This window comes from Tinamus guttatus, unplaced genomic scaffold (assembly GCF_059628265.1).
Source record: "Tinamus guttatus ecotype Peru unplaced genomic scaffold, ASM5962826v1 Tinamus_guttatus_pri_ptg000247l, whole genome shotgun sequence".
In the NCBI taxonomy this organism is placed as follows: domain Eukaryota; kingdom Metazoa; phylum Chordata; class Aves; order Tinamiformes; family Tinamidae; genus Tinamus; species Tinamus guttatus.
Window position 1 is genome coordinate 2081168 of NW_028288781.1, and position 72089 is coordinate 2153256.

Here is a 72089-nt window from a genome sequence, read left to right on the forward strand (position 1 = left end):
CACGGAGCACTCACAAGCAAACACGGGAATGAGGGATGGCCACACGCTGCGTCCTTCACCCCCTCTGCTCAGGAAAGTTGTTCAGTTTCAGGACATATTTCAAGTACAGAGTTTTGGTGCAGACATCCATCGTCAAGAACCAAGTAACAACAAATCAAACTAGAGTTTGCAGATTAGAATCTGCAGGACAAGATTGTTTCAGATACCCTGTTTTACAAAAAGATAAAAATAAGGTTTTTTCTAAAGTAGGAATAAGGGGAGTGTTGAGTAAACTAACCTTTTGACTAACCTAAAACAATTTTCATTTCTAAACGTGATAACTGTAGTAAGTGAACACAGAGACTAGGCATTTTATTACCCACATGTGTCTGCTTTAGATAAAGGCTTTGCATTTCCATTTTGGAAAGGAATTTGAAAACTAAAAGAATAAAAATGGGTCAAGGTGGATTCATCACAGGGGATAATTATTAGCATGAGCTACAGCCTGAAGCGTTTAGGAGCGCACAGGCTGCCAGAGGAATCTGACACTGGTACAGCGCTGTGTGCTGTTTTCCAAGCTAGCTCGCTCTTCATCTCCCACATGCCTCTCTCTGATCTAAAGTAGAGCCGCAGTCAGATGCAGTGCTGTGAGCAAGGTGAGATCAATCACCTCTGCCAAGCTGACAGTGCACGATCTGATTTATCCTGCTTCTTTCTGACTCATATATTTATTATAAAACCAAAGATAGCTAGATTGCATCAGTGCAAAGTGCCGGAGGGTTTTTTTCTGTTCAGCAGTGAGCAGCTACATGTGAAACAAACATCAAATCTCCTGGCACTTAATGATTCATTTTAAGTATACATGGCACATAAATTAGCAAACAGACCTGTAAAATACTAACAGTGGCCAAAAGTAATTAATGAATATTGAATCGCCCTGTGACGTATGACAACTGAAAACGCAGCAGGCATTCCCTTGCAAGCTTATGTGCTTGTCCCGAGTTTCTGGCAGCCAGAACAACAGGCAATACTGCCATTGTAAAATGTTACGTTTTAATGAAGTTTCTGATAGTTGAAGGTATGAAAGTAATTAATTAGGTGTACAAAGATTGTTAATCATAAAATGCACTGCTGTGCACATAATCATGCAGTTTGTACAAACCCATCCATATCCCCACACAGTTTTCATAATCTCTAGAAACGTTTGCCATGCATTGAAATTTCCTAACGTCAGTTGCCCGTGTCAGGACCTCTCACAGGGAGCTAGTGGGAAGAATCTATTGCATTGCAGTGCACCCAGGACACACCGGAGGAGCTATCCGATGCCATAAGCTTTAAGATCCTCCATCAGCAGTCTGCAACAAAACTGTATGAGCCTGCATGGGAGGAGCTGCTTGGAAAGACTTCAGATCCTTACGTCAGCACAACTCATGACCATTTTACTTTTTAAAAGTACTGTTACAGCCTGGAATAGTGGTTTTCTATGACATGACAGTTTTCGGATGAGGAAAAATATGAGGCTTAAGAAAATCGAAAGAGCAACTTAAAATTAAATTCAGATGTCTCAAAGAGCTGACCTGCAGAGGAGACGCTGAAAGGAAATGCCTTCTGTGAAGTTATTTGTAACCTTCAGCCAGGGTGAACATAGGAGAAAGCACTGTGGAAATGGTAAGAAGAAACATTCAGCCTAGGAATTCCTACAAAAGTTTCCTTGCTTTCTCCCAGAAATTATGCCGGCTGCAGCCAAACACATACATAGACACAGGCTAAAAAACATCAGGCTGTGTCCACGTTGCATCCTAGTTGTGTCAGAGGGCTTTTTGAAAGCCTGCACTCACTTTAAACTAAACATCCTTCCTTCATATGTTGAAGCAGCTTGATATATAGCCGCTGTGAAAGCTCAAGTTCTCGTTAAGACTGAAGTCATTTATCAGTACAAGTCTGTCTACTCGGCTATGCATATTCATTGATTAGTATCCTTAGAAATCAGCTGGATATCATAATTACAGCAAGCCACTATTGCTAGTAGCAAATTATACATGTACTTTAGATCCAATTACACTCTAATGACTGAGTGGTGAATAGCTATTGGCAGCTAAAACTGCATCAAATGGCTTTTTTGAGGCAAAGCCAATAGTACGGGGAAAATGATAAAACTGTCCTGTAACATTTAAACTTCTCATAATAAACACAGAGGGGAAAAAAAGCACACCAAAATTCTTAGGTAACAACTTTTGCAGTGTTGTAAGTACAAGCATAATTGATGACTGCAAAAGCTGGCTGCTCTTTAAGAAGCAGGGCTGCAGCCCTCACTTAACAGCACAGGCTGTGGGCTCAGCAAGTCACCTCTCTGCACGGTCACTCGTTACCTTCCAACGCACCAACTCTGCATGGTGAGGCCCACGCAAAGGCAAGGGACGGTATTTGACTTTCAGAGATACAGCTGAAATCCCAGGAGTGGAAAAAGGCCTGCAAAAGGCTCTGCAGTGGGCAAGGGCCACTGTGAGCAGGAGACACATAAAAATACATCAAATAGATAAAATCAGTCCTAGCCACAGTCCTTCTATGACCGCATTTGGATTGTCACCAATGCAATATTCAGAAAATATCAAAGCTTTGTTTTAGCTCATAACATTGTAGGCATTCCTGTTACAAGGAATTTAGAGAGAATCTTGATAAACTCAGTCTTTGTTGAGAGAGGTATTTATCCTCCTTGTGCTTTATCCTGCACTTTGAGCCTCTGTGCTTCAAGGAAGAAGTATTTCAAAAGCTCCTTTGTATAAAAAAGAAGAAATAGAGAAAATGTCGATAGAAGTTGGTAAGTCTATTGTAGTCATGCTGCGCAGCAGGTCCTTGACAAAGGACAACAGAATCAAATGGAGACGTGGCCTAACACAGCTTGGAAGGAGCAGGGTCCATCATTCAGCGCAAAAAAAAAAAAAAAAAAAAAATCAAATCACTGGTCTACATACTGCAAATTACAAGTTAGGTGAAACCATATGTGTTTAATTCTACCTTGACATCTATCAGCGCATTGAGTCTTACTTTCAAAACATAGTGTACTAATTTAAATAACACTTACAAACCTGCTATAAATATAACCCTGTGACACACAAATATCCTTTAGTTATGAAAGTGCAAAGTGCCAGGGAACATCTGTTATCTGGGCAGCGGGATGTCTCATCTTCTTGTTGCATCAAGAAATTAGCAATCTGTGTTGTTGCTATAAACAACTTAAATCTTTTTCTTTAGAATAACATTTTTAAAGCTGGCCTAAACTGAAGACTGATTTTCCTCTGAGGATCAAACAAGCAGAAGCACACACAGATAAGGAGACATCTTCTTAGAGTTATTAGAGTTATCTCCAAAAAGACTTTCACAAAATGCTGAAATTTCAGCCAGGTGTATAGTCAGAGACATGAGCTTTTTTCAAGAAAAAAAAAAGTTTATTTTGTTCTAATTGTAACTAGAAAATTGGAAAAATGTACTGTGTTCTAGCCAAAAGAAAAAGATTTTGCATGTAAAAAAAGTCATTCTGACTGCAGCTCCACAGGGTTCACCACACTCTAGCTCAGCTACTAAAATGTTAAGCATTCACCTAGTCACCTCAGCTCCTTCTTTAAGAAGAAGAGAGTTAGGAGGAATTCCAGAGAGCAGTTAATCTCACCTGCCTTAACTACCTGTCTTAGCATGGGATGCATCACACCCTGGGGCAGCAGAGTTTTTTCAGGCTTGTTTCTCCCTATGCCTGCTGGGCCCTTAATTTACTATGTCAATCAGGTGCATATTCATATCAAACCAGATTAAATGCCTATTATGTGTTACTATTAAAAGGTAACTGGCAAGAGTAAACAAGGGACAATTTCTGTAAAATGTGAAAAAATGTACCAAAAAATTTAAAAATACAGTATAAAACTTCTAAAAGTCATTTTGTGCGTTAAAAGCCTTTTCTAGAGTATTCAGCTGCTTTCTGATAAAAATGCAAATTGAATGCATGTATTATGGCAATATAGACTAATACAGGTACACATGCACATATACACATATTTTTATACATTCCTAAGAGATGTTAGGTATTTGGAAGGCTTATAAAAATAGGTATAAAATCTATTTTTTAAAATGGCAAGAGGTTTCACACATAAGCATATACCCCCAAGTTTTCAGCATATATAAAAATCCACTGGCCATGGAGAACTAGGGGCTAAATTCATCTACGCTACATCTGACTGTAAAAATATCAGTATCGCTTGCGTTCCCTTACAACTACGAAGTCTTGCCGAGGTCTCCATGGATCTCACCACCCTCGTAACTTTGTACTGGATTTTAAACCGGGACGACAGCGTTTGGGGCAGCCTCCACGGCTGCTGCTGCGCGCTCTGCGCTGCTCTTGCACAGGCCCACGCCGCAGCCGGCTCCTAAAGCAGCATGATTTATAGCGCAGTGTTTTAAGGCAGGCCCAAATCAACGCGGGTTCAGTTAAAACGCACAACCGCACAGGGCTGCGGCCTGGGAGGTGCCGGCCGAGCGCGGGCACCGCGTCGCTCGGGCTGTCCCAGGCCGGCGCGCTGGCACCTGTGGGTCGGCACCAGCTCCCTCAGCACTCAGCAGACCTCATGCCTTTGGTCTTGCACATCCAGGTTTATCTATGTAAACATGAGCACAAAGAAGAGGGCAACACCTATGGAAAGCGCTACGGGAGGCATCTGGAAGCATCTCATATGATACGCAAAATAACTCAGATTTTATCATGCCATGAGCGCCTCTTCTGAAACATAAGATTCTCTTTTGCCCTGTTTGGTTCCCGTGTTTAAAGAAGATTAATTGCAGCAGCAGCAATGACCTGTGAAAACCCCAAATCCAGACGAGGAATGTGCTGCTGACATCGGAATGCGGGAGGGAACCATGGGGCTCCGCTCCCGCGGCGCCTCAGAAGGCCAAGCAGAGCTCGGGCTGCCGGGCCAGGCCGGCCACCACAGGCCCCACACGTCTGGAGCACGGTGGGAATCAGCTGCACTTGTGTCCCGAAAAGCTGGGAGCAGGCACCACCAATGAAGACTTGTCCCTCACACAAAATGGCGCCCCATGCAGGCCGAATCCAGCAGTGCAAGGGTAGGTCAGCGTCTTCCTAGGCTTCGAATACCCAACTGCTGCTCTAGGAGATGCGCTACACCTCAGAAGTGTTTGCTGTTCAAGTGGAAGTTTCATTTCTGTTGCCTTTAGTTGCCATCTGCCCATACAAAACCCCAGAAGATCAGTAAGTTTGAAGAGGGAAAAGAGCAACTTTCAACCCTTAACATAAAGAAATACATATTTTGATAAAGTCCATTTGGTAACAAGACATAATAGGCAAGAAAATAATGGAGAAATACTTTTTGCTATATTCTTCACAAAAGTAGTGTCATTGCCCTGTCTGCTTGAGGCACTAATAAGAAACATATATACCTAAAACTTAGCCTTTATTCCAGAAGAATTCCCTTTATGAATCTGAAGACAATACTTTAAAATACTTTAAGAAGTCTTAAAAATATCTTGAGGCTTTCTCTTAATTTTCTGTTACCCATTTCCCCTCCTTTTGTTGGCATATGCATAGCTTCCAGGTATCATTAAAGTCCATAACATTGACTTTTATAACACTGTGGAAATCCCATTAAAATATTTCTGTATCGTGATTGTATATGGTAATGGAGCTAAATCCAAATCTAGAATCCATGCTCATTTACAAAAATTGGTTTCTTATTTTGCAAAATATTTTCTCTTCCTAATGCAAACCTGCACAATTCATTAGTCAGAATTTCCAAAGAGACTGATTAATCCCTTACATGAAAATACACCAGGTTAAAAACAAAGTTATTGAGTGAGAATTTAGCAATGTTTCCAAACTTCAAAGTCCACAGTGGGAGAAACAAAAAAACAATATTCACTTCAACTCAGAGACCATTTATTTCCACAAGTTAACACTGGCTGTGTCTAAATTATCAAGTAGTGCGGCGCTTTGGGAGTGAATACGTGGAATTAAAGAGCTGGCATTGAAGGAGGTCGAGTTGCCGTTGCCGGAGGTTTCGCTTCGGACCAGCTCGGATGGGATGCACTGAACGCCCACAAGCGGAGCGGCATCTTGGGTGGCGCTTCCAGAGGGCTTCCCAACGGAGAGGGGGGCACTTCAAGGATGCGCCGCGACGCCCTGAGCCGAAACGTGTGCAACGGGATGGCCAGGACACGGCCCCAGACACCCGCTCCTGACTCAAACACAAATGCTAATGAGACACACGCGCTGCCAACACAAAATCCACCTCAAAATGTTTGCCTAATCGAGTTTGAAATAACACTTCAAGTCACTGTAAACAGAAAACATTTAAAGAAAAAAATATTCCGTAGTATGTTTTCCGTGTCTTAAATTACTTTTCTTTTACATCAGTTATTTCCATTTTCCTATTTCTATGAAGCTCCATCACAAAAATATAGGTAGGAAAAACATGTATAAATTTTAAGACATTTCGCTGTAAACTCTTAAAATGGTAGGAGTTATTCTGGATATATACAATACATACACAATATACAGTCTCCCTTTACTGTAGTGGTCTGGCTACTAGTTGTGCTTTTCTCCCAATTTAGGAAGTTTAATGTTGCTGCCTTACTTTCATAAAAGTTTTGACGAAACATAAGACTTACTAATAGCAAGCAGTTTGAGAAGTAGTGCATTGAATATCTAACAGAGTGATAAAAAACCTTAATCTTAAGGTTGAGTAGTCTTTGACTAACAATATAAAACAGCATTTTTAAGCATTAAAAAGCCTTAAAAATGGCTTCTATCCACAACTATTTTTAACAAAGAGGGCAAAAATTCAACTCATATTTGAGCAAAATCTCAGCTTACACATTATTCTGAAGATGAAACTTCAATTTCGTTTGATTTTATCAGTTTTGCTAGCTGCTCCCCGTTTCAGCTGAGATAAAACCAGGAAGACGGTGCTGGCAGAGCACTGCTTTCGTGGTGTTCAAAAGCCCAGTTAATTGGAATGGGCTCGAATAAAAGCCCATGGATTAGGCACATGTTCTACGCAAATCAACCAACCTGTTGCAGCTTGCCCTACACCTTACTCATAGAATAGCACTGCATTTATTGTCATGTCTGCACAGAACTTCCACTGATTATATAACCAGTCACTATCATTCATTTCTGCCTAACAATAACTATATAAAACTTTAGAAGCAGTTTTGCCTGACTGATACCTGCAGGTCCATAAGTTGCCAGATAGAAAAATACTCAGACCTCCAAGGAGGCCACATTCAAATGGTTTGTTTGAAGGCAATTGCTGTATTTCCTACATATATATACACAAAAGAAACGTCAGTAAAAACAGTAATAGTTTTCAGAGTGGTAGAAACTTTAAAAGGTATGAGACTACTGCCCCAAGGCAAAAGCTACCTGCCCACTGGCAGAAATATTTGCTCTCGGAAGATGCTCCTATATGCTGTGTTGTAACAACTCTGGAGCAAAATAACCTTGGCCTTGCCACCAGAAAGGTGGTAGGAACCACTGCATTTCCACATCGATGTGCTGGTGCTCCCAGGGAGACCCAAGAAGTAAAACACGGCCCTCAGTCGGGGGGACGGCTGAAACTCAGCAGCTTTAGCTCACCCTTCCTCTGGTGAGAGTTCAGTTCCTCAGAGAGCAGGATACAGTCTTCACAGTATACCCGACTATTACTTAAACAACGCTTAAACATTTTTTTCAGTGATAATGCCAAAAAAAAATCCTAGTTTGAAGAACCTATAGTTTGTTAAATATTACACTGTAGCAGAAGAAACAGTAGAGAGGTGTTCTCTTGTTGCTTCTGTTCTTCCTTTCTACATATAAACCCACCACATTAAGAAGCTTTGCAACATGATAAAATATAGCTCTGGTAACGGACTCATTCAGTATCCATCTCAGCTGTGACTTGCTCTTCCAGTTTGCAGAATATTAAGATGGGAAGAAAACTCCCTCCTCCTCAGGTTGAGATGAAACACCAAGTCAAAAGCTGCATTTTCAGGTACATGAGGATCATGACTTCTGGTCTTCCTCTGGTGGGACAACTTCCAAGAGGATTTGCAATATTATAGTTACTCTATCTGCAAGGGTAAAAGCAAACACAGAGGAGGTATTTAGAGGGGAGTGAAGGTATGGGCTGGGGAATAAGAAGGGAAAGCAACCAGGAAAATTATAAATCCTACTTGCACATATTGTTCATACCAGTTCATATCCCCGATGCACAGATCATTTCAGTGCCTCCCAAAAAATTCCCCTTTGAAACTATGCTTTCTTTGCCTTTGGTCCAAAGAGGTGCACACACAGTGATAGCAGAAGGATATAGAGGTATGATCTTGTTCAGTAAAAGCATATAGGTCTTCAAAGGCTAATTTAGAGCATGACTACTCTGCACAGCTATTTAGTTTTGGCAAAGCTGTAATGCATAATAACACTCTGAAAGAGCTCAAACAAGTTAATTCAGCTGTGCCAAAATCGGCAAAAAAAAAAAAAAAAGAGAGAAATAACAAACAGAGGGAAATGATGATTATATTGCCTCCTCACAGGTCTAAGGATGTTGTGCACATGAAACAATTTCATGTTATTTGTTTGACATTTTGGACATTTGTTTCCTTTTGGTGGTTTTTTTGTTTAGAGTACCAACAGAGATTACTTTCCTAACAAATAGTAAAAAAAAAAAAAAAATTCACCTACCACTCCTTTTGCTTACCACTTATTTTTTAATAACTCATTTTAAACCATCAGGAGTTACTGTAAGAGGAAGCTGTGCTTTTCCCCTGCTAGCGCTGGCACTGGTACAAAGTGGGGAGGAGGGGTGAGACACAAGCAGCTCAGAGCGCACCAGCTGAATCCACTTTCCTGCTCTCCTGCCCAACACAAACCTCACCACCTTGTGCTCTCCTCCCTGGAGCTGCCAGCCTCGTGCCAGCTGGGCTGCCCTTTGGCTGATGGGGTTGGAGGGGCGATGGAGACTGCGTTTTCCTGCATCGCCCTTCCCTCTGCCAGGGATGGCCGGCTGGGAGCTGGCCCACGAGGAGAGCGGGAAGCCGCCCGGGGCCGGCCCCTGTCTTCCCACCTCTTCCCGGCCCCAGGTTGAGCAACTGGAGGAGAATAAAGGAGCTTCTATCCAGCCGAGCAATGGTGGAAAAAAGTGCTGGGAAAAGGGCACAGAAAGCACGGGCTTCTCCAGAAGTGGCTGTGAGGGTATCATCCCACCGGGTCAACGGGACCGAGGCACCTGCTGCAGGAGCTGGTCCTGCCCGAGGCTGCGGGCAGGCAGCATCTCCCTCCTCCTGCGGCGCAGAGCGTCACTCAGCACCGCCACTCAGCACGAGCAAAGCAAGCCTGCACGGGCAGGCTGCTTCTGTGGTGGGGTGGTTTTGTTTTGTTTTGGTTGCAATATGCACAGAGTTAGACAGTGTCAGGAATATTTTTGGGGAAAAAAACAGATTTAGTCTCTAGCCAGGCAGTATCTCTGTACTGTCTGCTTTGAGTGGTACCTGGAGCTACACAGGACATGCTTCTTATTTATACCAACTTAGCATATCATGAGACTAAAAGCTGTTCTCCCTTCTATTTTAAAGCCCATTTTTCTTTTTCAAGAGGAGAAATCACTGTAAATAAAGCCCAGTGGGCAATCTTTATATATAAGAAAAAAACCCACCAACAACAACAAAAGAATGAGCTGCTATCTATGACCGCCAATAAAGCTTGGGGAAGAAAAGAAAGCAGAAAGTGACTGGCTATGTATGAGGCTGGGGCAGCATACTGCTGAGCCGAATTCCTGTGGAGCCCAACATCATCAGCTCAGAAGAGAGAAGCAAACAGAATACGCAGTGCTGTATCCTGCATGAGCAAGGGCAAGTGGTGTGTGTAAATCACCCTTAAAGCAGCATTTTGTTATATAAACAGAAATTCTGCTTTCTAGTATCAACTCGGGCTATGAAGAAGCCAACGCTCAACCTTTAATTCTTCTCAGTACTGTCCACTATAAAATGAAGTATTTTTAAATACAAATCTAAGGTTAGGATTTCAAGGGAGTTCTGCTGCTGGTGGCATGATCTTGCACACATTGATCTACCTGATTCTGTAGGACTTGCCACACTTGATTCTTTTCACTTTCAGATTAATGTACTAGCTTGTACTAGCTGAAAATGATTTGTACAAGCTAAAATTCCTCTGTAGGAGGAGAGAACAAAAATTCCTTCTCACTGCAGGCTACCACCAGCCCTTACCCACCTTACAAACAAGGGCTTACAAACAAGTAAGTTGTTTTTCCCTTAATATACCGATGTAGTAAGAAGAATGGGCAATGCCAGTGCCATAGAAGATGGTCAAAAGATACTTTTTGTGCTGGCATGATGCTGTGTTCAGGCTAACAGGCTTTGACTTCCTTGGTAGTACTACACAAAGTGCCTTGTTCAAGTCTGAGGAGATTAGATCTATCACATCATCCTTTGTCAAGAGAAATCAGCTGTCTTCTCAAAAAAGTTACACAGGTAATCAGTCAAAAATCTGAAATACAGCCACATTTTATAGTGTTGCCCATTTACCTCAGTGTCTTTTCTAAGTTCATCTAAAGCCTGCATTTATTTTTCAAGGTTAGAATACCAAGCTTGCAGTTGCTCAGTGACTTTTGTAACCCACATCTCGCAGGGGCACCTTAAATGAATTTATCCTGATTCAATGCTTTTGAAATATGCTCTCAGGCTATGCAGTGGAGCAGCCTTAACTTGCACCCTTTTTTTTTTTTTTTAATATATATAATGACTCCATGGAGAGCATTTATTGCTTTGTTATTTATCGAGTGGATCACCACCCTTCTCCACCCCAAAACTCTCAGTTTCAAATTTCTGTCATTACTGCTGTTATTTGGAGAATAATAATTACAGAGAAAACAGGTTGTTTTACCCACTGACTGGTGTCTGTTGCTTTCCCCTCAGAGCCAGGACAGTGTGTCCCTATGTATTTCACGGGCATCTGGCCTTCTTTCTAGGAGAAGGGTTTTGTGTTATCTAAAGAGCTGGAAGATTTTGCTTTGCTGTCACATCTGGCAGAAAATCCTATGTATTCAGTCTACCTTAAAGAGAATATTTTTTCTCTCACCCAAGGAATGCAGTTCAATACTGGCATCCTGTGGCCAGAGATTCGAGTAACTGTTCCCAAACCTCTGAGATTTCACAGAAAGTGCTAAAAAATATCTATTGGGTTTGATAAGGGAATATTCTCTATGCCTTAAATATCAAGGCTGAAAAATTAAAAGCAAGCAAGTACATGCTATTTAAGGTAATGCCTTTTTTGCATAAAACTATTATCATTTGCACTGAAACTTTCTACCATCTACATTCCACATAATATACAGTCAAATGGATTTAAAATGAAGGAGGCCAGAGTTTACTGACTGTATATTGACTAAAATCATTTATGTATTTTCTGTCCTATTGTCTATGGACTTTCCAGCATAACACAATACATCTCCTAAGTATATTCATACAAACATATATATGCTATAAAATTTAGCTCTTTATTTATATACACACTCCTATATTATTTTATTGTGGGCAGTGCATTTCAAAACATCCTTTACTCAATATTAAAGCACAGAAGACCATTCATGTGTTTTTAATTCAGCAGCTTGTATAGAAATTTTTGTTGAAAACTCATAGTTTTGACTTTCATTTCGTTTCATCTTGTAGCAGCAAAGATTTTCTTTCTGTTTTCACAAATTATTCACCATTTCTTAAATATTTTTTAAAATTTTGCCTATGTTTTCATTTCTGTTTTGAAAATTACCTCCATTTTGGTAAGTTCACATTGTGTTGAGTGACAAGAAAGAGAGAAAGGATGAGCAGTTGTAATAGAGAGTGCTGATTATTTTTTTCTCTCTAACTGAAATGCTTCGAATAACTTCTCCAACACATCTGCGCTTTCGCAAATGCTTTTACCAAACTCTCAGAAATGGCATGAGAACGAGTCTCAGTGCATTTCAGGTATCAAATATTATAGCTAAGTCCCTCAGAAGTCATTTTGCCAGGAGACACAGACAGAGTTTCCACACACGTGTGCCAGCTGCAGTGGATTTTGTCACCCCCCCCCTTTTCCGAAGCTGTCACTAACGCAGATACCCCCCGACCGAGCTTGACCACCCCTGTCTCCTGTGGCCCACACATGCGTGGACCCAAAGCGAGCGTGGAGCCAGTGCTGTCATCGCAACCGTGACATTCGTGTTTCCAAAACGTTTCCCTATCGGGAAATACCTCCTCTATTAGCACAGGCAAATGGCCCAGGGAAGGAAGGTCATTGCGTTAACTGGAATCAGCCTTTCAGGGAAGGGGAGGTGAGAAGGGAGCAGAGAGAGATAAGCAGTCACCTGAAGTGACTTTTGCTTGGGAAAAACACCAGCCAGGTTCCTACCTGAAGGCCCAGGCTGCTGTAAACCTCCCTCTTTGGTAGCTGGCACTGGCTGCAGTGACAGAGCAGCGCCGCAGCATTCCCCGAGGAGGGACGTGCACCGGCCCCCGCAGCAGAGGGGCTTGTGGAGGGACTCTCACCATACCCCCGCTTCCCTGAACGATTCCCAGAGCTGGCCAGGAGGAGGGCACTTACCCAAGAGCTTCCTGAACCACTTTGGCTTCTTGTCCCATATGATAAAGAGGTAGTAGGCAGGGACTCCAGTCAGGGTTATTGCAAATCCAATCCCAGTATTGACTGGATCAGAGTAAAGTGACAGTGCAACCATGAAGAGACAGGTGAAAGAAAACAGTGCTGGTATAAACAGAGGTACCTGAAAGAGAACCACACAAACAACCGTTACTTTATATTGACCTCGTTACTGAATGACAGCGGCATTTAATGTTCCATGTTCTCTATACTGGAGAAAATCCAGCATCACAAGAGAGTTCTGCAAAAACACAAGTATCTAGAACATCCCTGCAAAATCCAAGCAACTGCAAAAATAAAATTAAGCAGAGGGCTATGCATTAAGCACTACCCACTCTTTTATACCGTACTATTTTTCATCCTTTAAAATGTAAAGTCTATAGATATGTTGTATTACAAAAGTCTTTTCTCTAATCCTCCATCAGGTAAGTAAGAAGCACTAACTGTAGGGAAGATTTCCTCTTTTGTAATTACCTATTAGAAAACATTTTAAAACACAGCAAGGAGCTCAAGTCACCTTTTAAAACTATTAAGAACATATTGATTTTCTTCCTAAGGTAAAAATCAAAATCTGGCAGGAGGAGAGCAAATTAAACACCATTTGATAAGTGATAAAGATATTTGATAGTGTTATGCAACAGATAGCTACTGAAAAAGCACTTTCTGACAGTATGACTGATGGCATTATCAGTGTCAGTGTACAAAACACACAAAAAAGCAGCAAAATCAAATTAATTCACACCATTTTCAAGGACATCACTGCAATCACTAACTCAGCACCCCTGTGAAGGAAATGCCTGTGAGCATGGCTTCTGAGATGCTTCGTGTAATGCAGAACTGGCAAATTCCTTGGAGATTTTTCCCTTCATTTCATGCCTTGAAGCATTACTGTTCTTTTGTGCGCTGTCAAAGTGTTTTTTTAATCAAAGTAAAATGGGTTGTGCCATTCACCTTCCTACGTGCTGGTATGTCTACAAGAATGCAGCAGTGCACACAGTCTCCATCCTCTGTACAACACACTCCATGGCTCTATGTATAAACAGGGTAAGATCCCTCCACTGTGTTCACGATGGACACTATCTTCCCATACACACAACAGGACACTTGACTTTGTAAGGTGCTCCTCACAATAAACAAGAGCAGCAGCAGAATCAAGGCCAACGTGACTATTGTGCTGCTGGCCAGACTATTAGCATTTTCTTTCTGGGTTCACAATAAGGGTGACAGCAAATCAACTGGGAGTCCCAAATATCACAATGAAAGGGCTAGCAACTTATTTGCACATGAAATTGGCATATTCTATATTGGACAGACAATGTAAGTGAAAGATAAACGTTTAATATTAATGCTTATGCCTGACGTGAATACTGGAGGCAAAATTAATCAGCCTTTTTACCAGGGCAGATGTTAAATTGAGGACTGGCTGAAAATCAGGTTGGCACATGTCACCCTAATATTTGCAATGTAAAGCCCCCACGAGTATTTAGGACTTGGGGCATTTTCACAGAGCTTGTTAGAGTATAAAGCCCTCGGCTTGCCTCACACCGCCGCAGCATGATGGGCAGGCAAAACTGAGCAAACATCTTCACTTTCACACAGCCACCTCAAGTGCTCCCCACTGCCACCAGGGAGTCAGAGTGAATTCTCCTTCCAGAAGACAACTCTGCCAGGGTAACCCTGGTGATCTTGCAGGAAAGCACAAGGAGACTCTTCAGCGTGAAGGACTGTTTTCTATTAATTCTGCTTTTTGTGAAAAGGAGGTTAACGTTTTATCAGAAAAGGCTCCTTTACTGTCTGGCTACACAATAGATACAAGGCAGAAGGATTCATGTAAAACAGGCGAGAGCAGAGGTTACCTTGAAAGGACGAGGCATATCGGGACGTTTATATCTGAGATAAATCAACCCAGCAACCGCTAGTCCAATAAAAAGCCACCTGGCAAAACTGAGGAAATTCAGGAGGCTGTAGAGATCCCCGTTGAACAGCATGATCATCGTGAGAGGGTACTGCAAAAGAAGTTCAGAGCATCAGTGAGCTGCGCTGGCATGACCTCTGATATTTCACGGTGGTGAGCTCAGGTCTTTCCACGGGGACAAGCACTGCAGCCTTTCCTGAGGGCTCCAGACTTCAGGTATGGGATCAACACGCAGCTGAGGTGGCCGTCTGGCTTGGTGAAGAAGACGGAACCACCTAGGCCCTCCAGGGAGACAGAGTGACGGGGGACCAGCTGGGTTAGCTCCACGCCACGGGATGCTTAGGGAGCCCACGGCGTGGACACTAGCCCGCGTCTGCAGTGCACCTTTCAGGTTCGCAGGGCGCAAGCAAAACCGAAACGCAAACCTGTGCAAGCAGAGGAGCGTTTAGCTGTCACTCAGGAGGCTACCGAAGAGCAGGAAGGGGAGACAACACAAGGATAAACACAGCTCATCATTAAAAATGTGTTCCGAGACACACGAAGCATCGCTGTGAGCAGGCAAGAGCTTATGGATAAACTCAAGCGTTGTACCTTGAGTTAGGTGACTTTTATAGGCTACATGGATAGATTTTGGATAGATTTGGGGGTAATCTGTGCACAAGAGGTGAATATTTAAAGCCAGAATCAACTATGAAGGGCAGTCCACACTTGACAAACGAGACATGTTGTGTCTGAAAAGACACAGCCCTGGCATCTGTGGACGGAGCACCAAGTCAGAGCCTCGCCAGAGCCTCGAGCTCAGAGAATGGAAGATCCAGTGGTGACAGCCTTGGTAGGTTTATCACAAGGCAGCTGGGTAAAATCCACTGTGGACATAGCAGAAAGTATGGCTAAATCTTTATGTCAAAAAAATTAACTTGTATTAGTTGTTTTGAGTCGAAGTCTTGCCCACTCTCCTCCTCCTTCCCTTTTTTTCCCCCTTTTTTTTTAAGTAGTGAAAACAGCTTTCAAAATCTAATGATGTACTTTTTTTTTTTGGCTCTTTCCCCTCAGATATTAAACAAACCTCTTCCCTGTAAAGGTTGACAGAAAATTTACCACTGGCATATATTGGCAGGATTTCTTCTATAACAATCTCAGGTGCTAGAAGTTTTAAAGTTCAGCCATAAGCATGATAATGTAACAAGGGGCCACGGACATTGAAGGAGAAAAGAAACAAAATGGTATTACAATAGGGTAGCAAGGTTTCTTAGAGTTGCTCATACATCTATCAAATATCAGCATGTAGGTAATACTCAAATTTCTGAAATCCTAAAGACTTTTCTAAAATTTATTTTCCAAGCTTAAGCTTGGAAAAATGCATATGCTCATCTTCTCGTGAACTCTTTCTATTTTTACAGAGTTTAGGCCTGTGAAGGAGAAATAAAGCAAGAAAATGCTAAAATGAAGACTGTCAGTCCAGAACATATCTGTAGCTATTCTACTGCTGAACGCCAGTCCTCCTTTCCCATTCTCTGCCCTGCCCAAAGCCCAGATCTACGTTAATAAATGAGACTCGAGCGGTGCCCAGATTGTTCCTGAATGCTCTGGAGCAAGGCTGCAATGTGAGTTCTTGCACGGGAACATTTGTTTGCACGATTTACCAGAACGATGACAGCTGGCAGAGGAGTGTGCTTGCGGACATGAATCATGGAGAGGATTTCCGGAAGGTGACCCTCGCGGGAGGCAACGAAGAACATCCTGGGGGGAAATAAATGTGGACAGACTTTAAATGCGCTCATTACTGTGACTAGGCAAAGCAGCTCATGAAAGTCACAGAGCACAGCAGTGCTTCTGTGGCCTGTCTGAGGTGTTTGGAAGGAAGAGAGTAACAGGAGGAGCCTGTATGCAAAATCAAAGACATCTCTGATATCGTGTCCCCCTCATGTCATTATAAGCATTTCAAATGGCTTAGTATTTTCCCTCCAATTCTCCTCCTTTGTCTGAACTAAAGGGGCCATTAAATGCTAAACACCAAGGGATCCATTTTCTAACTGTTCAAAGGGTTTCAATAATGTGATGTTAGAACCAGCAGGAACCAAAAGGGAGAAATCCTCGCAGATAGGAAACATTCCAGTCAATTTTCATTTCCTGATAAAAGCATGAATCCTCTTTTCTCTTCCCCTTACTTCCTTACACCCCTAGGTACATCCCATGCCTTTCAAGCCCAGCAATATTAGCATTTTCTCACCTGGAGACAGCAAAGACGCCACCATTCATAGAGCCAAAGCAGGAGAGAGCAACAAATACTGGTACAGCTAAAGAAAAGTTTCCCATTAAACGTTCAGCAAACGTCTGTTAGAAGAGAAAGAAATATACAGTGATTTTTCCATCACAAAAAGTTGTCCCGTGTGTTTGACACACCTCTCCCTTTTTTGTGACACCAAGGTGACACAAGGCTTACCGAGCACCCGGCTGCATATGGCAGCCTGCCAGCTGTGGCAATGCTGCAGAGCTGGAATCAGCCCTAATTTAGGTTGTTTTAAGATATTATTATTATGACTTCCAAGAGACTTAAACCTTGATCTGAAAGTGTCAAGTTCTGATCTGTATACCTAGTACCTTTTTCTGTAGCCTTCTATTTACTTAGCTGGTATCGTCCAAAAATATCTGCCACCCACATACATTTCACTGTCCTATGTTACTGTAGAGCCTCAATTTAGGTTCGGGGCACCGCGAGAGATCTGCTTAATTTTTCCGAGGTTTGCAAAATGCTTTGCTTCTCCCAGGGGCTACAGAATTTGGTCATTTTTTAAATGCCATATCAATTGGAAAAGCCACAGCGGTGGCTCTACTGGAAGGTACATGCAAAATTTTATTTCCTCACTGCAAGTTGGATAGCATGAATATAAAAATCAGTGTCAACACCATGAGTCAGGAAAAACCATCAAAGCAGCATTTCTGAGCCAAGCTGCCTTGCACCAACCCCCTTCCTATTGACTCAGGACACACATGGTGCCAAGACAACTCTGCTGCTTTTTGCTACACAAGTAAGTGCAGACCTTACTTGCACTACCTCAAATCCTGCTGTGCTGTCTGCTTCCCAAGAGGTCAGCCCACAATTTAGGGGATAATTTTTCAAGTGTGAACTTGGCTGTGCATTTAAGACCCACTGACTTAGTTATCTTAAGTAAAGATGGGCTAGCATTACATTATAAATACTATCAGTGGCCTTAAGCGCAAGGCTTCATTCATCAGTAAAGAACCAACTAAGCTCACTTGGGTGCTATTGCAAAAGAGAAGCCATACAAAAGTCCGATTGGATTTTGCCCACTGTTTTTTTTCCCCTCAGAAATAAAAATACATCAACAAACAAAAGTGCAGCAGAGAGAGAGCTTTGCATTTTTTTTTCTGTAACTTACCACTGCTACAGCTTTTGAAAGCAGCAATTCCCCAGCACTGATCGTAGTGAAATAAGCCACGTTTGTTAACACATAGCCAACTGTGACGATAATCATCGAAATGCATATTGCGAGGGGTATGTTTCTGAAAGACACAAGGTCGCTCATTATTTGGCAAGCTGGTTGCTATTCCCTGAACATGAAACAAATAACATGAGAAGAAACCACTAATGACAGTGAATGCATATTTAGTGATCCAGAAACACCGCAGTTAGAAACGACCTGTGAACAGTGCATCTAAACGAAACCACGTGGACAAGGCTTTATGATCAAGATGATGTGAGAACCGCTCTGGAGAAAGGGAGCCTCTGGGGATGTGAAGGGGCCCCAGATCCCAAGTCTCCTAGACAAAAAGTACTGCCCACCTAAGAGGTCTGTCTCACCTTACAGGGACACAGGAGAGCAGAATATGCCCCACAAAAAGAGCAGGGCAAATTTTCACTTCTAATACCTTAGCTAAGAGACCAAGAAACAATAATACCCAAATAAATAATAATGCCTAACTTCTATATTTTATGTCCTCCCAGATGGAGGACACAAATATCAGACAGATGCACAGTGAGGTACAGTAAATTTATCTGATGTCATCCAACGGGCAGCTGTTCAAATAACATTGCCTCTGAGGAGAGACAGGGAGCTGGGCCCCTTCCCTTCAGATGACTGCATTAAGATCGCTGTTGAGGGCAGGCAAAGATGTGTGCTGCATCTACATCTAGCAACTCTGTCTGATCAAGGGAGAGCAGGAGAGAGAAACGAGAAATACCAGAAGAGACACAAGAATCCCAAAGGAGGCTCCTAGTTAGCTGAAGGGAGACGGTTACTGTTGGAACCCGGTGTTATGATCTACTGTTTATTGATTTTTTTTCCCTCAAAGAAATACAACTGGTTCAGGGCATAAGGATCCTCTTCACCACTAGTCCCTATTTCTCAGAGATACCCTTGACATAAGGATGCCTTTATACAGCTGAAAGGGAGCTGTAAACTGAGCTTATAAATAAATAAAAAAAGCGGCAGCAACATCACTGTGGCTCATCATGCCCACCTTAGAAACTGTGGTGTCAAATAGTATATTAACCCAGACACACAAGTAGGAAAGATGTTCGTGCTGTACCACAGTATCAGATCCGGGGAGACACCGCATTAACCCTATGCTACCTCAAGCCCACCGTTTTGGGAGAAGCAGCTGGAAGGTGGGCAGCCTACCACACTATAGGATGCACTTGTTGATGGAGCTTTAAGGATGTCAGTTCTCTCCATCCAATTTAGGAGGCAGTTCCCAGTTTGCAAGAGAATACTATTATCACACTTCCCGCTATGAACTACAGTCACAGCACCAGCATAGGCAACTGATGTCATCAACATTAAAGATTAGCTCCTTTCCTTAGAGGATCATGGCACCAATTTTCCTATATTTTATATATTCCTAAAAATATTCCTAGTTTTCAGCATTTCTTCTCAGAATGAAATCTCTCCAGATTTCAAAATCAAGAAAACTTGTTCGCAGATTGGGTGGGTTTTGAGTAGAGCTTCAGGTGCTGGTGCTAGTGCCAAACCCATAAAACATTTCACACTGTCCTTTGCATTACTGCCAAAACGATGTGCAAGCTGGCTGCTATAAGGCTCTGGTACAAGCAGAAGCACCTATCGGGAAGATCTTTTGCAACATTTACCTCTTCTCCCACGACTATTAAAAAGATCAAAATTCTGAGGAAATCTGAATCACGACAATATGAACAATATAATTAAAATCACAGGAGAGACAGCTAAGGTAGCTTCTAAAGAGCTGAATTTTGCTTAAAACGGAATGAATTTCTACCTATTTTAAAATTTCTCCCCTACTTACTACTCATGGCTGCTGCCTCCCTTTCTGTCCTACATACAAAGCAATTCTGATGATGCATCATGACAGCTTAAATAAAAGGCACATCTACCTTGTGCTTTCAACAGGTCACTGAGGCATCTACCATCACAGAGAAATCTGGCATTAGGAATACAAGCCTGTATGGGGCTGCAGTGCATTCCCACGCACTACTAAGCACTGCTGTATGGCTTGCAAGCAAATTTCCTCCTTCTTGAGTCTATCAAGGATCCTGGAGCCAGGGCTCAGGGTTCAGTTAATCAGGATGTCCACTTGGCTTTGGATTTGACCTTAAGTGTCGCAGAATCATAGATCTTTTGATAATCTGGTGCTGCACTACCTCCTGCGAATATTTTTGAGAAACGCAGAGAGAGAACCAAGCAAGGAAGCAAGCGAAAAAAAAACAAAAAGAAAAAAAAAACAGTAGAGAACCTGAGGACAAGAAGAACAATATCAATAAATCAGCAGAGGAGCATTCCCAGAAGTCTACAGCTCATATCCCAGCTTAATGACAAGTTTTATAACAAGAAGCAGTAAGTGTTAAGAGCTGTGACCACTGCAGGCTGATCTTTCCATGAAACGACAAGCGCATGGTCAGAATATGCCCCAAAGACTGAGCCGAGTTCACAAGCATAAAATGCATCATTCCCACGTCCTTTGTAGTTTAGCAGCCATCACAAAATCAGTTCCTTGTATTCACTTTAAATTGGGGTTTTATAAATGTGCAGTCCAAGTCTGCTGTCCTGGGAAAAACTGTGTCAATGAGACCCAGGCAAGAAGTTAAAGGCAACAGAATATGAACTACTGGGGAGTCTAAAGAAACAACTATTTGCAGGCAAAGTTAGATTAGATAAAACACATCCTCCTCGTATTGGCATAATGGTGAAAGATAATTTTTGTTATATTTAAATAAATACATAAACAAGTATATTACAAATATATAAACATGTATTAATATATTTATATATAAATATAAGTAAATATAATGTATTTTTAATGGAAAAAGGAGAGAAGAAATGTCCTGATTTCTTCACATGGCTTCCAGAAACAGCTTTATTTGCTTTTCATGAACCTTAGGTTCTGTATCTTTTTAGTTTGCCGAAAATTCACCACCACAGGAGTTTCAAGATCCTTCTCAAAAGTTCCCTTGTGCAATAATTTATTCACCATTTGCAATCTGTTAAGCAATTTTCCAAGCAAACTGTTCCCAGAATTTGGCACTCTTAAAACCTAATTATCTACTGCACAGTCCATAGGGTCAAAGCTTGGTTGAAGAAGCTACAAGTCCAAATTTATCCAAATAACCTTATGTGCAAGAGAAAAAAATACAACACACAAGGCAGCAAGAAAGCCTTAGTAATTCAAAAATCCCAGGGTTTCAGTGCCTGACCAGAAGATGTACAGCCTTGGTTTGGTAACTACTGTGTTTTATTTCTCTAGGCCTTCCCTGGTGGTCATTCTTCCTGTACAAAATAAACAAGGTGAGCTAAGGAAATTCTGAACCCTGGACAACAAAACAGGATTTTCCATCATAAACTTCCCTCTGCCACATGTTTTTCATGTGAAAAGTGGCCTATAGGACAACTCATTTCAGTGAGGCAATCAAATGGTTCCCAGCAAGTCAGACTATGAAAAAATTACAATCTTCTAACCCATCTGTTACAAGAGAGAAGGTAAAGTGGAATTACTATTTGTGGGCTTGCAACTCAGACACTACTAAATTGTGTGGTTTCTCTTTATCTTCTTTTGATTGTGATTTTCCAGGATAGGAATGAAAAAAAGGAAAGCCTGCCCATTAAGGTATGCTCTCATTTACACCACCGCATGCTCCATGAATGTTACTGCCAGAGTGAGAGTTGAAGGACCCCAGTTCTCCTCTTCCATGCGTTGGTTCTGTGCCTTTGACTTTGCCAGATACAACAGCCACTGCCATAACAGAAGGAAGAATGAGGCCGTGTCCTGCGTTTAGTTTGCTTCTCATTTTCTATCACCTGGCAAGAGGAGGAAAAGGCTTCTGCTGTGTCTAATTACTTGCTTTCTTCCTAGTGTTTGACTTCAATGGTTTGGATTAGAATTGGTTACACTTCATAAAAGGGGTCCTCTATGAGCACCTGACTTCAAAGGGTCAAACTGTATTATAAACGTGCTGGGAAGGGCAGTAAATTTCATTAACTTCTCAAAAGTTTCAATACCTTTTCCAGCAGGGTTCCCCCAAAAAAGTGAATTAGCGTAAATCCGCTCCTGGCTACAGCTTAAGACCTAGACAGGTACCAAGTATAGGGATTAACACTGTCCACCACAGCACCTTCTAGCTGCAGTGCAAAACAGAAGCAGATGTGCCAAAATCCTCGAGATCAACTGTTACATTCAGTGTGATTTGTTTCATTTTATGTCAGATTTGAACAGATTTATAGCGATTTGAACTTGACAACTCAATGTCCCAACTCTGCTTGGTTATCTAAACTGCACTCGGAATCAGGTGTTCATTAACATCACAGTCCAGGACCTAACTTGTTAAACATGTTATAAAACATCTTTCTTTGAAGAGCACTGGACCGAACTCATTAATCTGAAACGTGGAATACAAACCAATAATACAAGAAGTCTCACATTCAACAAGATCCTGAATCTTTCTGCATGGAGTGCGAGTTTTCCCAAGGAGAATTAGGACAATATAGCAGTTATTGAAAATAACAGTTAAATCCACAAAATAACACTGAGATTACAACACCAAACATTAGACACACTGTCTCTGCTTGGCCACACCACACTGCTTGCACAGCTAGTGCCTAAGGACTGTTAAGCACCAAAACGTAGTAAGCACAACAGGCAGCGCACAGAGCTGCGGAAACAATATTAAACCCAAGGAAAACAGGGGCTTTATTTTAAAAAATACACCTTTAAAATTGAAATTAAACACAGACTTAAAACATTAGATGCACATCACCCCCTGCAACTTCTCAATTAAGTCTTTGATGAACCACTTCCATACGTCCATCAAGCACCAGTGTCAAACACCCTCTGATTACCTCCATTGTGTCCTGATAGTACAAAGTTCACAACAGTTCCCAAGAGACATATGAATATTTAGACCCAGCTTTACTGTGCACTGTAACTTGACCCTAAATGCCAGCAGCAGAGCTGGGATGGAGGTGGACACCGCCTGCATCTGTCCATATTTCTCCTGTCTTTGCCGAGAATATGTGTTTCTGATTTATGGAAGGGCAAATGGCACAGTGACACTTTGAGTAATGCAATGGAGCAGGCTGAGAGGCTGCAGTCGTTCCCAAAATGAACCGCTGGAGTTCAGAGCTGGGGAAAAACAGCCTGAATAACAACCACGTCACTCACCTGCTGCCAAGGGCAGGTCAGCGCGGCCCCCCTTCCCACTGCTCAGCATTTAGGAAGTGTTGCCGTTAGGACATTAATAACTTCTTGCACTAAAGGCAAAGGGCTGATGCTTCTGCATGCTGAGGGGCAGGGGGAGCAGTGCGTGTCTGTATGTTTGCGTGCACGTGTGTGTGTAGAAGGACTCAGCTTTTTCATATTTGTTCAATTCTTTGACATTTAATTTGGAGCAGGAGAGTTTCCACAATGACAAGGATCATAAAGGGGCAATTTGCTGCTGTACTTTGCCATTGATATTTCGGCATGAATGGATATTGCACTGCTCGGTGATGAAAAGAGCAGCAACTTGTAATAAGGAGCACCATGGAAACTGAAATATCATTTACCAAGGAAAGCTCTTCTTCTAGAGGAATTCAAAATGAGAAAAATGGTAACTGTGGATGCCTTGAAGCATTACATTTTAAAAGCTATAAAAGGATGTAAATTAAAATAAAGGGAGATGTTTTAACACCATTGCATTGCTGTGAAGGGGTTTGTCCAGCAGGTAGATAGTTCTGTCTCTGAAAAGCAAGGAAATGAGGTGCTCATTAAGAAAAGCCTGGCAGGGCGGTTACATACACATGATGGTCCCTATAGCACACTGAAATATTGCAAGGAACAACTGCCATCTCCCATGGATGGGAACTCCAGGCACTTCCAGGTGTGAGCTGGGCTCCTCATTTTTGCAATGTGCCAATTAGTTTCAAATGGGAAAACATATTTAAGCACATATATATATATAAATAAAACCTTCACTGCTTTGAGAAAGGAAACATCAGATAGCTGAAACAGCCTCTTACTGACATTTCATAATGCCATTCTTGCATTACAATCACATGCATAGGAGAAGAAAATCATACTTTTGTGTATGTGTGTGCGTGTGTGTCCAAGCTGAGAAATCCTAACAATCCATAGAGAGTCATTACTGAAATCCTTGTGCAGACTGAGTTCCTTAAAGGCATCTTCAATTGGACAGGGATATGAAACAGTCCTAATCAGTAACCTTTTTCAGGGATCTTAGGCAGTTTGGTCAATGAGCCTTAGGATCTTTTTAAGAGAGTTCATCTTTGCAATGACATGCTGTTCAGGGTACCCTCTGTCAACGATGCACCAGACATGCATGCTAAAATCTTTAAACTAAAGCGATGGTGACAATTTATGCCAGACTTGCTTCACTTCCTTTTATTCGGACTCCAAAAAATAAAGAAAAAAAAATTGCAGCTAACCTATTAAAATTGTCGAACAATGCCATCAAAAAGCCAAGTAGCCAAATACCCCCAAGCCCCTATATTCCGGAATAGCACAGCACCCTCTCCTTCCTGTGCTACTCTTGCCAACACTTCATGTGAAAGTGAGCCCGGAGAAACCAACAGTTAAGTGGAAGGGGCAAATTTAGGTTTCAGTTCAGCAAAATATGTTTGCAAGGCCTGCTCCAGTAGCCAAAATGAGCATGAAGCAGATCACAGGATTTGGGCTTTCAGTGAGAAAAGTATTTTCTTAGAAACGGAGAGATCATGTTTCTCTAGGGTAGGTCCTCTAGGCCACCATCGTGTCTCTGATGATGGGCAACACCATGCCAGGGTGCTTTGCTCTCCCCTGCGATGGCCTGTACCTCAGAAAAAGCCTTCCCCCATGGCCCATACAATTACAGACTAAAGATGCTATAGTGATTCTGCTCATTTTTCACATCCACAGAAATACTTTCTTTAGATTCACAGGAGTTCATCTTCTAATGATGTTTTACCCAATAAAAATGCAGTTCCACTGTCTTCTGTGCTTCATGGGGACAAATCTTTAATTTTATCTGCTTTTACTTAGCAGTTTTTTAGTTTTTTTCTTTTTCCTGCACAGGTAGGTATGAAAAAACGGAAGTGATTGTCCTTCCTGCACTCTATGGATATGAGTGATTCTTCTTTTCTCTAAAATAACCTCACTCAGAAGTTAAACTCCTTTTCACACCAGAGTGTTCCCATGCCCCACCATTCCCATGACCTACAGAGATCTCTCCTTTGCTGATAGATCCTTCCAAATGATGGGCTCAAAACTATACTTCTGAGGGACACTTCATCATACTATCATCGTATCATACTGCAAACTCTATCATATCAGAAATAATTACAGCCTTTTTTTTTTCTTTTTTTGCAATGAATGAAATGTAATGGCAAGGAGGATACAAATAACAGAACTTGCTCAACAACAAGTGTTACAAGTGGATGAGGACTGACATAATAAACCGCAGCAGTGCAACTTGTAACATGCAGATTACTCACTTCAGAGCTCCTCTGGAGCCATTATAATCCTGCATTAATCCTCGTAGTTTACAGTTCATGGAAAAAGGCTGCACTGTAGTTCAAATAATGGAAAACCCTTAAGGGATGGTAGTTAACAATATTCTTTTCCCTAAATAAAATACCACTGTCACCGTGTCCTTAAAATCCCTGCACACTGAAGGCCAAGTACCAAAGCAAGCTGCATGGGAAGCACCGTCCTCGCAGGGCAGCAGCACACGCAGCACGGAGCTGCCTCGGAGGGAAGGGCCACGCAGCAACACGGTCCGAATGGGAGCCCTCCTGGGCACAGGAGACCCTGCGGCCGCCCCTGCGCGGAACGCGGCGACGGCGGCTGCGATCGCGCGGGAAGCGCGGCCGTGTTTCCGTACCGCTGTCACAGCACCTAAACACGAGTCAGCGAGGCGCTGCTGGCCAAAGCTGCACGGTAAATAAGACAACCCTGCTGCATTTTTCATCTGAAAGTGCCTGTGATAAAAGCTGAATAAATTATTCTGCTAGCTGACCAAGGAGAACATATTTCTTTTCCTGTGTATGTTAATACCATTATTACAGCGGGTTTTATTCTGCCGTTTTAGCGGAAGGTAACCACTCTTGACAGCATGGCAGGTGGTCCTAACTGGTTATACAGTTATAAAACTGCATGCGTATGAACAACACTTAAGCAAGTATAATCCTTGCTATATTAGTAGTCCATCCCTTTGATTGCTTCTTACATTCTGTATCTTATACAAGCAAAGGATGCCATCCCACCTTCCTTGCCAGTTAGTTGCCAGCATCAGCCTATGGAGGTTTTAGGTTATGTTTAAATAAAAGGTTAATAGCTTACAAGATGCTAATATTGTACTAATGTAATACTGAATTTGGTTATTTTTTGAGGTTGAGTATTAAAGGGAAAGGGAAGGGAAACAGAAGAGGAAAAGAGACTTTTCCTTCCTGCCACCTGGAAAGAATGCACCATAGTGCAGACCAGAACACTAAACTGAGAATTAAACTGATGGTCTTGCCTCATGTAGCTACCCAGAGATAGCTGAGACCTTCTCACTGCTAAGAGAAGAGCTAGCTTGACCCTAGGAAACCCACAGTCTCCCCCATAAAACAAACTACATCTTACAGTTCTGCAGCTTTAACAGTACATCAGTCTTGCAAGACATTTTTATTCCTGCCAAGAATATTCAGCTGAGAAACTCCTAAAGAGCATGCTGTCAGCTTTTTGTACAAGTGCTACCATTGCCCTGGGTGCCAGAGCAGCAAAGGTTAAAATAGACTCGCATGTATTTCAGGTGTCGAAATGGCGAGGCTGAAGAAAGGCTAGAGCAGCGCCCCGCAGGTTTCACGGCTCTGCTGCTACAACCCATTAGCCTGCGGTTAAAGCACATTAGGGTTTTGCCAGCTACTCGGCGACATTACTCATAAACGTTTGTTTTACTTCTCTAGCAGGGCTGATTCATAGTAACAATGATTCACATAAACTAACAAAACATAAAATGAAGTGAAGAGGAGGAGGGGAGAGGGGAGAAGGGGAAAGAGGGGAGAAGGGGAAAGAGGGGAGAAGGGGAGAGAGAGAGGGGAGAGAAGGGAATAGAGGAGAAGAGAGGAGAGAGAAGAGGAGAAAGGAGAGAGGAGAGCAGGAGAAGCAAGCACACCTCAGCAGGTTATCGCACCGGCAGGCGAGCTCAGCCGCACGGGCCGGGTCGCATGGCCGGCTCCGGAGCGCTGTGGCACGGCACAGCACTAACACCGCCCCGCACCCGGGGACAAGCTGCGGCCACCGCCACCACGGAGGCCACCCCGAGCACGTCCACACATCACAGCCCGCCGGGAGCCGCTCCGCGACACCGGCAGCTCCCGCCAGCCGCCGCCAACCCCTGCCTGGGCCGCGTGGCTGCAGCGCCGCGGCCTCCACCTTCGCCGTTCATCTCTCCCTCTGTCGTTTTCACCTCCATCCTCCTGCTATGTCTGCTGAACATCCATGGTTGTTCAAACAGCTCTCCGGTTTCCGCACCATCTTCCACAATATCTTTATTACCTTCTTAAAACACAGAAGGCTATTAGTCCAACAGCCAGCTGGGACCAGAGAGTGCATGACAGCACAAGGAGAAACAAAATAGGGCTAACTCGGATAGAACATCACTATTAATATCAATTCAAACAGCCCCAGCTAAAACACAGCACCTAGATGCTGATCTAGCCCTGCATCTCCAGCATTCATTTCTGCTCTTCCTCTTTTTCTGTTTATTCGTTCTTAGGCATCCATCCCAGGTACATGCTGTAAGTTAACTCTCATCGTATGAAATAATGATTCAGATTCAAAAAGTAAACTAAAAAAGAGCAAAAATTTGGAAAAAACAACTGCATTTTTCCCTCAAAGCTTAAGTATTCTAACCTGCATTTCCTACTCATTGCCATCAGCTGGACTTGTGTGAGCAGGAGCATTTTATACAAGGAATATAAATGTTAGAACAGGTAATTATACAAGCGACCTTGCCTTTTTCCATTTGAGAGTGAATTATTAGTCTCCTCAACTGCAATTTTTTGAGACATCCCTATTGCCTTAACTAACAACCAAGGTACATCTTGAATATCTTTACAGACACTGCAGATTAGATTACTCTCTTTTCTGATATTTACACACAGTGATTGGCATTTGAGTTTCAACTCTGTTGTGGGTAGCTCATCATTGCAGCCAGTTTCTAAACAGAACTTCACACTTCTGCAAGCTTCCTCCACTAAAATATAAAGATAATAAAGGGGGCACAGAAGAGAGGAAAACAAAGTCATCTGACAGCAACATACTGTTGGATTGCCTTCTCAGGGAACCAACTAAGATGCCATATTACTGTTTAAAAAGCAGTGTTATTCCTGCTACAAACACTCTGGCTCCCTTTATCCGTACTCCAGATGACAGGCGGATTCACGCAGCCAGTCACCTCGCCAGCCTCTGTGCTGTCTCTGCATATCTTCCTCTGTTGAATCCAAAGCACCACACAAGCACTGAGGAGGTGCACGTGTCCAAGACAAGGCAGGGGAGCCAGGTTTGAAGGCTCCATCTCTGGGTACATGGTTTGGGTCATCACGTCAGATTGCACCCGGATGGCAGCCCTCTAGTCAGGGCACCGGGGACAAGTTTTGAGGATTTTGTGTGCAACATTCAGAGCAGTCAGAATTCCGGGGATTTTAGTTTGCATTACCAATTTCAATTCTATAATAAGCTTCTCCCACAGTTGTAACACAAGCTGCTAACATGGTTAATACCAATTTCCCTTCTTCATTCCACCTGGTCAGAATTATATTATTGATTCACTGACCCTCACCAAATCCTACCCCAGATAATCCCTGAGGAAGGATTGCTCAGAAGCAAGGTGCAGGTTTTTAAACATTCACATGTCTCCCATGGGGACTATTTAATTGCAGCCCCCTTGGCAGACCCAACGGACTATCAGAGCTGGGGAATTTATGGCTCCTCTCCCAAGGGTGCTGGGCTGGAGAGAGGGGCCATAAGCAGGTAGCTGCAGCCAGGCTCACTGAACCTCCCAGAGCACCTGCTCTGCTGCCCCAGCAGCAGCCTTTGCTCAAGACCCTTTTAAGTGTGATCCTGAAAGATCCCTTCACCGACATGCAGGGCAGTGCAGCAGCAGAAGGGTGATGAACCCTGAAGGAAATCTGGCTGCTCGCCATAGGAGCTGATTGTACCAGTGAACCCACAGAACTAGGAAGCACCTACAGAAACAGCTTTCTGACCACAGAACTACTGTGTCTACAACTGCAGGTGACCAATGAGGATCCTCAAGTCACCTCCTTTGAAACCAGTTTGGAACCCAGGCTGCCTCCAAACTTTCAGCCAAAGTCAGATTAAATCAAGTAATAAAAACAACTCCTCTCTACCAGCAAACTCTATTTATGAAGCCTGTCATGTCACAGCCAGTGACCCTGCCTCCCAGATAGATTTTGTCAGGCAAGTCCCTCATGAGAACCGTGATTCTAGAGTAAACTTTTGCTGCCGATTGCCACACCCAGAAGAACACTTGCCATATACCAAGGCTAAGGAAACAAGTACACTACCACAGCCACTAAAATTGGGGGACCTCATGTTTTAGCTGGTGAGCCAAAGCTTCCAGGATTTCCAGAAACAGCAGCCTCAAAACACCAAAGGTGATCCTCTTGTGTCCAAGGGTGGAAGACCTGAGACTGGGTGCTCTGCTGGATACTGCAGGAGCCCAGTATATGTAGCCCAATGGATAAGAAAAAAGTATTTTTTAAGTCCCTAACTATAGCTCGATTAACGTCCTCCAAACTAGCTGTTTCAGCACTGTATGGAAACAGTAAGCAGTTAACAAGCTTAATAAAAGAGTAAAGAATACGGTAAAGTTCATTTTATCAAGAACAGCTTCATGAAGGCAAACCAGCTCCCCTGTGAGGTGCTAATCATCTCCTCTCCCACTCCCTCCCAAACACAAACAAGCACGATTCTTAGGCTTTTTTTTTTTTTGACAACTTTCAAAAAGAGAAATTCATGCTTATTTTTAATTTAGTAGATATTTTACCTACTAAACGGTTTCCCATACTTGACAATCAGCTCCTCATTAAAGGATTACACAAGTCTGAAGGGATAATTGTGCGCCTACCATGTTATCCCTGACACAGGGCACATCTAAACTCTGGGAACTGATGATAGATTCATCAGCGTTTGGACACCTACAGCCAGATCTCCTCCGATGCTGAGCAGATAACTGTTGAAATTTAGGCAATTTGTCACATTTCTGCATAGAGTGAAATTTAGAAAGAGGAAGAATTTGAGAAAAATAGCATGTAGAAAAAGAATGTCATCCTTCCATGATGGAGAATAAGCATGCAAATAGAAAACCAGGCCACAATACAAATAATATATGGAATTAAAAACCCTATTGCTCACTTAACTGACCAAACGTTCACTTTAAGGTAATCATCTGATGAGTCCACATGAGCAAACAGGCTTTGCAAAATATTTGAAAGATTAGCATTTGTCTCTCTTGATTATCTCCAGATAAATATTACATTGTAATCCTATAATTTCTGCACTGAATATTTGGCACTGTGTCCTGCCATGAGCAAAATGATTCTGAGTCAAACGTACCTTTCATGAGCAAGTGGAAGCGAATAACGCAGAAAAGATGAAAAGATGAAACAACCCACTCACTGCCTCCACAGCACGTTTTTGCCTGAGCCAGATCTCCTGGCTCCCAACTCAGAGCCTTACCTACTTTTCCCTGAACAAAACACAAGGATAAAGAGCAGTTCAAGTGACAGACACACTACACATTAAGGAGGTAAGCTTCATATGCTTTCTGGGGCCTAAGATAATTGATATCAGTACAAACATCCCTTTACAGAGTAGACCTTTACATTAAAAAATAATAAAAATGAACAAAGCAGCAGAGAGCAATGACTTGCATCCTATTCATTAACACAAAAAAAAATACTTTTCCCTGTTGTGATTACTGGGTTGCCACACAAATGCAATCAGTGCCTGGATTGGCAGTGACAGCACAATTCAATTTTATGATTTATTTCAGGAAGGAGTTGCATCCCAATGTGAAGTGCCAAAAATCAGATGGCTACAAATAAGAAGGGAGTTAGAATAGCTTGGGTCCCTTGCACGACTTTCTCCTCCCACCCATCTGCAGCTCTGCAATGCTCAGGCACGGAAAAAACCTTGAGTACCAAGCTCCTCTCGCTCAGAGACATGAATGTGACTTACAGCTTTAATTAATACAAATGGGTGGCACACATGAGATGAATTGGGTATGACACGCAGATTGCTTAAGCCCTATATAAAAACAGATTATACCGAACGTTTTGATATCCTGATTTTACAAAATGTCTGATGACATCAAGCTTTGGCGAGATGCTATACGTTCACTGCTTCTCGGCTCCTTAGAAAAGTAACAAATGAAGTGAGAAGAACACTGGAAAAATCTAATAGACAAACTGACTAATCTCAGACCCCAAGGTCACAGCAAAGCAATTCATTTCTTGGCTTTTCAACAGCACAAGACATGATTTATCAATCTGAGGCCAGGCTTATAAACACTATACATCTCAATAATATGTTCTTTGCACTGTGTAACTTTTTAAACAATGATAGATTGCCTGGGCTGGACCAAAGTTATTTTACAAACAGAAACAGAATATTTGCAAATGAAATGCTCCATTAGAGAAAAAAAATTATGCTGGAGAGCAACTATAGTTAATTGGAACAGCTAAGGAATCAAAACTTTTGATATAAAATATATCCTTTAAAAATCTCTTCTTCAACATTTTGCACAACTCATTTTTGAAGACCATTAAAACAAAAATATTTCTCATGTGTAACAATAGCACTAACAAAATCTTACATCCCCAACAAAAATTATGATTTGAGCTGAAGGAGGACGGTGAATCAATAACTCTAGCTGCCCACTTGATCACAGACTTCCTTGAAGTCATTGAGGAGTTTGAGCCTTTGCTTCTCTCCTTGAAAACTAAAATATTATTTTCTTTCTCCTCCACCAAGAGCCTAATCTTTACAACACAAAGCCTTCAGGCTAATCATCTGCTCATACTGAGGATTTAGATCATAAAATTTTTAAAACAGGTTTCTCTTTGGCCAGTATCTAACACAATCTGGCTTTGACTTTGATTAGGCTCTCCAGGCACATATCATCTCCCCTGTAATTATTTTCTCATCTGGAGTTCCTACAACCCCTTCCAAAGGGGAGCGCTGATCCCACGCTCTGCCCCAACGCAGGGAAGGGCCACATGGGCTAGAGCTGCTCTCGAGGTCTTGACTGAAAGAGCTCAGCTGGGTTCCTGAAAGTACAGAAGAGATGCTCGAGAACACGCATGAGCTCGAAGACAACGTATAAGAAATGCGTTGGAAAGTTCAACATGCCTGATTTCCAGACCTCTGAATTTACCACTCTAGGCAACACGGCCCCCGTCAATTTTCAGGTAACAAATTCTCTTTCAGAGACCTGTCTGTTCCCTCAGTCACTTATCATTTAGGTGAAAAATGCAACCTCAGTTTGAGTAGGGTTAATGCTTACAAGGTGAGAACTCCCTAAGGATCAAAGCTGCCCATGACATGGCTGTAATTCAAGTATTTCATCTCAAACAGCAATCGTTACTGCATGCAGAATATAATCTTTAAAAAGTGAAAATAGAGAGAGATTTGTTATTATATTTCAATGCTGTTCCAAATGCTCCTGAAAATGTAATTATTTCAGGCTACTTTAAAAAAACACTATGCATGAAAGAAGTTGAACATTGCAAATACAACTCTGTGTGAAACTAACCCCAACTTTGCATTGCCTCAGGCCCTGCTAATACTGTACAGGGGCAGCTGATTAGCAACGAGGAATAAAGAAATGAATCCATGCTGAGAACTGAGGCAGCAGAAAGGGTTTTAGCAGGAGACAGAAACAGCTACTTTTACATCTTAGGGTAAGTGAGGTTATATTCATGTTCTCTGGAGTGTGCGAAAGAGAGACTGCACCATCTCCAAAGTGAAAATCAGCGTTACTTCCAAAAAAGTCTGCTCAGAAAGCAGCAGTACTCAGTTTTAATTTTCTTCCCTCTTTTTTTCATTTTCTCTTCTAGAATCTGCAGGGTGCTTCTCCCCGTGCGGCTCCCTGCATCTAGGGTTTCACATCGCCGAGGCAGCGCGGCGCCTCAGGCCCCTGGTGTTTATAGGCCTAATCGCGCGGCTCCGAGCGCCCGGGCACGCTGCCGTGCTCAGGCTCGCGCGCCGCAGGCTCCGGCAGCTCCCGCCGCGCCGCTCGCAGGCCCCGTCCGCAGCCTTTTGCCCCGGTGCTTTCCCAGGGTTTTGGGTGCCGCACACGACAGCAAGCCAAGCAGCGCAAGTCCTGAAAACGTTGCGGCCTTGCAGATGTTTCCACCTGTCTGTGCTTCTTTTGGTTGTTGTTTTGGGGTGGTTTTTTGAGAGGCTTTAGGGCTCTGCTCTGGGTCCAGGGCAAAGGTGGGTGCTCGGCAGCTCCCTTGCAGCCTTCCCCTCTCTTGGAACATTCCCGTGCTCCCAGCGAGCTCGCTGCCCCTGCTGCCGCGAGCTCCCCCCGCGCGTGGCCACGCAGGTCTGCAGGAGGCCGGTTAACACCGAGGCCTTGCTGCTCGCCCGGCCAAGCGCCGGCTGCCAGTCACTTCAGAGGCTGCAGCGCACCTGGAAATGCGCAGCTCTGACCCCTTCTCGAGCAAACATTTACCCTGGTAATGTTTTACCTGCCCGCAGAAGGCGTCAGGTTCACCTTTGCTCCTACAGGTAATTTGTATCCCTAACCATTGACAAATAGTACAAATTGCACACCTGGAGCTGTTACAAACCCCAAGTGATTCAAAGCAGTCCTGTTTTCAAAAAATAAATAAATAAACGAATAAAAACTATCCTGCAGAGCTTTATATGTTCTTCAACATAAGGTGCACGGCAACAATGAAAGCAAAAGAACAGCATTTTGGCTCGTAGCTTAGAAAGGCCAGAAAATGATTTTTCATCACTACAGCAGGCACTTTAAAAAATATCCATTTCCCCCGATATTTTTATAAAACACACAGATCCTTACTGGTTAAACCTACGTTCATTACTAGATCTTCCAGCCTGATTTCCTGCATGTCACAGGACTGCTGAGCGCTGGCCAGCTACTCGCACACCAAGCCAAATGATTTGTGTTTTATTAATGCATAATCTCCAGGAAGGTATATCCTGTCCCAAACTGAAGACTGAGAATAAAGAATCCAACAGTGACACTTGCACTTTTTCCCAGTGGTTAGTCAACCTCCTTGTTAAATATTAACGCTTTATTTTCTCCCTGCATTTGTCTGGTTTCACCTTCCAGACCCAAATCCCATTGTTCACATTGCATCAAAGAGCCCATTAACACCAGGACCCTGCAGAGACACTGAGATATTTCAATTTCCCAGTCTGCTCAGACCAAAGAAACCACCTAAAAACTTTAAATCCGCTCCTCCACTGATGATGATGTTTTTAAATATGTCTCAATTACACAACTTGTAATTCATTGCGCACACAGTCCTGTGGGCCTATGTAAACAGTAATTTATACAGTTATACTTCAGTACCAAACCAAATATCTTATTATTAAAAAAAATTTCATATCAAACCAGGAATTTTTATCACATAAGTGATTTTCTCAAAGAAACAAGTATGATTCAAGAAGACATATTTGCTCTAATTTTTAGAAAAGACTAACATTGCTTTACCAATGGTTGCGCATAGCAAAATATATCTACTGAAATAGATCTGCCAGATCAAACTCTCCGTAACAGCACAGCTTTCCTTTCCATGTCTTACAGACAGGTGATTTGAGACTGCTCGACGCTGGTTCAGAACAGGCTCCCACCAATATTCCCACTTAGGCTTAATTAGGCTGGATGCTGTGCTGTGTGTATGCAAGATCCTGTGACCCTGAGACATCTAAAACAAGCAGAACTAAGTATTTGATTAATATTTAAACACAGCAAAACTGTCAAATATTGCACCAGATAAGTTTCTTGGGCAAGATTTCCCTGACAGGATACCAGTAACTTCCACTGAAAGGAGCCACTGATAGTTACTCATACCCTGAGGGGGAGAATCAGAGCCCTGGAGATCTACTTAGTTTTCTGCTTTCTGTGCACATAAAAGCAGAATACATAACAAGGTCATGACAGGCCAAAAATAGCAAATCTTCAAGCGATTGCAATTCAAATAGCTATCAGATCTGCTGGAAAGCAAGCAACTTGACCAGCATACAGAATTTCTGAAGATCACTACTTCTCTTAGAGCGTTTTAAGTTTTATTACCATTTCTCAGAAATCAAGAAAAACATAAGGTACATACTTTTCGGGGTTTTCCACTTCTTCTGTAACAAAATTGAGGTAAAACCTAGAAAGAAAAAAAAAAGAGTTACAAAACACATAATAAGGGGCTAGTAAATGCTCATTCCAAATTTCCCAACGAATTGTCAAGGTGCTTTTAGTTCAGCTGCGCTCTTAATTACAGCAGGCTCTTTGCAGCCCCACCTTTGGCTTAAGGAAAGCGTGGGATTTAACGTTCCCTCATGCTCACGCTCGGGAAGGGAGGCTCGCTTCTTAATTCTTGGACAGGACAGCAAGGCAGACAAAAAGACAAAGGCTAGGCAAGGTCTGTGGGCAATGGCACCACGCTCCTTCCCGACACGTTGCGCAAATTAGGGCCAACCTAAGCCTGCACACAGACACACACACAGACAGCTTAGAGGCTGTAGCTTTTTACGTTTTTGGTTATATCAGCAAAAAACCTTATCAGGATACTCAGCAAGGTCTTCTCAGCAACAAGAAAAAAAGAAGCCTCAAAAAGGTCTCTTAAAACCGTGATTTCAACATTAGTGTGGTGCATATGTAATTGCAAATGCAGGATAGCAGTCCTGCATGCCCTTGCACAGACTCCTGTCCAGCAGTGTGCAAGACACACAGGCACACGGGTGCGTTTGGAGGGCTCTTTGTGGGGCACAATAGCAGTCTGTAAATAAATATTTACCGAGAATTTACAAGTGAATTACCCTTCTTTAATTTGGACGTCCTGTCTCACACCTTTGATTAATGAAGACCTATTCCCTTGCACTCTCTCTACTCATCCGTTTTCACCCACCATTTTATATACCCAGTAGACTATCCTTGCTTTTTGCAGGATGAGCTGACACGTAGAGGCGATACTACCTTCGCTTTGTATTTTAAAGCGGCATCATTAAATGTTAACAGTGCCATAGGCTATGCATAAAACCCTGCCGCCATCCTGGGACACAACAGCAATGCTCGCAACGCTCCTTCACGTTCGGCTTATTGGATTGATTTAGCCCCTGCAACTGATAGTGCAAGGGTATTGACACTCCACTTAATGGTCTGCTCCTCTGCGCTCCCAGACAATCAATTCGGGCTGGTGACAAAGACAAATAGGCAGCTTGGAAGAATCACTAGCCAAATTAGATCTTTTCCTGCTAATTTCTTTTATAAGTGGCAAATAAAGACCTTGGGAAAAAAAAAGTCAGAGGATACAAAGGAAAAATAGTGACGATTTTTATTCTAGGAGTTTAGAATGTTAGGGGGAAAGAAATGGGAAAGAAAGATCAGAAAAACAGCAATATTTTTGATGTAACATTTTGCAGTACGCTAATTCTGCCTCAGTAGCGAATAACATTAAAGTGCCTTTAAATTTTTCCTCTTAACAAAAACGTACAGTAAGAGTGATATTTTAAAAGCAAGAATCCTAACATGTATGGATGTAAGAGAAGTGATTGTGTAGGGAAGAGGGAGGGCACGAGGTAGAAACCATCCACATAATCAGCCCCATTTCTTTGAGGCTTTAAAATGCTAGGCTCTTTTATTCCATATATATCTATCCCAGATAAAGGCCTCAGACTCTCCCGCGCTTCTGCACCCCCACTTCAAATAAAGGTTCTGCTCAGGGCTTCAGTGCACTACAGACCCGCAGAGAATCCAAATGCTCGGCCGATTGTGCCCCACAAAATTAAATAAATAAAGCCCTTATCGCTCAAGCCCTCACCTTTTGTGCGAGGTAAAGGGCTTTGCTGCCCACAAAGGCAAGGACAGACGGGAGGCAAAGCTCTTGCAAAATAAACACAGCCCGTGCACTGTGGTCCTTCTCCAGCCTTGCGCGGCAAAGCCCATCGGCACTGTGCAACACGCAGCCCTGGCTACGCAGGAATAAATCCTAATGGAGATGGGAGGAGAGGGAAGGGACTCGAAAGCAAGCTCTGAGCAGGTTGCTTGAAGGCGGCTTCTCATCATGCCCTGCTTGCAGTGAGTAGGGGCTAACTCCCTCTGAAGCCACCGTGCTTCTGGCTAAGCGAGGTCCTATCTGTAAGAGCAAAAGTCACCAGAATCTGGGTTTTATCCTTGTTTTGTGGTCTAGCTGGAGCAACCTTCTTGCTCTTTAAATATCACTTCTACAGAGCAGAGGCTGAAGTCCACCCAAGCGCCATGGAACTCCATAACTCTTCTGCTGCTTATAGATTTGTTTTCCATGTAATTACTGACTTGTTCAACAAAAGCAAAGCTTTATCATCATGTTTAGCCTTTTATTAATTAAAAAAAAAAGCAGCTAACAAGAATTCAAGACCATTCCTTTCTTGGGGCCTTTATTTCTAACCTTAAGAACAAAAATATATCTTTTTTTTTTTTTTTAACAGAGCAGGGAGTGTTCACATATTGTTTATTGTAAAATATTTCTCTTTCCTCATCAGAGCTGCTTACTGAGTAACTGCCCAGCGTATGGCAAGATCTCCTCTCACTACACCGCATAATGTGGTTTGTCATAAGATGTAGAATATGCTATTCACTTTTTTTTACAGAAATAAATGCTACTGTTAGAGCATGTTACTGTTTGTTTCAGAACAAGCACTTATAGGTTTGAGCAACTTACCAGCCTGAGTAAGCATACATTCCTGAATAGAAAGCAAGTGGCAACCCCATAACACTGGCATCGTTCCCCGCAAAGGCATTTTTAAAGTGCTGTGTTTCTCCTGAAAAATCAACAATATTGGAAAATGAGCTCTTTGGTCAAACAAATAAATATATCACACCACAGAACATTTAATCACCCAAACAGATCACTGGCCAAGTACTACCCTTGACCTTAATTTCCAGCCCAACCTTTGTAGCCGGATCCTGTCAGCAGTCGTAAAAAGCTGCTTTTCGTGGTGCTCTTAGTCACGCAAAAGCAGCATTTGACTAATTACATTTTTCCAAAGTGTCCTGGGCTCGATGACACTGCACCATTGTCTCCTTCACTTGTCTGCCAACAGTTAAACCAGAAGGAATATGGCTCGCATTTCACTTACGGGCAACATTTTTCAAATAAGCAAAACCAATATCTAAAACCCTTCTACCAGTGATTTTGTCAGTATTTAGTAATTCCCTCCCACATGACATTCATCAATGTGTCCTACGGTGTACCAAAAAAAGCTATTTATCTAGAAATGCAATCATTTGAGATTAACATTTTGGAAATAACTGGAAGACACAAAGCAGGATGCAGAAATAAGTGACTTCCCAAAATATAATACTCACCTTGAGTCCTAATATTTAAAATTGCTTTGAATGTACTTTTAGTGATGGGGAACATATTGATAAAACAAGTTATCAGCCCAGCAGTACACATGCACTCTGGCTAAAAAAACATTAGGTTTTCCTCCTCCCTAGCACATAAATTTTCATAGCCAAACAAAGCAATAAAGAGTTTCCATAAAGCCTGGCAAAGAATACAGTTCACTTAATATTGTAACAGAGTCCACTGAGGAGGAATTTGCTGGGCACCACAAATTCAGGTCACAAATTTTTACTTTGCAACAACTTTTGAGTAACGTTATTCCATTATTTTTCTATCCGGTGGTCTACAGTTCTACAGGCAGCAGGACCCAGACCAACCCAGGCCTGGCCTGCTCCAAAGGTCCAGAAAGACAAGGGACGGATGGGAAAGCAGAGAAACTCTGAGTGTGAAAGGAGCTGAAGGTACAGGCATTACAAAAGCCAGAAAAGCTTTTTTTTTAAAAAAAAAAAAAAAAAAGAAAAAGAAACAAGCATGAAAACAGACATAGTGAATCAGCAGAGCTCTCCATAGAAAAACTTTTATTTCGGAGACTATTGGCAGCCACAGAGGGCCGCCTGTGTCCCCAGGAAGCTCTGAGCTCAGCGCAGGGCGCGAGCGCTGTGCTGCGCACGCCGGTCGGAGGCTTTGCAAAGAACAAGAAAAGCATCTCCCCGGGGACCGAACCGCAATTGTGTAAGTTTTGTTAGATAAAATCTGCCGCCAATTCATTAAAACCTGCTCCCCTTCCTGACCCGCTGTGCTGAATGGCTCCCTCTGCTTTGTGCAGTTATCATCTGCCGTTGCTCTAAGGTGAATGAGCTGGGCTCGTCTCCACCCCACAACCTCTGCTGGCACAGCTGCAGCAGAAGAGCCTCTCCAGGTAGCTGAGGGTACACCAGAAAAAGGTGCTTTCCTGCCAGCCCTGCTCCAGCTGGGTGACCCCCAAAGAGACGAGGAGAGGCCTGCATAGTCCCCTCCATGGGACACAGCTCAGGAGGACGCAGAGGTCTGCTCACAGGGCTTGCTCATGTGGCAACATTGGCAAGGCTTGCAAAATAGCCCTGGCCTCCTGAACTCTCCTGCTTTCCTGGGCTTGGTGAGCCCCAAACCTCTGCCTTTAGCAACATGTTCTAGTCTTTCCCTTGGAAGAACTGAAGGACACATGAGCATCCCATAGAGGTTCATCCAGGAAGGCTGTAAAAGCAATGCCTGGCTAACCACAGTTCCTCCCCACTAGACACCATTTCAAATATCCCCTGATCCTGACCCGCCCGCACCACAGACACAGACCAGGACATCATGGTGGTGTGGCTAAAGGAGCTGCGTTCTGTCAGACAACTCGTTTGGGCTGGACCACTGCTGCAAAAACCCTCGGTCACCACAGCGGAGTCTGCCCCTTGCACAGAGGTGCCGCCAAATACCCGCAGAAGAGCCATCCCATAGCTCATTTGAAAACACAGCCTGACAAGCAGGCTTGTTGGCATGCTTGAGGGAAACACCAGTTCATCCCAGTGCAGCCCCACTGCTAATCGGTTACATGACAGCACGGAGCTTCAGCTAAACAAGTAGAGACTAATTAAGAGATTCTGCTGCTATAAGCAGCATTTGGCAGAGGCAGGCAGGGAAAGACTGGGGAGGGTAAAGATAAAAGCACTTTAAAAGCATTTACTTTCCATTTCATACCTTTAATTAGCTGGATAACTCCAGGGACTATAATTATCAGAATTGCTACAAGCTTGCAAAAGGTAAGGAAAATCTGAATGCGGGCACTCCAGCTGACACTGGTGCTGTTCAGGACCATCACCGTCGCTGCAAGGGAAAAAAGAAAGGTCAGAGAAAAAACGCTCGTGCCACTGAGATCACCACAAAACTATTTGCCAATAGAGAGGCTGCACAAACAGTGGGTTCTGATGCATTAGAGGAAATACCCTGAAAACCTCCTCCATCTGCCACCCTCCTTTCTCAGGTTGTCCTTCCAGCTTCCCTGTGAAACACACGGGCTGAGCCCCTTTCTGACCCACTGCTCTGCCCATCCATCTCCTCAGTCTCAACACGGCGCCTTCTGCACCGCATTAAAGTTTCATTTACTCGGCATTTCTAACTCCTGGTTGGTAATGGCTTGACAGAAGCCTCCTTTGGATGAAAAAGAAAGAAAAAAAAAGAAAAACCAACTGCACAACCCCTATCACACCAGATTTCTCTCTTTGTGATGGTTTGATGAGAGATTTGCATTTTCCTGAAACAATAACAATTAATGATCCCATTAAACTTTCTCACCCTCATTTAGGTCCCACATAAATTTGTCACTCACGACCTCATTTATACCTGCTCCTCCCTTGGCTCTTTCTCCTCTGCTAAGTCCACCCCACAGAAGACACAGGAGACCCACATCCCAGAAATGTTCCCATCCACATTAGGAATTGCTAAAGGAGCAGAGACCTCTTATTGCTGGAAAACAAGGTCGGGTCTGTGCCTCAACAACATGAAGTGACATAAGAAGTGCTTTTACATCCTGCTGCCTCCACTCACACATCCTTCTGGGTCAGAAAGGGCATTTTCTGGCCTTTACTGGAGTGTTGACTGATAGGAAAACAACAGGTCTTATAATTTCAGTGCCACTTGTTCTCACTTATTTAAGCGATCACGTTGGCAAAACAGAATAAATAAGTTTGGCTATTTACTTAATGAATGGAAAATGTGAGCCATTTCATTAGATTAAAAACAAGGCACTTTTCCCTTTGCTACAGAGGAAAGTGGATGTGGCAACACAAGCCTGCTCATTGATCTTTCCTTTCCTGCCACGGTACGGAACTAAAGAATCAGCTTTTCATCAGAATCCCTTCTTCCTTCAAACTCTCTCAGGAGCACTTGTTTATCTGTATAATCAGCCATCTCGCACATCACGGGATGCATAAAATCACACGTCAGTGTGTCCCACCAGAGCCTGGAAGCTACTTTGTGTTGGCTAGCTTTGCAAGCACTGCAACCAAATTAGCATTGGCTTAAGAGAAAATGAAAAAAAATGCAAGAAAATGAGAAAAAAAAATCTATTTGAATGTATTTCCAGACATTTTAATTAAAGTTAAAATCCCCGGAAAAAAAAAAGATACAGTCAGTGTTTCATGGAATTTTTATTTGGGAAAGTGGGGTTCCCACACTTAAAAAAAAAAAAAAATTATGCAAGCATGCAACATCACTGAATTTGTTTTTTTTTTTTCACCAAAATAGATTTTAAAGATCAAAAGGCTTTCCTATTTCTGTACTTTACCATATTTCATAACTCAGTGGTCTTTTCTGAGTCAAGAGAAAAAAAGACACACACATGGACTTCTGCAAAGCATCACTTAAGATCCAAATACGTATTTTTTGTTTCATTACTTCCTTGTACATATATACACTTGGCAGGAAACAGAAAATCCCAGGGGCCTGATTCACTGCTCTATTGTCCCAACATTACATAAACAGAGTTATGCCAGAGTAAGTGTTGAAAGCTTCCTCCAGGTTGGTGCTGAATATTAGTGCTGACTGAAGCTTTCTCTCTTTACTAGGGCTTGATTGCAGGGCAAAAAGGTAGGAAATGTGTGCACATGCTTTACAACGGCTTAAGCAAAATATATTTAAAACATCTATTTCAGCAACACTGCTGCAGTTATAAAGGGAATTCAGTGCGAGCACCAGCTTATTTCAAATTTTCTGGAAAGCTTAGTGTACAGTAATTTTCCTCTTCCATGAAACAAAGCTCAGGCCATGTGAAAATGTCAAAGGAAAGTTTTATGTATGGAAAAATATCTGCAGTGTGACATCCAGCTCCTTCAGAGGGCAAGCTCACTGCAGCAACCACCCTGTTAGCTTGCTCAGGTCAGGACATGAAGCGTGAGCAGCCTCCCCTCCAAGCCAGCCCTCCTGGTAGTGCTCCAGCTACCTGCCTGGTACAGCCTGGAGACAGGGAGCAAGAGACTGAGCACGAATTTCAGCTCCCGCAGAAACTCGTGGCCTTCCTTACAGGCAGCCACACACAAATCCACAGCCACAGATCTACAAATGAGCCACATTTGCTTTAAAGAAAGAAATCCAGGGTCCTATCCGCACAAATTAAACATTCTCTACCCCTGACTGTGAGTCCCAGCCAGCAAAATGGTGCCATTGAGACTTTCTGATGAGAAATGGGCACTGCAAGGATCCTGATTTCATCAGGAAGACAGAAGACCCAATACCTGGTGCTTGGTGCCCTTAGGTTCAATGATGCTCTACAAGAGCTCTTGCAGAGCTACGTGCTCCAGCTCAGATTGCAGAGCTGAGAAGTTCTCAAAAGATCTGAGATTTTGAGTCTGAATTTTCTTTTTTTCTTTTTTTTTCAGAATTTCACTTGATTGGACTGAGCTTAACGACCATAAGTATTTACAATTTTATAACATTTAGTCATGCATTTGAAGTTGCATGTGCACAAGGGACATAAGTGGAGTTTATAATTACATCATGTATCAGCAGCATGGGGGCTGTGTTAGTAACCAGACAGAAACAGGTAATCATGAAAAAGTCATGGAGAAAGCTGAGAGGGAAAATGACAAAGCACTTGTGCCAGCGTTCAAGATGGAAACTGCATCTTGGGTCGAGGGTCATTATTCAGCTATTCTTCTACAAATAGTTTCTTATGGAGATACTTCAAGAAACTCATTGCAGAGACTTTGATACAGGATCACAGTGAAGATTGGAAGAAAGGAGCAACTCCCCAGACAAAAGGACAGTAGAAGTGGGACTCATCTTCTCTAAATTTGCCAGCTGAAAGTTAGGCACCTGGTCTCCTTCCTCCCTCGGTGAAGAGATATGTGCCTCCTCCAGAGGATGACTAATAACACCTCTTCCAGAAGCCTCTCTAGGAGGGGATGAGTTGCCTTCAGGAATTCTCTCGTTTTTTGCTCTTTCTCCACTGACTTTATAGGGAGTGCAGACAATTAGCTCAAACTACATATCCGCCTAAAAACACTAATCCAGGAAAGCATGGAGGGGGCACAAAACGGTGTTCATGAACCATCAAACCCGATGGCAGCACTGATCACGTTGCTTTTCACAGTCTTCTTTTCCTTCCCCTAGCCACAGCCGTGGAAGGGTAATGAAATCCATGGGGGAAGCGACGGCAGCATTACGGCCTGCCCTGCTTCCAGGCACGCGCACCCCTGCCGCAGCAGGGAGCTGCAGGAGGAGCTGCCCTCCACTGACTCGCCAGAGCTTTATGGCCACGGCGCTCGTAAGCAGGAGGAGCCCACACTAAGCAAAAATATCTCAATTTGGGGATTTTAATGCATCAATTAAAATGAAGTCGCAGGAGGCACAAAACCACCCACCAGAGCAGCTTTTGCTATTCACACAGCTAAGAGATGTCTTAATTTAACTGCTTGCCTGAAACCTGTCATTAGGAGAGTTCCACGTCCACTGCATCTGCCGTGCTGGGAAAAAAAGGGAACTAACTATAGACTCACACATACACACCCAATTAATGCCAGCAGAACTTTCCGGAATATTTGCCAGCAAATATTGATAGATCTGTACAGCTGATTTCACTTTTCCAGCATACCATTGGCTCTGTATATCTGTGACAGTTTGAGGTATTTGTCTTTGTAGCACAGCTCCAAAACAATGGAAAATTTACACTACTGTGGTGACGAGTGCTCCAAATATGCATGAATAGTTTAAAACCTTAAGAACAAGTATGAATTGGTAACCTGCTCCAAGCCTCTCCGGTCTGGATACCTGAAACCTGTTCTCCTGATATGGAGAGCAAGTGAAAAGATTAGAACTGGCACAGTTAAGATTGCATATCTCTTCAGGTTATACATCAATAACACATTCAACATCTTTACACGGTATAATTTATCCCTCACTGCTGGTAATTTATTTAAGCTTATCATTAGGAACACGGTTAGAGGATAGAAATAAAGCAATAAATGAATATAGATTCCTTTTGCACAGCCTATCACAATGCTTTGCAAAGCTTCTCTTTATTTGAAGAAATTATAAATATGGAGAAGTCTATCAGATTTTATTTTCAAAAGATAAATGAACTTGTAAATGTCCCTGCTAAAAGACAGTGCCTTCAGCAGCAGAACAGAGAAAGCTACAAACTCCCTGCTTTGCTCTGCAGGGCCACTGTGTCCAAGGAGATAAACCTCCAGGTGAAGCAATTCCCACAGTTGGGTATTTAGAAGGTCTGTTCTCTATATGCATTTTCTTTTGGAGTTCTTCCCAGGGCACAGGTTCCTCTCCTCTATCTGGCCACTTGTTTTCACAGAAAATATAATAGGGGAGTGAGTATCTTTGAGAAACCAGCTCCTCTCCGAGATTTTGTTAAATTGACTGAGTTTAGAAAAACTTTATGGCAGACTGACAAGAGACTGAGGTGAATATATGCACTATTTGCCTGCCCTTTTCCCCTTGCAGAGAGGACTTGAAAAAACAGAGAGGAAATCTAAGTGATTTCTAAGTTTGAAAAAAGCAGCGCAGAGACTAGGAAGGCAGGGGATCTCCAGAGACAAGCCCACAGGCACTTTTTCCACCATGTCCTCCTGGGGCCATCGACACGTTTGGACTTTTTGTTTCTGAAAAACAACTGATCACCCGTGTTACCCAGAGGAAGGAATCACAATAGAAAATTTACTTGTTCAAAATTGCTCAGAACAGGCGTGAACGGAAGGAGAATTTTGTCCCCAGCACATGCTTGGCTCCCATAAAGCAATAAACCAGTAACAAGACTTCTCTACAGGTCCCCTTTCCCAAAAGCTCCCCATTTCAGCTCTCTGATCTGTGTCACCTTTGCAGCACTGCTGGGCCACAGGGACACTGAGGTGCCATATGAGCTGGTAGAGGGGCATCCATACCTGCCGCTTCCCATCGTGGTGCTGGTCGCACGCAGCTCGGGCAACTCCTGGCAGCCCTTGGCGAGGCACTGGCTGTGATCCTCGCAGGATAAGGCCATCCTCGCCTGAGCTGTTGTGCACAGTTCCACCCAGCTCAGCCCTACTGCCCTTCGTAAACACAGTCTGCTGAGGGGACTGCAAAGAGGAAGAGGAAGGACCGTTCTCTGCGTATGTTGTGGGTAAGACGTGGTGCAAAACGCTTAAATTACAGAAAAAGGAGGTTTAGGAGAGAAAAATAACAGGAGATTAAAAAAAAAAAAAGTGGAGAAAGGCTTTCTTGAGACAAGGAGAAGAAAAAAAATGGGATATCATACTGAGAGACTGTAGAAATTCCCTCACTGGAGGTTTAGACCAGTTTAGACAAACATCTGCCAGAAACTGTTTAGATAAGCTGATGGTGTTTGGGGGCAGGGGATAGCCTGGAGACTTTTCAACATCCATTCCAGTCCTTTCTTGTGTGATCAGAAATGACAAGGTAAAACTGCAGAACAAAGTCTCAATCAAGGACAGCGCTTAACGGCGCTTCTCACTGCCTTCCTCCCCACGCAATAAAGATAAGAGATATGCGGCGGTGAGCGCTCTGTCATCAGGCACGGCAAGGGGATAGAAGAAGGGATGAGGAATGGAAAAGACAAAAGGCATGTCAGCTGACTTCATCATTAGCTTAACAAAATTTTTTCAATGAAAGCAAACACTGCCTGTGGCACCATTAAATTGGATTCTAGGATTTGTAGGGTTCCAATATGCCTATTCAGCCCCCCCAGACCTTAATCTTGCCTATCACTCTGCTCATATTCACAATACACAAACTCATCATAATTGCTTGCTAGCATCATAACTCATCCTGCCGAGACAGGAATAACAGTCACACACTCTCCAATCCCTGAGCCTAAGTGCAATATATGATCAAAAACTACAGCAAGTTAAACTCTGTTGTAGAGCACAGGGCAAAGAATAAAAGTAAACCCTCGTCCCGTACATTGCTGTTTTCCTCAGCCCTATCCCATCCAGGATTGCAAACTTTCCACGGGAATCTCTGGTTTCTGTGAAGCAGCAGCTCATCCTACCTGCCCTGCGCAAGCCCACGGTCACCATAGGAACAGGCTGCTGTGAAATTCTGCCTCCCTTTAGGGTGCAATTATTTCAGCACAACTCCACCATCGCCCCCTGCAATTGTTTAATTACTTTGTGAAATCCTGGCTTAGCACACAGATTTTTCAATTAAATCAAAAGTAATAAAAGCTTATTTTTAATCGTTCACGTATTGTGCTTGAATCACATGCCCTTAACAAAAGCCTCTAATAGAGTCCTCCCTTCACATTCCTTCTGTCTCAGTGACCTTGAAATTACCCAACATCTGTTTCGCCCCTATCTTTCGCTAAAATATTTTAGACAGATGTAACTATAAAATAGTCATTGACCTCAAAACTCAAGCCCTTAATTCAATTATTCCTGTGAAACCTATAGTTTGTGCATAATTAAGTCAGAAAGAAATGTGGTCACACACTGATTTCTTTAACGCTCCTGGTAGAAGTGAATTCCCATGTAGAGAACTTCATCAGAAAAAGACAGAGAGTAACCCGGAGCCTGGAAATTTCAATGTCAATTGAACTCTCTACCCCAAAGGAAGAAAAAGTCATCCGAACCTATCACTGTGCAAAATTAAAGTGGTCTCCGTGTGCCTTTGATCATTTTGCACGTTTTAATTCCGTTCTCCCGTTCTTTGGTTCTGGGCACGCGTGCTGACCAGCCCGAAAGGAACAACCTGCTGCTCGGCACTCAGGCCTGCTCTGCCCTGGCCTCCCTCTGCACGCGCGTGCGAGCGCTGTCCCCCCCCGGCTGCTCACAGCGCGAGGCCCTCTTTGCACTACGCACACCGCCCCAGAGCGCCCCTCGCGCCCCGGCTGGTTCTCCTTTCGCGCAGCCTCGCACACCCGCCTGCGTACACCACGAGGCTCCTGGCCTACAAAGAGCCTCGCAGCTCCCGCTGGCAGTTATCCCTTCTCTGCATCCTAAAATGGTCCGCTTACACTCACTTCAAAGAAGGAAAAAAAATAGGAAAAAATAGGAAAAAAAAAACAGAGCAAACTACTGGTAGCACGTGTGCACTCTGCCTGAACTGCAGGGCCTGCTCCCGAAGGCCGCTGGGTTCCTGCGCCCCGCGCTGCCAGCACGCCTGTAAGCTCGCGGTGCTCTGCGGGCCAGGGTGGCACCTGGGAAGATGATTTCATGTTGCCTGTGGGCCAGTTGTGGGACCGACATCACTCCCCAGTATTGCACTTGGCATGCAGCTGCACCGCAAAGCCCTTCAAATCCAGTAATCGCTCCCCATATCTCTGGCACTGCCTCGCTGGCTCTTTAGGGACCGAAATTGCTTCCACCAAACTAATGAGGGTCCTGCCATTAATTTGAGTGGCAATGGAATGAGGCTTGGCAGTAGATTCTCCTGCCATTAAGGAGCTCTGTTATTCTTTCACAACCGTGTACGTTCACAAACACACCTATCGAGGCAGAGCATCGTGCTGATGCCCTTGGCACTGGAGGCACAATCCTCCTGTAATGATTCACGTCAAATGACTACCTGCTCAGCATGTCATTATGTACTCTTTAGTTTACATCATGTCTACTCTTCCCTGAAACCTAAAAATTGGATACTTACTGATACCAACAGCTGTAATAAGCTTAATTGCAAGCTCTGGGATCTCACAGTGCATAAAGAAAGGCTCCAAGATATAGCGTCCAAATGCCAATGATATCACTGCTGTGGCAGCAGGGCTAGGGTAAAAAGCAAAAGCAAACAAAAAAAATCACAAAATTAATCCACAATAGTAGGCAAGAAATATTCATATTGGATCATGCTGTAACTTTATCATTAGAAAACTGTGAACTGTACTTAATTTTAATGCATATTTGTAACTGTGCTACCATGTACCATGATTACTGAGTGTAGTAGAGGTCATCAAGAAATCATAAACAGTTTAGCTTTGCTTAGCGACTCTGATCTTGACAGCAACCCTTCTTATCAGGATGAGGCCATTCCTGCAACTCTCGTGTTGGGAAGCAGCCATAAACAGAATGGAAATGTAGCAATACAAACCTTCGTTCACTCGTCTGGAGTAAGCACGGTCAGAACTAGATAACATGAGCAAAGCCTTGTGTAAAAGTTGAAGAGGAGGGCTATGTTTTAGTGGTGGGCATATCTGATCCCTTGCAGATAAAAGCAAATCAATTTCTATGAGGCTACTTCTGCTTTACTGAAATTAACATCCAAAAAAAGCCAAGTTTTTAAAATGAAAATGGGACTTTGCTAAAATAGAAACAGACTTTTAAAAACATTTGTTCCTTTAATGACTAACAACTTCCTACCACAGCAAGCGACAGCAAAAATCACCCAAATGCAGGAAACATCTTCCATGCATCAAAAAAATGTGAAGGAAACACAAGTTGAAAATACTCATAGCATTTATAAAGCCTTGCTCTTTCAGACAGGCTAATTGTTTATTGGAAACCTTAGAATTAACATATGTGTTAAGAGCAATTTACCCTGTGCCTTGTATCAGACCCTGTGTCTGCATATCTAGTGCTTCTGCTTGCATTTGGTCTGGGAGGACGTGTACCCTCCCTAGGTTGAGCTGGTGGTATCTGTGCTTCCATCACAGTCGCATGCAATAAGGGGAAAAGGGCATATGAATCTGCCACTCATGATTTTTGAGGTAAACAGCAGCCCCCACAAATTTGCTATAAAAAATCTCCAGACTTTAGTAGAAACAATGCCCAGCTGCAGAGCACCCTACTCATCCTGCAGAACTTCAACAGAAATACAGCTGCTGTAAAACTGCAGGGAAAGGCTTAAAAAGTCTACAAAGCTGTTCTTATTCTTCACTGAACCATCAAGGAACTTTCCACAAGAGACTTTTGCCTCTGAAACAAAAATACTTTCATAGCGTGATGACTCAACCAAAGCACCACACATTGCGTTGGGTTGAAGTGCAGAGCAGCGAGGAGCAGACGCGTCTTCCTCAGCGCCCTGCTGCCCTACGAGCGAGCGCTGCCGCCTGCACATCCCGCGCGCACGAGAACTGCTCCCTGCGCTGAGCAGCAACTGCTGCCCGGCTGCCCGGGGACTGACCGTCCTCTCGGTTTAGTTGTACACACGTAATCACTGAACCGACCTCTGCGGGTTACGTTTAATTGTACAAGCAGATCGCCACGCTCCCGGCCTTTAAACAGAGCAGTCTGCCAAAAATAGCGTGGGCTGCCCCAGATCAGATGAAAGATCAGATCTCTGGTGCTGTCTCGGGCAACTTTCTTTCTCGGTTCCCGCTCCTTCCCCGAGAACTTGATTTCTCCCTCTTGCTTTGAGGAAAACCTTTTATAAGAGGCAGTGGCCACTAGCGCCACAATGCTCATTTTAAAAACAGTTCCTGATTTACATCTCTAGTAACCGCCCATGCCTCTTCCATTCCCACACTTTGGGGAAGTCACTGCTGGCAGAGAGGTCCACGAACGGAAGTGGTAGTAGAAAGAATCGGGCTTTTTCCTTTTTATTGCAGTCATAAAGCAAGTCTGGCAGGCCTCTACCACTGGAGCAGGGCACAAGAGATTTAGCAGCTTTCATTTAAGGAGCGGTAGCCCAAAGTGCCAAGGGGAGAGCAGCAGGGGCATTGCCACCAGCACATACCACAGTCAAGTGAGTCATGTATTTGCCAGCACACTCTCACCCAGTCTATGCTCAGCAATCACCGTATTTAATACAGATGATACGTTCATGCAGGCTTGTTTGTTTGTAAGCCAGTATTTTGTTAAACAGATGGATCTATGATATAGTTGATATATATGTCACCTGGGGAGACAGAAACATTCTGAGTTGTCCTGGTTGAGGAGCTGCACAGGGAAAGACACTTCTGCATTTAGGTGATGCTAGCACAGGTTAATCCGTACGTGCACAGTGTTTAAATGTGCCCCAGACAGTAAAACAGTGACTGAAAAGATACACGAGAGCAGGTAATGTTTATTTTTGGTTGTGCCTGCTTCACCAGCCTGCGGGGCTGATAATCCTGCAGTCTTCCAAGGGAAAGAAAGGCTTAGCTGAGAAGCATACAAGCAACTTCTCCCACTAAGAAAGAAAACGCGGATACACGTTTGGTCTCAAGCTCTTTGATAGCAGCAGTCAATTAGTTTAGCGACGTAGGAATCGGAAACCAAACTCTAGGCAGAGTTTCGGCAGCGCTGCACCGATCATCACAAGTTATAACAAGTCTGCCTCCCCAGCCGCCGCACGGATAGGATGATTAAAGACTCCATGGATGTTTCCTCCCGTGCAGGATGGGTATTTACTGGGCGTAGGGCACGCTGTGATGACTAACAATGTTTTCGCGGCTCTCCTGGGATTCTAACACACGTGAAAAAGGGAATTTTTTTTTGAGAAAAGGGGCTTTAGAAAGCCTGTTTTTTTGTGGATCTCCCTGCCTAGGTACATCAGGTCCCTGTCTAACAAGTGTAGGTTTCCAAGGGGGCTTATCTTGTTGCTCCTTTGTGGATTCTCTCACATGCAACAACACAGTTACGTTCCCACCACTGAGGGAGCTTCACTGAAAACTGAGGTCTTTCCCTTCACCTAGTGTCCTTGATGGCAAAAGGGCTGAGACATCCACTCGGCTTTGACTGAAAACCTGCAATTAATTGGGAGGTTACCCAAGGATGGGGAGGGTGCGAGTGACCATCCAACAGACGCAACCACTTCCTCCAGAAGCGAGATAAGAATTTATAGATTCACAGTGACTCAGCGCTGCTGGTGCCTCTCACCTCGCAGTCGGTGCTGGGGCTTGCCGGCAGCGCGCGAAGGAACCTGCGTCGGGGAGGGCAGCCCCGCTGCCGTGCCAAGCTCGCCGATCTCACGGGAGAGGCCAGGAGCTGGCGGCAGGCATGCAGAGTTCCTGGAATTTGCTTTGTATAAGCAAATCGCCCTGTTCTACATGTAAAAAGCTCCCCAGTCGCAGCAGTACTGTAAGGCGGAGGCTTGTGCGTCACGTCAACGATCTGGAGATTGTGAAAATGCAAAAGAAGCCTCCCTGCTTGACTACAGTGTACACCAGTTAGCTACATATAGACACAGGCATTATGAATGGCGTTCGTGGATGTGGTAAGCCTAGCAAAATTGAAACAAATAGCTGAATACGTGCAACAGCTAGCTTACTCTGAACTCTTCCTCCCCCCCCAAAAAAATACATTCGTGAACATTTCAATGTTGCCAAGCAAAATAAAATTGTTAAATTATCCAAAGCAACCTTACTAAAAATGCACAGCTCACACATCAAGTTTTGATTTCTTTGTGTACCATGCATTTGAGACTGTTCTTCAGGACTGAAAGCACATCCGTATCAGATCAGAGCCAGAGACACCCACGGCGCGCTTACCGAATGATGAGCAACTCCACCCAGACCCTCACAAAAGCAGGCAATGGACCAAAGGCCTCCAGGATGTAGGTGTAGTGACCACCGGACTTCTTAATGCACGTCCCCAGCTCAGCATAGCAGAGGGCACCTGCGGGAATGGAAGGATGGCATCACTGAAGACACAAAAGAAATACATTTCAAAACATTTATGCCCCATGAATAATAAATAGAGTTAGCAGCAGTGATGCTGTGAGGTCGCAATTACTTCCGATAATTTTTTTTTTAAGCCTCTTTATGACTTTTTGTTCCTTCAGCTAGCCTGGCCTTTGACCATGCTCAGTGCCGCCCGCACGCACGGCGCCGCAGAGCCGGCGCCACACGCGGGGGCGTTCCGTGACTCAGCACTTCCCTGCAGCGGGAGGCGCAGACTGCTGCGTCATGCCAGCCGGACGATTCCCAGCCCGACGCTTCCAGCGGTGACGGGAGAAGCCCGGACACATCCGCGTGCAGCCACAGGACCATCGCCCGCTTCCCGGGCCCCACGGATGCAGGCAGCTCCATCGGGAGCGCCTGGGGAGCCCCGGGGAACCAACACCAAAGTCTGCAAACATTCATCGCACGCAGTTAAAATCAACACGATCCCATGGTGCCGTTTAGGCTCTGTTCCCAACGTGCTTTCACGCGGCAAGATGGAAACTACAGCTGCCAAACCACCTCGCATCTCCAGGCCCCTCAGAGCCCTAGGACTTCACGACAAATCCCACCCGCGCTCATGTGCCATGTGAGGGGCTCCGTGAAAACACAGTAGCTTTTGTCGGGTGTTCTTCGGCCTACCTGAAAATGCACTTATGGGGATGCTGCATCCACGTGTAAAAGATATGCTAATTTTTTTTTCTTGCCAACTTCTGGAGAGATTTGAGATGAAATCTAATTATGTTTCGCTGAGATCCTCACCAAGACCTCAGATGAACCTTGTATAGAGTTTTACTTTGCAGAGAATTAAAAACATTCATGATATTAAAAAAAAAAAAAAGTGCAAACTTGACTGTAGTGATGGGTTTTAGAGAAAGGGATAGTGTCTTTTGCTGAGCAGAACTGCACAGCTCTAACATCTCAAGAGGTGGAAGATGACCTAGAAAATCCCTCTGATAAAACAGCCTGATTTTTTTTTTTTTTGCTACAAACTTTGCTTCACAGCTACCAAACCACCGCTATTAAAGTTAAATCTCAACACACAACCCCTAAGCACGGTCTGCTTTAACCGGATCTCAAGCCCAAAGCTTGTGACGGGGTCACGTCCGAGGCCCTGCAGCACAGCGGCGTCTGGGTTACAACGGGGCTTCCCCGCTGGCGTGACGGATCAGGCTGCCCGTGGCATTAGCAGCACATCTAGCACATGGCCAGCACGGGTCCCTGCTTCCCTCACGGCCCGCTCGCCCTGGCCGGCCGCGGCCTTTCCGCAGTCAGCGCCTCTTCCCCCGGGCGGCGTGCGCGCGTCCCACCTCCTGACACGGAGCGCACGGACACGTGTTAGCCGGTGTTTGCCCTCGCTGCCTCCTGCCAGGAAACAAGCCGCCTGTGTGCTCAAGAAAGCCAGCACTCGCGTTCGCTGCTCGCGGCCCCCAGATTAGCTCGTTAAGGAGGTCAATGGCCCCTCTGTTCCTCGCGCCGCGGGGGCCTCGCGCGCCCGGCGCATACCGCGGCATTCCCCGGCGCTTACTGCCACGAAACGCCCCCAAAACGGTAACAACGGCCACGGCAGGCGGCTCAGGCAGAAACTGCTCTCTAGCCCTTTGCTCCCATCCCACTGCTCTTGGCACTGCGTTCTTCCCAAGCAGCACGGACAGCAGGGAGTGAAAGCTAATAATGATGTTTTACAGTAATATAACAATATTTTGCTCCCTTTCACGCCAACGAGGACGAGGTCCAGCAGGAGTTACTCCTCCCAGTGCCCGATGGCGCCCCCGGGGAGCCGAGTCCCACGGCTTGAGCGCGTCACCAGTGCGCACGCAGCATGGCCTGCGCCCCCAGCACCTTGCAAGCAAAGCCGGGACTCGCTCCCACCAGAGGAGCGCGCTCCGCTGCAGCACGGCACGTGCCCTCCTCCCGTGGCTTTGGGGAGCCCCAGGAAACCCGCTCCGTGCTCGTGCCCCTTCCCAAGGGCTCCGAGGGGAGGCAGGAGGGACTCTCCACACGCCTCCATGCCTGCACGACACCTATTCGGCATCGGAACAAGAACAGGCTCCTGCAAATCCATTGGTGCTGGTGCGTATCCAACGGCGCAAACCCCATTGGGCGCTCAGGGCGACTTACCGAAGAGCGAGAGGAGGCCGCAGGCTGCCCACACGCACAGGGACATGCCCACGCTGCCCGTGTTCTGCAGGATGCCCTTGGGCGAGATGAAGATGCCGGCGCCGATGATGGTGCCGATGATGATGGAGATGCCCCTCAGCAGCGTCACCTTCTGCTTCAGCGCCACTTTGCCCTCCGGGGCCAGCTGCCCGCTCTCCAGCGAGGGCGAGCGGCCCTTGGAGCACCTCGGCGAGTACTTCCCATTGGAGGCTGTGGGCACAGACGCCTTCCTCAACATGCTCCTGTGGCCCCGGCGAGCGCAGGCAGAAAGTTCCCAGCACGAGCTCAGCCTTGCCTGTGCTTTGTGTTTTTTTCCCCTCTTTTTTTTTTCTTTTTTTCTTTTTTTTCCCTCTTTTTCCCCCTCCTGGTGTAACCAGCTGCTGCCCCCGCGGCCGCCCCGGCGCGCAGGTGGGAGGCTGCGCGGGCTGCGAGCCCCGCTCGGCAACACCTGCGCTCGCGCGCTGCTCGCTGGCCCTGCCTCGCGTTGGAAACCGCCGCGGCTTCCGCGTGGACTTGTATTTAAGCTCTTGTCATACCAAGTTACTCCGGCTGAATGATGATGCAAATTCTCCAGGTTTGCATCAGCCATTTGAGAAACCTCTGGCATTACTCAGCACTTCTTTTTTTTTTTTTCACCCTCTCTCTTCCTTTTTGTTTTTGTTTGTTTTTTTTTTCTTTCCCTTTTGAAGTGGCAGGGGCATGTTGCACAACCGACCTGCGCCCGGAGGTGGGAAGAACAAAGCACTCGCCGGGAGGAGCGAGCGGCTGCCGGAGCGGCGCGCACCCACGGCGACACCCGCAGACGCGCTCCCAAAGTTCTTGTTTTTAACTTGTTTTTCTTTTTTTTTTTTTCTTTACAGCAACTTGCAAGGAGAAACAAGCGCCTGCCCTAGCGCGCTGGTGCGAGCGCAAGGGGAGAAGCAGCCAAAGCGGCTACGTCAGCGCTGGGGCTCGTCCAACCACTTTCTCTGAAAACTTCCCCTTCGTGAACGTTAAACTTTGTGGGGCTTAACTTTTTGTGCGCTGCGGCCAGCGGCGCACGCGAAGCTGCCCTGTGAAATCCCTCGGTTATTCCCGGAGGACGGCAGCTTCCGCACGCGCCGTGTCTCCGGGATGCAGCATGCCCCTCGGCGGCCGCGCTTCCCCTTAAGAAACGCTCTCAGTGTTTACAGCAGCACCCAGCCCTTGGGGTCTCGCAGCACTAGGACAGCACAGCAGAGCCCAGGACCTCCAGTGCCTCAGAAATCAGTGATTTTCGAGTTGTCCCAGAGCTCTTCTGGCTGGACACGCAGGTAAATCAGATGCATAAATACTTTGCTTTCACTCCCCAGTAATTCAAATGCAAACAGGAGGAATTAAGCTGCTGGAAAGAGAACACGCTCATAAAACAGAGCAAAAAAATCAATAGCCTTCCAGCACTTGCAAGCTAATCAAAGGACAGCCTGGGCAGGATATGCCAAAGGGGGAAAATCCTGCCTAGCAAAACTGCTGCAGCTGCTCAGGGCTTCAGATTAGATCAGTGCAGAGAGCAATGATTGCTGCACTTACTGCTCTTACAGTTACTGCTTAATTAGGAGTGAGGATTAAAAAAAAAAGAAGAAAGAAAAAAAGAAAAAAAGTTGGACATTCTGCCATTTGGAAAGGACGCGCTGAGCTCTCAGCACAGCGGCACTCTCAAATACACTTGAGAAACAGGAGATGCCGGAGCGCCAGCCACCGCCGCATCTGCCCAGCCTCCGTGGTGCTCCCGCAGGCCCGCGTGGGCCCGCGTGTGAGCGGTGCCTCGTGCAGGGCCGAGCGAGGCGCTGAGCAGCTCCTGGGCTCCGCACGCAGGCCGGTGGGGGATGCTGGCGCTGGGGCGCGCGCTCGCCCGCTTCCCGCACGCATCCTCTTCCCTCCCGCACCTGCTCATCCTCCTCCGCGGCCCGCGGGGCCCTGCGGCCGCCACCGCCCCTGCTCGCCCCACACGAGCCCCCTTTTTGCCCCAAGGGGCCAGGCCCTGAGTGGGGCTCACGCGCTGTGGGGCTGCTTTCCCTGGACGCGCACAGTGCCCCGGGATGAGCGGAAATGACCAGGTGGGATGAAACCAGGAGGAAAGGCACTGCCCACAGAACTGGGCTATTAGAATAGCCTTTATTCTAATTTCCCAAGGCTGCTGGCTGAAGAGACACATGACCTCTGAAAACATCTGATAATTTAAGGCAATCACTCTTAGCTAATGCTTATCCTGTATTTAAACAGGAAAACAGCTCTGAGGTCGGAGCAGCCCCCAGCAACGCAGGCGTCTGCCCCAGCCATTAAGTAAAATCACTGGACGTGATAGTGGCTTTCCCATTTTGTTTGACCGCTGGCCAGAAGATGTACAGATGGGCTGAACCCGTGTTTGCCCATCGGATAGAGCTACAAAACGCTTTCCCACACAGGCAAAAGGGCGCTTGCTTCCTCCGTGGGGCAGGGATATCGCCCATGCAAGGCTAAGCACTGAATTTCCCAAGGAAGGCAGAAATCTTTTTTCCAATACTGGCAGCTTGCTAGTGATCATGCTGTCTGCAGCCTTCCCTGTTGCACAGACCACTTCTCACTTCTAGCTGCCAAAAATGAACTTAAGTTTTAAATTAAAAGGCACCTTTTGTCCTCTGAGTTCGAACCCTACTTCAGACCATCAGCTCCAACCTTGTGGCAGGGAATATTGATGTGGTGTTGGGCGGTTCCTTGCTGCTTTCTGGACACTTCGTGAAAATTACCTGCTGCTGGATCCCTATCCTGTGGAGGGCAAAATCCATCCAGATACGCCCAGTACACTCTCGGACAGCTCCTTCCATCACATTTACTCATTGCAGGCCAAGGGCTGCAGTATCACTGTGTAAACACAACACAGCGAAAAGACAGGACCTGTCTTTTCACAGGCAGCTCTTGAAAGCACAGGGCTTAACCTGCCCGGCACTCAGATCAGTCATGTTCTTCCACAAAAACCTGCTATGAAAACCAAAGATATACATGCAAAAATTTGTTACACTGTGAGCAACAGGACACTGAAAATAAAATTTCAGGCTGCTAAGAACACCGTGCACATGTTCCTCTCTGCTTTTTCCCCATTCCGTAGGCATTTTCTCCTGAGTGAATGCCTTGGAGCATCCCTAGATGACCACGGTACAGCGTCTCCTCCAGCATCCTCCCACCGGCACTGGGCACTATCCACGCCAGCCTACCCACACCTCCCATCTGCAAAGAGCTGGAACAAAACTCCATTTCCCACTGCAGATAGCTCGACGCCACTACAGTGCTGATGCTGAACAGGGAAGAATCCCGATATTCCCCCGGGGGAAACCGTGCCGGGAATGCCGCCGTGCACATGCAGCAGGGTAAGCGACCTCCCATTCAAGCCGGGACTTGAGCTTCCACCGCGTAAACCCACAAACGCTGCTCAGTTCCTAGGTGCAGCAAGCGCACCTTGACTGCCCTCGCAGGCGTTCGCGTATCAGCTCATGGCATCGAGCGCGCGAAGCCAAGCCCGCGGGCCGCGCGCTGCCGCGGCGCCTGCAGACACGGCCATCAGAAAGGAAGTCTTTGCCAAGACCAAAGAGGTGAGGAAAGCCCCACGCTCTCCCGGGTGGGTGGCGCGGCACGGAGAGCGTTCCAAGCCACTGCGCTGGCTTCCGAGACGTTCGCGAGCGCAGAAACCCGGCCCTGTAGGAGAGCCCTCCCGTTCTCTCCAGTGTCAAAGGAGGGCAAAACACCTACAGGTATCCACTTCATAGGGATAATCTAGCACTGAAAGATTCCCACCAAGGATTTTCTGTGGCTTTTGTAATGTGGAGGAATGCTTTGAGTAGTGCTGGTGGGAGAGGAGGGAGAAATCAGTATGAGATTTGAAAAATAAGTTGTCAGTGGGGATCAGGTTGGAGTAGCACCATCCTGAAGCACACCAAGGTGCCTCAGCGGAGAAGCACCCTTTTTTGTGTGTGCATTTCAGTGTAAACTGTGAGAAAACTAAAGCAATCTGTTGTTCTCTACTACAGGTCAAAGTTTTAGCTAAAAATTAAATTATTGGCTACATTATTCGGGATGCTTCTTTATTTTCTGTTCAGAGACTAACAAATTACTACTTAAGTGTTCTACATTTCATTTTGTGCTGGATACCAAGAAGTTACTCAGAAGAAAAACAAAAATATAAGAAGGAATGAAATATATTTCCAATTCAGAGGCTTTAAAAATAAAACAAAACCCTATAAGGAATCCAAAAGCAATTCAAATGCCATTTCATGTATTTTCAGTAAAATGCTTCCAAAAAAATGCCTATACAGCCAGCAAATAGAAATCCACTTCCAGGAAGACTGCAGACAATGATAGCAGATTAGAAGGAAAATGCTTCTGAAAGTTTCCCTGTCTCCAGTTCTCTGAGAGCTGCCTATCAGCTTTGAGCTGAGAAAGAAGAAAAGGGGAACTTCAGAAACCCTTCTTATTTTTCTCACTATTAGAACCTTATTCCCAAGGGCAACCACGATGATTTCAGCTGAACTGTTGGACACTTTAATTAATTTTTTAAGTAGTGGACAAGAATCAGTAGCGTCTGGTGCCAAGCAAGGAAGTTTCCAGCTGAGGGGCAGCCAGTCCTTATCGAAGCCATGTACATGAAAACAGGACTGTGTTTTATGCCATCTTGTTATTCACACTCAGGATATACGCAATTATAAACTAAGTAATGTTGTACATAAATATTATTCTTAATCTCTCTGTGTTTGCATTCCTCATCAGCAGAGTGAAACAACAGTTTTTGCAGTCTCTGTGTTATTGTTTCTCAGTTTTTGGACACACACACCATGGTACCCCATGGCTTTCAAGAAATCAGGGCCACAGCATAAATTTCTGTCACAATTGTGTTCTTCATGCAGCTTATATCATTTAAAACGACAAGTAGGCTCCTGGGGCATTTACCTTGCCCCGCTACTTGGTAAGGTCTTTATAAGAACCATGTTTTTATGCTGTGAATCAAATACTTCCACAAAATCATTTAACAGAGTCAATAATACCAATCCCTATTCATAGGTGTGACAAGGGGATTCGTCTCCTATTAAAATAATCTATCCCAAGTCCTGGAGAGGAGAATTGCCAGAAGTTAAGCAGGACGGCAGTTCCCTCCAGAGGGAAATCTCTCAGACCACTTGCCATCATCTCAACTCCAGCTCTTTATTATCATCATTAATTCCTGCAGAATTAAAGACCATGAGGCCAAGCTCCAGACAATGAACGTCCTCAGCAGCCGCGGCACTGGCACGTGCAAGGAGAGAGATGGGCGCGAGGCATCGGTGCAGGCGTGGAGCACCGCGACGTGGCCACGAGAAGGGGTTTAAAGGCAGAAAGGCAAAAGCGCTGCTGTGTGCTGTGTGCGCGTGCAGAAATGCTCCCTTGGCCATTGGGGGTCAATCATTTGCACTGTCACCGTAATTTAACACTGAAATGTGGCCTACGGATTCTACGGGGAATCATTTTATTGGCACCTAAACGTGTGTGCTATATCTTCTTGAAGTATTAAAAACTCCATCAGACAGAGCACTCGTTTGGAGCACGGCCAAGGTGCTTCAGCGCTTTATTCCAGTGCAGCTCTATATATTATTTCTACATTTCAATAGAAAATAGTGTTTTAGTGCTGAGGCCAGTCTCTGCCTCTTCGCTGAAAGTAAAGCTCCACCTTTCCACTTTCAATATATATTCTTCAATGATACCATCTATGAAAGCGTGGTTAATTTTGTCAGGTTTGGCAATATTTACTAATAAGATTATGAAGCTAATGCAGAATGGACACAGCGTGCAGACAGGACGACGGGGGCACTTCTGTCTCATCTACCTCAGACTTTGAAATTCTGCGCAATCAGCCACAATGCCAGAAATCTGCCTTCTTTGCCCTCATTTTTCTGTGCAGACAGCAGCACCACATCTGCAGAGAGGTACAAGCTACCCAGAGCCCTGGGCATCAGGTCTCCAGGAGAAGGGAGAGCAGCACCATAAATTTCTAAGTACATCTCCAATTCACACGTTAATAGAAGTGCAGCAATATAGGTTTCTTACAAACAGCCAACAGATCAAGCCTCTCTGTGTGCGAGTCTTGCATCTTTCCATCTTCCCTAAATGTAGCATGGTCCAAAGATAACAAGAGGAAGCTCTTATATTAAAAGCTGAGGCATTTGATAAGACACTGAGTTGGGCATTATTTTTCTTCTTCTTTGTTAATGTAATCCTTTGATAATAAAATTCTTTGCTAGGAATATTTTTATTCTTGTTTGCAGCTTAAGGAGAAGAACTTAGAGATGATCTAAGAGCATGCTTTGACGATTCCTGACATAAAGTAAATAAATTAATTAAAAGGTGAAATAACCTGTATTGCTCACACTTTTCCAGAGGGCGCAGACCCACCAGCACGGGGAGGGCGCCAGGTTGCAATGGGACTTGGGTCTCCCACTCCTACCTCACACTGAAATTTGAAGCCAATATTTAGAGCAGAAAAGGCATCCAGCTGGCAGGCGCCAAGGCTGCACAACGCAGCTCACTGCCCTCCCATACACGGACACGTCCCTCCCGGCACAGCCCATCACTGTATGGGTACAGGCAAGCTGCAGGAGCACGTTCTGCAGGGCTGTATCGTGTTACTTGCAAATGTCCATAGTGAACTCCACATGCTAGCATGTGCTCCTATGTACTAGAAGAGGGAGAACAGAAACATGTCGAATGCATATGAACAGAATGGGTCAAAGTAACGCAGAAATTTAAGTCAGGGACAAACTGGACCTCATCTCAACTGCTATTCAGGCTATGCGATACAGGATTTTATTTATTTTTAATAAAGAAATTGAAAGAAAGGTTTGTTTGAATAGAAGTATGATCTGAGCAGTGAGATTATGCTTATTATTTGAGGATATTTTTATTAATAACTAATAAACTTCAATTAGTAAACCCTTTCTGAGAAACTAGGCAAAGCACTGCAGTTTGGGTTTCTGAAAAGCATGCATCTTACAAGGCATCTCCTCACGTATGACAGCAGCAGTTTTGGTACCACATGTTGGGGACCTGTGTGCCCACGCAGACCAGACATGGGGGCGCAGCAAGGCTAAGATTGCCATTAGCTTTCTAAATAGCCTGTGTTACCTGGTGAGCTTACCTTGCTCCAGTCTCATCTACCCACACATACAAAATCCATCTCTATAAACTTCAGGATTTCCTAATAAGTGAATTCACCTATTTTTCCAACCTGAAAATGAATTAACCTTCCCACTCGAAGCAGTCCAATGTATGAGCAGCTCAGGTAGCATACTTCTCTTGATTCAAACAAACACCACAAATGCCATTTGAAGTCACTTTGGATGCGGATCGAGGCTAAACCCACTAGCCCCACACGTGCCAGGAGCAGCCCTGCTGCTGTGCTGAGCACAACCAACTCAAATGACCCCAAACCCCATCTCAGCATTTGGTGCACAGATCTGCACCTCTATGGGGCAGGAGAGCCATATGCCTGCACTTCCACAGCCTGGTAGGTACTTCCCATCCCTCTTGGCCATTTCTAGCAACTGGCTTCGGAGGGCTGGGGGGAGAGCAAAGAGGAGAGCCAGGAGCGGTGCCAAGCCCCAGCACTTTTGTTGTTTTGTTTCCCGTTTTGACAGTAAAGATTTGTATTAGTTTTCTTGCATTCCACAGCTGTAGCTATCACTGACTTCGTTTATAAGAGAAAGTTGTCAAGACCATGGAAAAGTAATTCCAAAGGTAAAGAGCAGGAACGTCTCAGTCTCTATATTCCAAATTTTTGTATGACTTTTGGCAGTTCCTATAATTGAAGCAGCATATTCAAAACTCAGCACCACAAAAATATGTAAGAGGTATAATAGTACATAAGTTTACTAGGCTAAGAGGAAACCCACAATTGCTTTATTCAGCAAATAAAGTTTGAAAGTTGAAAAACTTTTTGAGGACAAAAAAAAAAAGAAAGAGTACGCATTTCTTTTTACCTCGAAAATGGTGTGAACGTGCCAGTACACAAGGGAGCATCCCGGGGTGGAGGAAGAGGCTTTTGGGCTCCTTCTGCTGCAACCAGGCGACTCTCAGTGGAGTTTAACGGAGTCTGGGGATTATATGGGCTTGTTCTTGTTCAGCTGCGGAAATAAACAGCCAAACCTAAGGTGCTGCTGCAAGGATGGAGTGACAGCAGAGGCCACCCAAATGGTCAGATTATAGAGAAATCACCCAGGCCAAATATTTTCATTCTGAGCAAACAGAATGGCACTTACCAGCCATATCGATCATGCTGGGACAGGGACAGGGACACTTCTCTCCTCTGCACAAAACAAGAGGCAGGTTAAACCAAAATCTCCTTCCTAACCAGCTGCCCAGTGACCTGGGCGGCCCACAGGGTGTCACAATGCCACAGAGCGCAGTGCCACCGCACAGGTATTTAGAATTAAAATTGCTGCTCAGAGTCAGCCCAGCACATAGCCAAGTTCCACTTTATCTGCATGCATTTCTGCTTCCGCTCTCCTTTTCTGCTTGGAAACTCCAGAAATTTCACTACATTTTGGGCCTTTCAGTAATTTCCCTTCTATCAGAAGGCTGTTTTCACTCCTTGGAGTCTGACACCATCCTGAAGAGCAAAACATTACAAATAGACTACGGGCAGCGCACGTCCAAATGACCTACATGTTTAAATGCATCAGTTAAATTAGTGTGCTCAGTTAGACACCTATTTGTGTGGAAAACGCAGCTCTGTGCAGAAAGGGGCAGCGGCTCCCCCAGCCCGCCCGGCTGCTCCCGTCCAAACGTGGTCGCCCCTTCACACGTGTCCTCCACCAAGCAGCAGCTGGAGGGAGGTTTCTCCGAGTGTGGCCACATGATCCCTCACTGCTGAGGCCCTCGCTTCTTACAGTATAAAAGAGAACCTCCATAAAGTTCATCAGCGTCAATGCGCTAAATTTTCAGGCAAAATAAAGACAATATGATGCAACCAAAAGGAAAAAGAATGAACCTGATTAGAGTTCAACATCCTGGGAGCACTTCAGGCTCATCCCAGGCTTGTGCTTAGATGTTACAGAAAAATAAATGGTAGAAAAAAAAAAAAAAAGAGCAACCCTCACCAGTTTCTTTCTCTCCTAACTGGTTGATCTTTCTTTCAAGTTGTATATACAAGTTTATTTCAAGGTCTAACATCATTTTTTGTTTGTCCTTATGACCAGGAAGTAAACACTGTAATTACTTGTAAAACTGCTCTCAGTCAGAGAACTTATTTCTCACAATCCATTTAAGAAATCAACTAGTAAATAGGAAAAAAAAAAAAAAAGGCAGAAATAACCCAGGTCTATAGCTGTGAACATTTATGATAGGAAAGTCTTTGATGTTCCTTGAGACACCTAAAATTAATCTGGGTAATACTGCAAATGACAGTATATGAACATATTTGGACTTTGATAAGGGAGCAGACAAAATGACCTATTCTTCTCTGCCTATTTTATTTGTTGCCTCCGTGGCCATCCAAGAGGGAAAGTGGTTGGCATAAAGCTCTGCTCGGTCCTTCCAGAATTTGCAGTTCTTCTGCAAATCTATCTGTCTATCTTGACAACCCAAATCCGGGAATTCCTCAGTGTGTTTTTGTGGCATGTACTACAAATTACTGAATTCCACCTTGAAAAATAAAAATCCTCTTTCATCTCTGCTCAAAAATTGCATTTAAATCCACACGCCAGCTCCTGACATGTCACTTTGAACCACCAGTCCTGGTAGAGAAGACCAAATGAAATGCACAACAGCAGAGTGAGCATTTATCAGTTGGCCCTGGGTGCCTGAACGGAGCCAGCCTCCTAAGTCCCCGAGTGACATGAGAGGGGCTAGAAGCTGCTCAGGGATTTTAAAAGGTTCTTAGGAGCGTCACTAAGCTTGCTGCTCCACCGCAGATTGAAAAACGCGAGAGGTTTTCCAGCCAGTCACGTGCGCACTAAAGAGGATTAACACGAACAGCCAACTAGCAAATGCCAATTCCTTTCTTCCCTTCTTTATCCTCTTTTATTTCCATCCTGCAACAAAACCTTTCTCTCCCTCCCCTTTATTTTTCTGCCTCCTATTCTATCTGTTTCCTCCTCCTGCAATATCACATAGAGGGGACTGAAAGTGTTTTAACGGGTGTAGCTAGTGCAATGCAATTCCCCCCTCTGGGCCACGAGGATGCTGGTCGTGCAGCCGAGAGCGTCCAAACACAGGGCTGCTGTAACCCCCTCAGGTCCCATCCATGGCCCATTTTTCACCTTCCTCGAGACCTTCAAACCATTAATGAGCTCATGGTTTGGCCCCTGCTCCATAGATGCCGTTCAAACACAGCACATCCCAGCACGTTGGCTCCAGAAAACCATAAAACACAAGAAACAAACACTGTAGCTAACAGATCTCACCATTTTTTCCAGGCTTGGATACTTTAGCCGATTAGTTTTATAGTTCATCATCCCCAAGCTTTTCCATGGTAATATGATACGTTGCCTCGGTGCAGTCTCATCTGAAAGTTAAAGGAAAAAAAAAAAAAAAAACCTTTTTTTTTTTTCCTGTAGTAGAAAATGGTGGTGCCAGAGATCTCTGGTTAAAACACAGCTGATATCCATCTTCCCCTGCTAGAAACGTGTCTTTGCATGACGCAGATATCCTTGCTGGTTACTCACGTTAGCTACTGACCACCACCTTTGTGTCATCCCACCAGGGCAGCAGCTCACCCAGGCTCAGCCTTATACTGAGGCTCCCCCAAAGCATCGTCCCATGCAGGTGCCAAAGAGTTGCCTATAACTGCACTTCCAACATGATTTTGCATGAGATTGTTTCTGTCATAATTCACCCATGGAGAAAAAACATGTATATATATTTTCTGTATTTTTGTTTGTAGTTTTTCTTTTGTTTGAGACCACACATTCAGAAACAAAAAGCTGTAACTTCAAAATTCTAGGTATGCAACTTACAGGGGACTTTTCCAAATTGTATATTTCCACAACCTTAAGGAAATATAAAAACAATTCTCCATCTTTACCAATGTCTTTACTGATTATATTTCCTACTAAAGTTTTACAATACACAAGAGCAATTTGACACCTGTACATGAACATCTTAACAACTCCAAACATCTCAACATTTCCCTTTCAAATCCTTTCAAAAGTAGTCAAATTTAAATGCCAAGGATGAGGAAGATAAATTTCTGAATGAGACCTCTGAAAAACAGATTGCAGCCCACCAAAGCTATTAGGTTTTCTCCAGGTGGGAAGAAAGCCAAAGGCAAAGGGAACCCCTGGGTTGTTCACTTAGGGCAGATACCTTTGTAAAGCTTAAACACCTGAAACTGAATTCCCACAGGGGGGTCGGAAAAAAAAAAAAAAAAAAGAACACTCAAACAAACTGTGTTTACCCTTTTCAGTGAGACTCTCTCGAGTACAAACTCGGCCCAGCCAGTGTGAGCTGTAAATGGGGAAAAGGTGGCAAACCTGGAATGGTGGCAGAGGCCAATTATAAATTAAAAGCAGGGATGCCCGGAGGTCAGAGCTTTTGTGCAGCACCTTCCTCTCCTGCTCTTTTGTTAGCAAAAGGACCTTGATTTGGGCCAGCTGTGCTCTCAGGGACATCCCCAAAATGGGGTAATTTAGACCTTAGAATAAAGCAGGCAGATTTTTTTCCCCTCTGGAGTAGTTGTTTTGTTCCTAATCATTCACAGGATTATTTTTTTTTTGGTTCGATTATGGTGCACCAGACTGTCGATCCTTGCTCCTTTGTTCAGAGTTTAATGAGGACACGATCCTCTTCCCCCAATACCTGCTTGCTCTCTCTAAGGCATTCATCAGCCACCTGAATTCACAGCTACTCGTGTTTATTCAGCTACTCGGCTTTAGACCTTTAGACATATAAAGCACAGCTTTAGCGTATCATTGACCATAAACTTTCCCAATATATGTTTAATTAGGAAATGAAAAAAAATCCGCAGGGTTCAGACAGGGTTCATCATTATAAAGGAGCAAGTTTGGCTGACTCTCATTTTGAAGGATGTAACAGTTGTAAAGCGAAATGGGTGTCCTTACTGTTAGCCCCAGTACGTATTTATACGCAAAAAGCAGAGAAAGCAGAATAACAACCCAGAAAAAAAAAATCAGGTGCATGTTCTCTTTGAGCGTAAAGCGAAGGATGCCCATAAGCAGCTTGTTGCATTGAGGTGTTCAAAGAAACGTGCACTGGCTGCAGAGCATCCCCTGTCACGAGCCATCAGCAAATGTCTAATATACGTCAGCAATATACCTTGGCAAAAGCAGCTCTACTAGCTGGTAGCAGCAGTTGGGAACAGAGTAAATGCATTAATCATACTACCCAAGTAGTGAGACAAAGGGAAACCGCGGTATATACATTTACCAAGTGGAACTGCTGGCAGCGCAGAAAGAAATGCACAGCCAATTCTGCACAGTTTAACTACATTTATTGTAGAATCTTGTCCAATCAAATAACCACTGGCTCATGTCATATGTAACTCTGGAGACAGACACAGTAGTCATTATTTTATTTTTACGTGGTTATCAAACAATTAGCTTTGCTGTAAATAGAAAGTAGCCCACCCTGCTTTGCCTGCTGTGCTCAGTATAGCCCATTATTAATAGATAATATCTTTCTACTGCTTATTTCATACCCTTCATCATAATCTTGTGCTTGTGGCATCTGTGCTGCGAAAATCATTACAAATCAGTGAATTATAAACAGCAAATTGAGTTTCTGCTTATTTTAGAATGCATGGCAGGTTTTATAATGTAAAACTTTGGTAATTTTCACATAACTTCCTCCCAAATGAACAATAAGGTGTCATTTTTTAAATCCGGCTTTCAAAATGAGCTAAAAAATAATTTATAGCCTTCATGTCAGTGCAGGCAGCAGGAGAGTCCCAGGATTTCTGTTTCTAGCCCCTGCCTGGACTCTCTCTTCCCTTTTTTTGTATTCAAAGTGGACATCTCAGGTCTCACTGCCTACCCAGGGATGCTTGGGTAGCTAAACAGTCCCGTGCATTCCCGACAGATGCAGGCTGCAAACCCTTCAAGGATTGCACGTTAACATCGTGACACACGCTAACGTATGTTGCCGAAACCGCTCCAGCCCTGGCCAACCCAGCACGAACGCTCAGCAACCCCAGCACTGTCATGTGCATCGCTTCCACCAGGAAGAGACGCCCTGCCTGGAGAAGGGGGCTTCGTGGGGTACTTTGCTTTTCCTTTTCCAGGTACGGGTCACAAGAGATGGACAGCGGTGAGACCAGGTTCGTGGAAAGGCACGGCGCACACAGAGCGTGCGTCAGGAGCTGCTCATATTCGGCTCTCGTCCCCTTCTCGGTTAATATGGAAACTATGCATGATTAATTTTCAAAAAATTGGAAAAGATGATGCCTAAGGCATCTCTAATCTACGCGCTGGCGAGTTGCATAGAGTTCTGCTGTAGTCCTGCATGGCAAATAAGCTGCACAGAATTTTAATACAGCAATTACCACCTGCCACTTCAAGATAATGATTACCTACCAAGCCATTTAGGACGTGCGTGTATGTGCATGAGCAAGAGAGAGAAATTACAGGCTCCTTGGGAAGGGGAGGCAGCGGCACATCCGTGTTCTTCACCAGGTAATCTATCCCAGGCCACCCCACAGGGAAAAAGAAGTCTTCTAGGAGAATTAAATTTATAGCAGGGTATATCCACTGCAAAGCCCCATTACGTTGCTCAGCCAGTACTGGAGTAATACAGAATGGGAACAGGCCCACCCAAGACCAAGCATTAAAATAAAGCCAGTAGTTTGCTCAAATCTAGTAGCACATCACAGACATACTGCTATATCTCCCTTCCCCATTTGGGCAAGGGAGCATCTACCTTTGAAAAACAGCTCAATTTTCTAATGATGTTCACAATGTCATGTAGATCTACTTTAAAAAAACTATATATACACGTAGGGAGAAGCACTGTAATGTATCATAAAACTGCAGGGTTTTTACCGCCCTGGATAGATGTCAGGATAATAAGAATGAATTTGTTGCAGTTAGTCTCCTCTGTATTTTGTTTCTGGAACATGAAAACAACACATGCACAAAGGAAGCACCCTCTGTCAAAATATTTGATTATTTGCGTTGAAGTGAAGATATATACTACAAGCCTACACTACCTACATTAGTAGAATAAACAAGCATTGTATTTATGCTACAGATAAGCATGAAAAATCCTATATGAGAATTTTCATTACAGACCTGAGCACAAAATTTGTCCTCTTCCTCTAGACAACAGCAAGAAAGGCCTAAAATAGAACCAAAATTTAGGTTTATTTAGAATGACCATTTCAAAACCATTGTGAGAGAAGCTCCTCACTCAATGCAATAAAGTAACCCTAGTTACTACAAGAAAAAAAGAAGTGGAAGAGTTTTATTATAGATTAAAAACTGATGCAGACGCTTTTAAGGTAGAAGACATTGAGTCACAATTTACTTGATGGAACTATATTAACACTAATGCTGTTTGGTATGTTTATTAATGAAACGGGAAATGGGGCAAAGCAGCGAACAGACAAAATTTGCTGATGGCACAGAAGTAGTAAGAATCACAAGAAAAATGCCAAGGATGCAATAATACTAAACTCTGTGGCAATATGGTGCTAGAAAAAAAAAATGAGCATAAGCAAAGCGCACCTGCAAACAGACATGGCTTATGAGTTACCATAGTTGAAAGCTTTTGCTGCCCACAAAAAAAGAGAAGAGCTAAGTAGTTATAGATGAAGAGCAGCAGTAGAGCCATAGGAACGAGAGTCAGTTTCATGCCTTGGAAGATCCTTCCTAAGCATCTCCCAGAAGACACCATTTACTACAATTTGCAGCTCTCTCGAGACCTGGAACTCTGTTTCTCCTCCACATCTGGTGCTTTTCTCTCATACACCCAGACCCAGCTTGCCTCGCTCCCACCTTGGCAAACAGTCCTTGACGTTGTTCTCTCGGCTTTCCCAAGGCGCACGTCCTTGGAGCTCGCCATCGATTACACCTGGAGTCAACGCAAACAGCGCCGAGCCCAGACGAGTTAGGCAAACACGCCGAAGACCAGAGCGGACAGCAAGGAGGGAGTAGTTAACAACCCCGTGGAGCATTTTGACTGTACAACGGCACAGTCCATCTTCCTGAGCTGCGTCACTCCTGCGGGGTGAGCAGGACTTTGTGTGAGGAAAAACGACATCCCGTTTCATTTTCCCTCTGAAGGCAGCACATAGGATTCTGAATACTTAACAGCACCTGAGACAACTGAGGAATAAAAAGCTAGATTTTTTTCTTTTTACTTTGCAGAGTGTGTTCTCCTTTTAAAACTTGGTTCTCTCCCTGTTTAACCTCTACTTCAAGGAGAAGAACACATAACGGGCAGTAGACAGTATTTACCACTTAAAGTCTACAACTGCTGTATCATTCACTGCTGAAAGCTCTCTCTATATAAATGAATGGTGGAAATGGCCATTTTATAAGGCTGGACCGCAAGGTGATAAATGCCTGCATTCCTCATTCTCCATTGACAGCTGTCTCATACTTGGGTCTTCTTTCTGGAAATTGCATGTCATGGCATAATATTTTATGTATTCTAGGTCAAAAAGTTTGAAATCTATTTCTATCTGCACTGACTTTACTGTTAGCAGTTCAGTGCCCATCACATGCTCAAACACAGCTAAAATTAGAACGAAGATGTTACTGAATTATTCATCAGACTTATATGCATCAAATTATATTGATCATGGATTTTGTTTGCCCCCCCCCTTTTTTTTTTTTTTTTAGTTTGTCACTTCAGGATCTTTAAGATTAATATTTCCTTTTTCATGGAAACCTCCTCACTAATTTATAACACAGCAAGAGGGCACCTTAAGTGCATTGGATTGTCAGGGTCACATTCCCAACTGTTGGTCTTCTAGTACCTAAGTGTCTCCCCACATGCAGCAGGGTGCCAAAAGAAAAGAACATCAGAGCAGGATGCAAAGAAAGAGGATCAGTTCAGGTTACAACTGAGCCTGAAATGTTCAGTAATTCTAAAACTAAAATAACTGCAGCAAGGGAAGATACACAAACCTGAGTCTTGCAAAGCCTTGTGTGAATGATCGGAGCAGAGGGCTGAGCTGTGCAGTCACCTGTGCTGCTACAGTAGCCACTGCTGAGGAACATTTTTTGCTGAATAGGGAACTGCTAATGCACAGGCTTGGAGCAGAGTGCACAGCTGTAAGTTCTTCTCTATCCTTCCCAAAACACTTGGCATTTTTAATTTTTATTTTTCATTGTAACAGGCAGTGATTTTAGTATTAATCTTGATACCATGCAATGCTGGCACCAGTCGTCCTAGCTGTAGGACTATACAAGACAGTAGAGTCACCTGCATTCTGCTTTACTGCAAGACTTGAGAGTAGCATTAGACAGATGTGGCCAGCAGCAGCTTCATTGCAGCCCAACAGCTACATGGTCAGCTTTCTTTTCAAAATGCACTTCACAGTTTATATAACTTGTGAATTAATTTCCGCAGTGTGGGAAGCATCCCTGGAAGTCACACCGGACAAAATGGGTTTGGTCTCACCTTAACCCCACAGATAATTTTCACAACTGATGTTATAGTTCAATTATGTTCTTCTTCCAAAAATGTAACAGCAGATGAGGGCGAGTATTAAGTCATTACTCAAGCTTGTAGTTGGACTTGAGTTATAACATGCTTTTTCAGTGGTGATGTAAGGGAAAAATGGTATCATTTTTTTAAACCCAATAGAGAAAGAAGAGAAATTTCCAAGTACTCACAAATGAGCAAAAATAGATGAGGCTACACAGGTCTGATATTTCATTAACAGACTTATCATGGAAGTTAAGAAATTAAAAAGAAAAATCTCTAGGAGAGTAGAAGGTACTGTACAAGCATAACGAATTCCTTGTAGAGAATGACAGAAATACATGTTCCTAAAACAAAGTTTCTTCACTGGACTAAATGAACGTGCTAGTCTGATGCTTTCAGGAGGGGGAAAAAAAAAAAAAAAAAAAAAAAAGAGCAACCCCTGTGTGCATCTGCTGAAGGGCTGATTTACCAAGTGAATCCCCCCAAGTTCTCATGGTGTCCTGTGACCATAACTCGGGCCTGGCAAGATGTTGGCTCTTAGGGCAAAAGCCAGTTGCAGATGAACAAGCACCCCATCTCCTTTCATTTTGCACAGTCCTGAACAGGCCGATTACAGCACAGCAGCAATCTAGGCAGCAATACTGCCTGCCTTGCCTACCTGAGGGACGAGCCAGGGGACAATCTCCCTCCCAACCTGCATGGAGCTACCAACAACATCGTGTCACGGCTGCAGAGGCAGGATTTTTTTTAACCATAGAACTAGGCAAATGGATGGTGCCCTGCTAAGAGAGAAAACACAAGCTGCGTTTGAGGTAATAAGATCCATGCTACACAAATGATCCAAATTCATCAGCTTTAGCATCATTTCTGCATTCCCACCTATGATTGCAGAAAGCACATCCCAGGTTTTATCCCGGGTAGCTTGTCTTTCCCGTGAGCCATAAATCCAGAGGACTGGCCGGTTATGATCAATGAAGCTCTGGTCACAGCTTTATGAAAGCAAATGTGTCACTGACAGTATCCTGATTAAACATCTGCTCAGATAATTGCTGTTGAGGAACAAGTAGCCCTTCAGGACCACCTGCTCCTCACCTTCCCCTGGCTTGGCCCTTCCCTCCATGAAACCCAACAACTGAGTCA

The 72089-nt window shown here is 44.3% G+C and overlaps 1 protein-coding gene across 1 annotated transcript; it reads right to left on the reverse strand.

Moving 5' to 3' along the window:
• Window positions 1-7865: 7865 nt before the first annotated feature.
• Window positions 7866-54564, reverse strand: SLC7A11 (solute carrier family 7 member 11). Its single transcript, XM_088526593.1, has 12 exons — window positions 54288-54564; window positions 51996-52122; window positions 48239-48354; window positions 40352-40477; window positions 38003-38102; window positions 35423-35467; window positions 17984-18107; window positions 16813-16916; window positions 16226-16322; window positions 14524-14673; window positions 12614-12791; window positions 7866-8091 (listed from the first exon to the last, which is right to left on the reverse strand). Exons 1-12 carry the CDS (start codon window positions 54562-54564, stop codon window positions 8024-8026), a joined length of 1512 nt encoding a protein of 503 aa, XP_088382719.1. The 3' UTR covers window positions 7866-8023.
• Window positions 54565-72089: the final 17525 nt, after the last annotated feature.

Excerpts from the sequence above, each read along its gene's own strand:
- SLC7A11 (XM_088526593.1), bottom strand. The coding sequence starts at position 54,564 with ATGTTGAGGAAGGCGTCTGTGCCCACAGCCTCCAATGGGAAGTACTCG. Across the intron at positions 52,123-54,287 it reads CGGCCTCCTCTCGCTCTTCG|GTGCCCTCTGCTATGCTGAG; the intron begins GTAAGTCGCCCT and ends CCATTCCCGCAG. Across the intron at positions 38,103-40,351 it reads AGTTATCCAGCTAATTAAAG|GAGAAACACAGCACTTTAAA; the intron begins GTATGAAATGGA and ends TTGATTTTTCAG.